The sequence below is a fragment of the Schistocerca cancellata genome, chromosome 4, assembly GCF_023864275.1.
Source record: "Schistocerca cancellata isolate TAMUIC-IGC-003103 chromosome 4, iqSchCanc2.1, whole genome shotgun sequence".
In the NCBI taxonomy this organism is placed as follows: domain Eukaryota; kingdom Metazoa; phylum Arthropoda; class Insecta; order Orthoptera; family Acrididae; genus Schistocerca; species Schistocerca cancellata.
In genome coordinates, this window is record NC_064629.1 from 754,697,206 (window position 1) to 754,769,294 (window position 72,089).

At 36.8% G+C, this 72,089-nt stretch overlaps 1 protein-coding gene across 2 annotated transcripts; it reads left to right on the forward strand.

Moving 5' to 3' along the window:
• Positions 1 to 1,196: 1,196 nt before the first annotated feature.
• LOC126184484 (ras-like GTP-binding protein Rho1) lies at positions 1,197 to 59,985 on the forward strand. Of its 2 annotated transcripts, XM_049926875.1 has the most exons (6): positions 1,197 to 1,473; positions 33,883 to 34,025; positions 55,199 to 55,359; positions 57,550 to 57,750; positions 58,446 to 58,628; positions 58,950 to 59,985. In XM_049926875.1, the coding sequence occupies exons 2-6, from the start codon at positions 33,962 to 33,964 to the stop codon at positions 58,986 to 58,988; spliced, it is 648 nt and encodes a 215-aa protein (XP_049782832.1). In that variant the 5' UTR covers positions 1,197 to 1,473; positions 33,883 to 33,961; the 3' UTR covers positions 58,989 to 59,985. The 2 variants fall into 2 exon arrangements, with proteins under 2 accessions (XP_049782832.1, XP_049782833.1); XM_049926876.1 differs by lacking the exon at positions 33,883 to 34,025 and having other exon boundaries at positions 1,198 to 1,473.
• The last annotated feature ends 12,104 nt before the right edge of the window (positions 59,986 to 72,089 follow it).

Below are 72,089 nucleotides of genomic sequence, written 5' to 3' on the forward strand. Positions count from 1 at the left end.
GAAGATGGTGCAAATAATTATTTAAATTTGGCCTTAAATTGCTCACATTTTATGTACTCTATGTTTATCAAACTGTTATGCTGGTGAAAGAAGACAAAAAATTCACTCTTGTCAATAGTCAAGTGTATGAACACAGCACCATACAAAAAAATGATTATTTCAGAATAAGAAGATATTTTACCTGTACTGTAAACAGTCCATATGTGAAAGGAGCAGTTTCTTATAATAAATTACCAAGATATCGGAAAGATCTTGAGGATTCAAAATTTAAAACCAAGCTCAGGAACTGGCTTGTATTAAAATTCCCCTATTGCCTCGATGGCCTCTAATTATAAGTATTGTTATTAGTTTTTATTTGATACCTTACATGTTTTGACTGTGAGCACTGTACAACTTTTTTTGTATCTTATTTATGTTATCTTATAGTAAGATTTAACTTATGCTATAGTTACCATCACTAATTGTAATGCCTGAAGTTTATGTTTACTACAATAAAGAATAAATGAAACAAAATGAAATGTTGTCCATTACCTGCAGTGGCCCTACAGTTGATATTTCTGTACAGTTTGTCAACCACAATTTTTATGGTTTTCATGTTGTCAAAACTCTAGGACACTAATCGCGGACAGATACTGTATCACTGTTTATGAAACATTCAACTTATTTCTTAAAGGAAACACATACACAAAAAAATCGCTTTCAGCTTGACTGATAGTGATTATCATTAATGGTAAAATCGTGATTTCTTGTTACAGCTTGATTCCAGATAAATAAAACTGCCAATTTTGTCAGATGTATAAAGAAGTATTTTGTCCTCAGTTTTCAAGAACTTGTGGAATATTCGCTGATGAAAAAAGGCTTTTTATTTTGATTCCTCATATTATTTTTAGAAAACATGAATTCTTACAAACTAACGGCATCTGTATACCGATTTGAAAACAATGCATTTTCAAATTAATTTACTATCAATAATATTAAGAATTTTACGAAGATTTACGGCAACAGAATGGTTATCACGGACACGTACAACTATAAACGCTTATTGTTTTCTTCGGTGAGACTGAAAATTAAATGGCCACGATATTGATGAAGTGTACCATTTTTTCAATTGAAGGCTACCAACAGACTTTATTGATTTTTGGTTTCCCAAACGTGTACTCCACAATGTAACATATCTTGACGTAATCCAAAGATATTCGCATCGGAGTTATTAATTGCCTGAGTTGTCAAAGAAGTAAGTGAAGCTCTGCTCGGGACAGTTACGGAGATATTTGCATTCATGATATTCATTTAATTGTTTTGTTTGTCACTGTTAGGCGGGGGATGGTAGTTTAGGATTTCTCGTTGGACAGTTAATAGTTTTGTCGTAGACTGAAAGCGTGTTGCGATATTCACCACCTTAGGTTCAGTGAGGTGTGGTCTCCAAGTTCAGCCATCTTTTTAACAAATATTCTTCCAAGTGAATTTACGAAGGTAACGTTGGCGATGTATAATTGTGATTTGTTACTTATTGGTAGATTTAATCGTTTTATCTCTTTTTGTACCGTTCGGTAAGTGATAAAACTTACGTTAAGCTCTTATCTGCCCATTAACGCATGCCAAGTTTGTAGTGTCATTTAGTTCTTAATAAATTACATCTCAAAGTAGAGCCAAATATTTGTGAAAGAAAGGATGGTAATGAATGGTGCTGCGCCTATATACGTTAGACACTGACGACAGTGGTGTTTGTGTGCGTTCTACATCACAGTTACGAAGGTGTAATCAGCGATTCGTTTTGGTGTAGCCTGTTGCGTTAACTACCTTTTGCTTTATGTTAACAGCCTTTCGAATGTTAAATATAAGTTATAGCTTCTTTTGATACTGAATATTCATAAATATCTTAAGTAAACTATTCGTAACCGGACCTTTTCGGGGGAAAATGTCTTGTTTCCTGTGAAAGTTTTGTAAGCTTGTTACTGACAAAAGTATATTCATTCATTTGATTGGTTGTCGTAGTGTGTTACAGCAATACAGACTGAATGATCGCAGATACTATTTATACTTGCGTTCCACTTGTAAGCGGATGATCACAAGAAGCGTCAACCAGGGAATACTGTTATTGAAAACAAATGTTGTGCGTAAATACGTAGTCAGACTTTCGCATTAATACACCTCGCTTTTAATGTTGCATCAAATAAATGTTCATATTAGGTATGATAGGTCCTAAACATTTGACGTGAGCTTCTTTTCGTAGAATGAATTGGCAGTTTTAAGCTATTTTTACACGAACTTCAAACATGGGCTGTATCTCCTAACATTAATGCACTGGTTTCTTAAGAAATAAACGAAACTCTATATTCCTGTTACTCAACTCCCACACTCCCTATCCACAAACGTTCGGTTTTATTTGGATTATCTTGTAAATCGTTAAGGAAAAAAATTGCGAGAAGGAAGTCTTATTTGTAAAAGTACTTCTCAGTATAATTTGTCAGTGATTAATGTAATAGATATTTCACTTAATTTGCTACATGAAATAAAAGATTAGGGTTTTTTTGCATCCACTATATAAAACTTCAGAATTTAGTTTAAAGGCTATTCTTTCGTTACATTCAACCATAACTGAAGTAGAATTGAGTATAGGAAATGTTTTGGAACTGGTAGTTTGAAGTGGGGAAACTAATTTTTCTGTTCAGGGCTGCGTGTAAGTAATTTCCATGTTTGTCTTAGTTTACAATTAGTTTGTAACCATTCTGGTCAGCATGACACCTGTAACCCCCCCCCCCCCCCCCATAATAGGTTTAGTGGAATAATATGTAGGAACCTTTTCAGTTTTAAAATTCTATGTTCTTGGACAAGAATGAGGTGAACTAGATGGTAGTTTAGAGTGTTGGGTAGATTTCAGACAGGTGCCATGTTAAGGGAACTTGTCAGTCATTCCAGATAATTAAGTCTTCCGTGCAGAGTGCTTTAGTGTTTGTTCTTTATACTGATTCAAAACAGCCATTCTTCATACATCATTTTGACTTAATATCTGAATATTCACTGTTGGGTGTAGTAGATAAAATAAATGTTGTAAATTAATTGAGACTTTACTTTCAATTGCTTTTTGTTGCCCAATGATGTATTTATGATACAGTAAAACTACTAAATGGTTATTGGAAAACGTGTATCAGCCATGTACTGTGTTAAATGAATGATTGTTCTGGTCACAGGTCTATTTTTATTTTTATCTTGGGAAAGGGATGTGGTAATATGGTGTGAGGTGAATATAATCTTGTGCAGCAGCTAGAATTTTTTCGTGTTTTATAATTAATGAATAAGTTCAAAATTCAACTATGATTAGGAAAACACCGGCAGTAGTGCATAAAGTTATTTCAGGGTACAGTTGTGAAATTTATAAATTATTACAAGTATGCAACCAGTTTCCTGAAGGGTGGCAGAGTGAACAGTCTTAAGATAGTCTTCAGGTAGGAATAGTACTTCCTGTGGAGAAACTGAAAGTAAACATTAGTGACTTGCCTTAAAAGCAATTTAGCTCAGGGGATTTGGGGGTACTTGTGACAAGAAAAATAAGTAATACAAGAGCATATATATTTTTTTTTGTTATTCCATGGGACTCACTTTTATGTTTTAAGACTTCTCATGTATTGCCTTTTGTCAGACTCTAAAATAAGATACCTACAATTTGTAAGTTTGTTAATGGGGATTTACAGTTACATGAACTAAATTCATGATGTTTACGTAGTAATGGACTGGAGAGGACGGGGGGGGCGGGGGGGGGGGGGAGCTCTTCTAAATTTTTCAGAGGTGTTCTAAAGTTTTCTTTTCATCAATAATGCATTTAATGAGAGAAATATGCTGTTTCAAGTCACTAATACAGCTGAATTTTAGTGCAGATAAATATGGAATTACCAGTGTTTATTAATAGTGACTAGTATTCCATTCTTTGGGCTGCAATCTGCAATGTTTCATGTGACTTGCTGAGATAGGCCTGGTGAAAGAAATTGTGCCACATGTTTGTATATATATTTGTCTGAGGCATGTAACACTAGTTCAGTATGAACTGATTGGACTAAAAAGGGAACATTCTTTGTAGTATGATTGTGTGTTAATAATAATAAAAATAAATTGCATGTTCTGAGTAATAAACTGCTTGTGGCACAAATATTAGACTCATGTACAAATGAGGTAAACTGTTGTTTGAATTGTACTTTACTATGTCTTGCCGTGGCACTGTAGATCATTGTCACATTCCAGATTCTCCTTTTTTGCATGTTAATTTGTTAATGGTGTGATGAGCCTTGATAGTTTCTCAAATTTCCAGTTTTAAATATTTCGGGCTGCATCTTTTTGTTTCTACTAACTTTGAAACTAATAATTATGTTATTGATGAGATGCAGTTGATGCAGCACTCACAAGGGACTAAGGTAATTAAAGGTTCAATAAGGATGATTTGTGATTAGCAGTCTTTAGTGTTTCGCATAGATGGAGGCAAGTATTGACTCCTCTTCCACAGTCGAATAATAAAATTGAATCAATATTGAGTAACAGTTTTCAGTGACCTGTAGTGTTGTGGTGTGTGCCTTCAAAAATGTGGAGTGTCCCAATAACAATTGGGTGCCTAATACACACATCAGATGATACATTAAATTTTCAGTACAGTCCCAAGTGATTTACATGTATGTGTGGATTACCTTTCTGTAATCCTTTTGTACTCCACCTACTTTACCATTCATACCTGCTTCCTCCCTCGTCCCTGTTCAAAGATCTTGCTCCCGTCAGAGTGCAAAGATGAAACAATGAAATCAGTATTTGGTCTGAAACTCTTGTATATAGCACTATATGTGAAAGGTCCAAAGTCACTGTCATTTAGGTAACATTCATGTTAAAGATGTCAGCAGTTTTGAAATTACCTCCTCCTCATGAACCAGAAGAGGAAAGGTGCAGTAAATAATGCAAAAAGGAATGACAGGCATTGGGAAATCCAGATTGACTGCTCAGTGGAGGCTCATTAGATGCGATTAGGTAACTGGCACTAAATTTGTGGAAACTTCATCCTACATTCTTGAAATTGCTTCTTTTCTCAATTGTTCCATTGTAACTGTCTGAGTTCTATTGCAACAGAAGTTTGTACATTTCTTCCTTAGCTTTTTCGTTTCTCAGTTTGACAGTTTCTTTTCAACCCTCTCACTTGTCACCATGTTTATCTGTTGTTGTCACATGACTAAATAAAGGTGCTCTTCGAATCTCACCATTTTTGTGGTTTGAACATATTTTTGTGTGATTGTTTTTACTTTAACATTGCTTTTTCTCTTCTGTTTTTGTATGAAAGAATGGATCAAGGATAGTTAGCTATTTGTTCTTTGTTCTGCTGCCCCATAGTGTTCTCATAATTGAAATTCCATTTTGTGTTATTGTTGTTTAATTATGAATATTCATTGAATTTGTTGTAATTGGAAGTTCTCTCTCTCTCTCTCTCTCTCTCTCTCTCTCTCTCTCTCTCTCTCTCTCTCTCTCTCGCATAGTGTGTCGGAACACACACATCCATGTGGTTATTCTGTTCTTCAATAAGCTATCAAGTTGGGTGGGACAGTTCTTAAATGTATTGCACTGTCATTTTTGTGTGGGGGCACAATTTCTATTGGCTATGGTTTCCATTTATAACTAAAGGTGAATGCCTGTCTCAGTAAGTGGTTTACAATTGACTCTTATCTGTGCCTTTTCCAGTTGTGCCGGTAATAGGTTTCTTGTGACCTTGATGTTGTCTGGACATAGTGTCTTGCTTTCTTTCCTCTTCCCAGAATTTGACAGTGCAGTAGTATGTTGATGTAAGGCATGATAAATATGAGAGGCCAGTAGATTTTGCAGGTGTATGATATGTCATCTTGTGTAATGGCACAGTTTTAAAACCTGGCTTTCGAAACTGTTGAGTATCAGAATCTGTGAATAAACAGGCAGGGGCTTATTAATACTGGGACTTCGTGTTCTTTCACTGTATTACATAGTTGTAAGTAAAAACCTTTCTGCCATTTGAATAGTATCACATCAGGGAGCCAGCTGTCTAGAGTTAACAGATGTAAATGAAATCACCAAAGTATCAAGTGCATGTGTTACTTATTGTCTTGCAAAATATGAAAATTATGGAATAGATTGGTTTATACTATAACTTGCACCTCATTCACTGCAGCTCTTGAGTTGTTGCACATTCTTTCCTCTGTTTGTGTTGTCCTGTTAATATAAGTACTCCTGAAAATAGCGTTTCTTCAGTGACTATATAGGGAACAGTAACCCTCATTTTATAAAGAATTATGTCTTTCAGTGCCTGTTAAAATTGTCAGTACTTGGCAATTTATAACTATCAAGATTCACTTTTTGGTGGAAAAATGAAACATGCTGTGACCTTCTGAAACTAAAAAAAGTTTACGTGATAATATTTAAAGTGATTTTTAAACACTTCCTTCAAGGTGATAATGTTTAATCAGGAATCTGTGATGTGGAAGATGAAAGGGTGAAAAGTGCAGTATTGTCATGTAATCAAACACAGTGTTTAAAACAATAAGACCTCATTCTGAAGCAGTACAGTTAAAAGAACCTGGCTGATTTCCATTCCCATTCTATCATATTAGAACTGTAGCTCTATCATTATTGGCCACACCATTTATGGGACACAAAATGCTTATTTTCCAGCATTCAGAATGTAGGATATTTTCATAAGGTATGATTTGGTGATTATACCATTTTCAGAATAATATGCCTGTTAATTTGGATGTTGTTTCCAAATTAGCCATTGGTGTAACTGGATGTTCAGGCTTTTTGGGAGGAAACTGCTCATGCATGTGAAACAAATACATTTTTACACACACACACACACACACACACACACACACACACAGAGACCATGTTTGCCCCCATAGAATTTGCAGTCTCTGCATCCAGTGCATGAAAGTAAACTAGTTGGCAAATTAAATTAATATGAATCAGTCACATTGACAGCAGCACTCTGCAGTGGAAATTTGACCTATTATTTAAGACCATTCGAGTTGGCTGAAAAGTAAATGTGACTGACAAAGATCTCAAGGAAGAAGGCGATCAAAATTAATCAATCATTTAAAAAATTCAGCTAACAAAAATAAATGGAATGTTTTCTAATCCCATACACTGGCAAGATAAATGTAAGCAAAAGTGTTGAAATGTACAAGGTGCTACATTCTAAAGCAGTTTCTTCCCAAAGCTACTTTCTAGAACAGTTTCGTCCAAAAAATTGCAGTGAAAGTCTAAAATATCAGTTTAGAATGGTAAGTCTTCAGTTGGAACAAATTTTAATCCTAAGAACAGCAACATGCTGTTTTTGAGATGTCACCCTTATTTCCCCAAACAGTTTACGGTAGGAAAAATTTTATATATAAAACGAAATTTAGGGTAATAGCTCACAGAATTTTAGAAGAAGCTGGTACAGCAGTAGTGTGTGTGCATGTGCACACCCTATATTATTATTATTATTATTATTATTATTATTATTATTATTATTATTATTATTATATAGGCAAGGGAAGATACAGTTACAGAAGTAAATGATTGTAAACACAGAATAAGGAATTCTTGTATTTTGCATAAATTCTAGAGGTGTTTTGACATCATATGGCTTACAAATAAGTTAACTTTATTATGGCTGATATACCAACGCAAATAAAAATGAAATTGGCAAAAACTGACCTTGCGTTAATGTAATAAACACATTTACAACCAAGTAAAGTAGTCTCAAAATATATGGTGGATGTGACATATTAATTTAATATAGAAAAGGACAAATTAGTAAGTGGTATGCGTACACATGTTTTAGTAAGCAAAGAAAATTTTCTCCTCAGAATATAAAAGAAATAGAGTATGGTAAAGTTTCAGCTGTTTGTAGCATAAAAATCTGAGTCATCCTGTGAGATAACTGACTTTGATAAATAGATGACTCAGTGAATTACTACCAGTATAAAAGATACATGAATAAATGTTTATAAACCAGACTTTAGGCTGTCATTGCGGACATGTTGCTTCAGGTCATCACTCATGAACAGAGGAAAGAGTAAATAAATTCAATTACATGTGGAAATGTGGCAATCTGTTAATCCTTCAGTCCAAAAAGATGTAATTGGTGTCAGAAAAGTCTTTATAAATAAAGCAGCAAAAAGTGTAGCGAAAGTAAAAAAATGCCTTGTTTACTGCTAAAGGAAATTGGTTGAGGAAATATTTATATAATTATTTAAATGTTTTTAATATACTGTATTTTTCAACTGGTCTAAAAAGTAGGAAATAATTTCTCTTAGTCCTGTATAGATTCCTAACCCCCTCACAGATAATCCTGAATATTTGTGGTTGTAAATTTTTAATAGCCATGGAAAAACTGGAAAGATTTAAAAACAAAAGCATTGGTTGCAAGCAGTACATAATTTATGCATGACTAGTACAAATCCTTACTATTATCTATTGCATGCAGTCTGCATTTTTCATTTTAAATCGTACAACTATTTTCATAACTATTAAAAATTCATAATTACAAATTGTCAGGACTATTTGTATGGGACTAGAAGAAATTATTTTATAGTTTTTGGTCAAAATTAAACACCTATCTTCAGTTAAGTAATTAATCTCTACTTTTTAGTCGTGCGTGCGTGTCAGAGAGAATTTTTAAGAGGTCAGACATTTTGATGTGATTACAAATGAGACACATGGTAAATTTCAGGTTTATGTCTGTTTATCTTATCTGAATCAGTGTATTGTTTCCTCCTACGTACCTCTTGCAAAATTACCATGAAGATAAGAGAGATTAGAGCTCGCACAGAGGCTTACCAGCAATCGTCATTATTGTGAACCATTCAAGACTGAACAGGAAAAAAGTGAAATGGCAGTACCACACAAAGTTCAATTTGCCACACACTTGACAAGACAGCTTACGTTGCATTGTCATCCAGTTCTGAGCTATGTTGAAATTTTCTAGTCTCTAGCTCATCTGGACATTAGTTTAAAATCAATTGCAAAATTTGTACTCGACATACAGACAAGAAATCAAAGTAATGAAAAGTATTAAAAATTGGTGACTGGCAGGAGTGAGTGCAAGTCAGTTTGCTGCTGTTCTGCTAGCATTAATTACTGTTTATGCATATTTCCTAAGAAAATGTGAATGTAGAAATGCAGAAAACATTACACATTAGGTTGTTTTGTGTGACAAAAGTTTTATGTAAAATAGGTAGGAGGAATGAGCAAGCTAACTGGACAGAAATCACTTTTGTTAAAAAATAAACTCCAACTATAGAGAAGCAGTTCTGATTGCCCAAAAAAGGAAAGGATCGTTGTTAAAAATTAAATGTACATGTAACATCCTGCATTAGTCTTAAGTGTACATTTTACAGGATACCTACAATCGTACCATATATTAATGTTTCTTCCTGGTCCGTTAATAGTTTTTTTTGGGGGTGGGGTGGGGGATATATATTAGTTTAACTGTTGGTGTCTTGAGAGAGATGAGGGAAGAATTATGACTTATGGAACTGCTTAGTTCCAGGTTTTGCTTTAATAATTTATTCATGATGGGGCACCACAGCTGATTGGTAAAAATCCAGTACATTGAGATAGAAATATTATGTAGCTGTGATGTATAAAAGGTGTACCCTTTCCATTCTATCTGATTGATAAGCCATTGAAAGTATAAATAAATTTCTGAAATATGTTAGGGAATGTTAAGTATGAGATCAGATTTTCTCTGGCTTCCCCATCTGTCAGATCTGTGACCTGTTGTGCTGTTCATATTTGTATGCAGGGTGTAAATTTTAAGTTGACAAACCAGAATAACTCGAAAAATAAGCTTCACATGAAAAAATGTGTAGATTTCAAAGTTGATTATTTTCGAGGGAGACTTCTGCTGGTGCAAAAATTAGCCTGCCACCCCAGCCCCCTGATGGTGGGGTGGGAGGCAACTTTAAAATTTCAAATGGACAGCCCTATTTTTTATTGCAGAATCAGATTCTACATAAAAAAAACTACGTACATTTTGTCTTAAACATTTGTTTGGATTGTTCGTAGTTTGTGCTGTAATTCAAGAAAATGCATATTCTCATTTTTGCTTGGAAAATGGTTACAGATAAATAAAAAATACTTATTTACTTCGTAAATTTTGATTTTCTAAAACTAAAATTCTCCCTCTCTCCCCATAGGGTGGGATTTGAGAGACATGAATTAGTTTTACAAATGTTTGGGAAAAATTAATATTTGGGGCAACATTTATAAAACTTTAATTCCTGTCTTAAACCCCACCCTTTGGGGAGAGAGGGGAGTTTTAGTTTTAGCAAATCAAAATTTACGAAGTAAATAAGTATTTTTTATTCATCCGTAACCATTTTCCATGCAAAAATGAGAACGTGGATTTTATTGAATTACAGTGCAAACTACCAAGGATCAGAACAAATGTTTAAGACAAAATGTATTTAGTCTTTTTATGTAGAATATGATTCTGCAAAAGAAAAAAAAAATGGGGATCCCATTTGAAATCTTAAAGTTGCCCCTCGCCCCACCCCCAGGGGGCTGGGGTGGCGGGCTAATTTTAGCACCAGCAGATGTCGCCCTCGAAAATAATCAACTTGGGATTCTATGTATTTTTTGTGTGAACCTTATTGAGTTACTCTGGTTTGTCAACTTAAAATTTACACCCTGGATATTGCGGCCTCTTTAATTGTAAAACAATCATACAATGTGTCAATCATTTGAAGGAACAAGTATTAACTGGGGAATGTAGGAATTTACTACAAACCCCGACATATTGGTGTCACAGGGGCTGTGAAAAACCATTAGATTCATTATAGTGCAGTCTTTTATGGGCTGTAGGACATCAAACAGGCTGACTTGGAGCAGGAGCGGCACCACTGGGCATTTTAATTACCACTGTCTACAATTTCACAAATAAATTCATAAAACTTTGTCAGCATGATCAGGAAGGATTCAGAATTCACACTCATAGCAGTGGAAGTTCAAAAACATAACAAAATACATTTTTTGTGTGTGTAAAATCTCATGATTTTTTTTACTTGCTATTGGCTGCATTTGTTGCTGTAGGTACACTTTTTTTCATAAGTAAGAGATTCTTTGATGAATTTTGCACTGCATACAAACCGTACTTACAGGTGTATGAAACTCGAGAATTTATTTAATTTTTGAGAAAATAATTGAGCTGTTAAATTTTAAACTTCATGTTTAGAAAAATTTCAAATTTTATATATAATTCTCAATTTTTACCACAGTTTTTAATAGATTTGGAAAATTCTAGTTTTGCATTAAGGAGTTTGTGTTTAATAAGCATACCAAGTTTGAAAGTAATACGATATTTATTTTGGGTGTTACATGTACTTAAGTACAGAAATTTGTGTTTTTGGGGAAAATGGCATTCTAAGTTTCTGCGTGTATTGGACATTCTTTTAGAACTGTCCAGCACCATAAGCAGGTTCTTTTTCATTTTCTAAATCTGTCTTATTCCTTTCCACATTCCTATGATGCACTCTTCTTGATTTTATCATCTCCAAAAATTATTTATCTGCTTTCACTACACGCACTTTATCATGTACAAAGCTTTGATGCAGTTCACTCCGGGCTTAATTCCATTTTCTCTAAAACATATTTTCTGCTTTGTACACTATTATTAAAACATAAAACTGAATCATAAACACCAATAGCAAGTGCATTACTTCCCACAATAAATGTATGGTTTGGTTAAAATTTTCGTTTGGGTTTTGGATACTGCCATGAAGACATTTCTTCAGTAAGTTTTCATTTGCAAAGTCCCTGAATTTGATGGCTTCCTTTACAGCAGTTGTTAGAGAATTCCTGTGACAATATTCTTCACTGCCAGCAATTGACTTTTGGTAGCCACTCCACGATTCACTTTCTTTTGGGCACAAGTTGCGGACAGGGTTATTATCTGTGGAAATTTTGTGGAAGTGTAATTGCTTGCTTCCTATTTTTTAAGTCCCTCTGTGTTATTTCTCATCTACAAGCCATAATGTCTGTAGGTTGTCAGTTTCTCCATTCGTCAGTTGCCCTCTCCTTTTTATTCCCTTTCCATCAGGTAATTTTTTTCCTGACAAATTTTTTCTCAGCCTTCTAATTCTAGTGCCAAGTCTTTTCTGTACATGTCCCACACATTCTAACTTCTGCACAATAATTTCAGCTTCTAATGGAGCTCATTCTTGAACCTCAAGCAAAGCTTTATATCACCATCACCAAGGTACTCCACATATAGCAGGCCATGGGAGGCAACAGATCTGGTAAACAGGCTGACAGTTCCGTGCACTTCCATACCTCCTCTTGAGCCTTCATAGTTCATATTACATTCATGATATGGAATGCCTTTCACACAACTATGACAAAATTTGCTCAACACTTCAGCATCAAGTGCCTTGCCAGTGTCAATAGATGTTGTTGTAACATTACCATTCTATGAAGTGTGCCCTATTTTTTGCGAGGTACCATCAAAAGTGGCCACTTTGTCTGTATCACCATCATGTTTGATCAGATTCTTCTGCAGCACTTTTCATTGATGATTCTGCAACTTCATTTCCATCTCCAAGCAGTAAACCATAGTATCTCTCAAATTTTGCTGGAGGAGGTGGAAGGTTCATCACTGCACAAAGTGTTCTTGCTGCATTTTGTCCCCTACCAATACAGTGCATGCCATATGCTACCCTCAAATTCACATCATAACATTTGTATACAATTTTAGATGTCGTGCAAGATGCACCAACATTGCATTTGCAGCATGTTAGAGAGAAGTTCATAGCAAGACCTTTCCTGGCACTCTCATATTCCACCATGGACACACTACAAATCAAAGCAATGCTTGCACATAACATTGTCCAATATTAACTGTGACTGTATGTTAACATCAACAATAATGTTCCACAAATATTCAGATTCACGGCCTCCGTTTTCATTATTGCAAAAAAAAGTTTTCTTCTTGAAGCACTTGACAGCTGTTCGTTTACCGGCTCTGAGATGTTAGTCTTGAGCCCCTGGTGTAACATTTGGTGTAGCACCCTTTACTGTGTATCTGTTGCCCTGGCGGTGTTTATGGTTGAAGCAATGAATTCTAGGCATCTTATAATATGCGACAAACGAACACACAACAGAGCCAAATGAAACTCATTTCGAAATTCTCACCACCAAACTGTAAGCTTTTCAAAACAAAGAAAATCAAATTCACGTTGATAGAAGCAAAGAAAGTATCTATATCAGTAGTCCTTTGTTTCACGTATCTCTGCCGCAAATATAAACATTCAAATTCTACTGAGGGAAATACACTTATATATGACAGAACAACACTGTGCAAAGGGGTGTTGCATTGCATCTCGGTACACTTAAGACCAAATAACATGGCTTATAATCTCTCAAATATGTATTTTCTATATCAAACTACTCGGGAACATGTTCACTACCAAATGGCATATTTTTGAAAAATCTAATTTTTCAAATTTGACATCCTGCCCTCCCCCCTTTCAAATGGAATGGGAAGAAATGCTTGCATTATAATGGGGTGTACACTCTGCCGTGCACCTCAGTCATTTGTAGAGGATGGATGTAAAGCTGGGTAAAGTTGTGGCAGTGAGGTATGGAGCTACCTATTGTCATCTTCCAAAATCCTGACACTAAACTATGGGTGGAGAGATGCAGATGGGGATAAGAGCACATCAAAATAACTTAAACTTTACTTACTTCCAGCATGCTGGAGGGTAATTGGCAGCAACTTTCTGTGATTCAATAAAATTACAAAACTCTTGAGTATTAAAAATGGTATCTGATAAGTAAAAAGTTTATAGGGTGTGTCTAAACATTTATATCGAACATGAAGTAGAGGGAAGGGCAGGTTACAAGGATTAAAAAACGTGTTGCTACTAAGACACTTCAGTCATTGAATTGTACCACACCACATGTAGCAGGAAACAAACCTGCTTTTCTATGTAGTATACAGATGGCACTTTGACATGACTTGTGTTTGAGGAATGACAATCAACAAGCAGACTCTTACAATGAGAGCATTTTGAAAAGTAATGTATGCGAATTTTGTGTGTGGAAATTCTCGCAGCTTTTTAAATAAAACAAACGTTATTAACTGTCTACATCTTTATTCTCCATGTCTAGATATTTGCAGCCCTCTGTCACTAGATGGCTCTGAATTGTACCGTGAATATCAGGAATCCGGTAAAACATCAAATCTCTGACATTTCTGCAGTCAGAAAAAGATCCTGCATAATGGGACCAATGAAGATTGAAGAGAATTGTTCAACATGGCAGAAGTGCAAACCTTCCACAAATTGCTGCAGATTTAAATGCTGTGCCATGTGAACCATTCAATGAAACGTCATTGATACAGGCTTTTGGAGCCGAAGGACTGCTAGTGTACCCTTGATGAATGCGTGACACAAAGCTTTATGCATCACATGGGCCCATCAACACTGACATTGGACTGTTGATGACTGGAAACATGTTGCCTTGTTGGACGAGTCTCGTTTCAAATTGTATTGAGCGGATGGATGTGAACTGGTATGGTTGACAACCTCATGAATTCATGGACCCTCCATGTCAGCAGGGGACTGTTTGAGCTGGCAGACGCTCTGTAATGGTGTGGGGCATGAGCAGCTGCAGTGATATGGGAGCCTTCATACATCTAGGTAAAACTCTGACAGGTGACACATACAAAAGCATCCTCTCTGATCCCTTGCGTCCATTTATGTACATTGTGCATTCCGTTGGACTTGGGCAATTCCAGTAGGGCAATGCAGCAGCCCACACATCCACAATTGCTACTCCAGGAACTCTCTTCTGAGTTTAAACACCTCTGCTGGCCACAAAACTCCCCAGACATGAACATTATTGAACATATCTGGGATGCCTTGCAATGTGCTGTTCAGAAGAGATCTCCACCCCCTCATACTCTACAGATTTATGGACTGCCCTGCAGGATTCATGGTGTCAGTTCCCTCTGGCACTATTTCAGACATTAGTGGAGTCTATGCCACATTGTGTTGCGGCACTTCTGCATGCTTGCAGAGGCCCTTGGGGAGGAATCTTAAAGTTTGAAACATCAGATATGGAACTATGCAGTTAAAATTTCAAAATTAAACAAATTAAAAGAGAGAACAGGAGGTTACTTCCAAATAAAATCACCTAATCATCTTGAGGTCATCCTCACCCCAATGTTGGTTCCATGTCAAAAAGGTAAAAGAGGCCTAAGGAATCTGGAAAAATGGACATCATGAAATGACACCAAGTTACCAAAATAATGTAATGTAAAATGCAATAAAAGTAGAGCAGGAGGGATGGGGGAGATAACATATTGCATGAAATTACTTACAAAAATTCTGTAACAATAGTTCCCCGTGCTACACGACCAGGAACACAAACAGGAAAACTAGTGATAGTCAATACTAGCTGTTAGTACTGAAGCCACACAGGACCAAGTGCAGGTGCAGTACAAAAGAGATATGAGATTGGTGACTTGTTTAAAGAGGAAAAGCAGGAAGTAACAGCAGAAAGATGGAACCATGTCAACATTGAGAGAAGAGGACCTGTACATTTTTAAAAGAAGGAACAATATTACATTATGTGGCCACCTTAATCTTTCTGGATAATGTGACAGTTAACTAAAATATTTTTGTGATACAGGTCTGTTCATTCATTAATTGTATTAATAGGATGGGAATGAAGACATCTTAGGATTTCAATTTCTTTTTGAGCATTGAGTATATGGCCTTTATCAGCAGTGTGTAAGACAGCTATCACTAACCTGCTGCAGCTGATGCCGGTTGTCAGACCCGTTATCAGAGCTGACCCAGAGTTGGCCAGGTCTCTATGGTCTTTAAATCTTGTATAAAAATTCCTGCAAGTCTGGCCAATGTATCTGCTCCTACACATCTGGCTTTTATTGCACTGATCACAACACAGTCCGGTTTAGGAGAGAGTCCAAAGAAATTTGAGCAGTAGATTAAGGAACCATGAAGTCTTCTAAAAGGATCCGAACCCAGGAAATCTTTCATAGCTCACTACTTTTTGGGAATCCATCTGATGTCATTTTCCAGTTGTTCCAATTAGCCAATCTAAAATTTCATCTAGTTAGGGGAAGGGAACGGTTTATGGGAATGGTTATGCCTAGTGTGATAACAGGTGGGTGAAGTTGATATTTGGGAAAGTTGTTGTGTACTTCTCTAACAGCTTAGGTAGGTTGTGAGCCTATGGTTAAAAAATTCAAGTCAGGATTATATCTTTTCCGCCATCTCGCAGATTAAACAGTGGGTTTCTGTTTAATGTAATCTCCAAGGATTGTTGAAAATGGGGAATAAACAGTTGGGCCATTGTGCATTTATAAGTATCAACAATTATTGTTTCTTAGATCTTTACAGCAAGTAAAAATGATTGTGTGAGGAAGATGAGTATATTACTGAGACATTATCAATGCCCATTGTAGTAAAAGTTGCAATTCCATCTTTTGAATGATTTAATGATTCAATTAGGTTATACCCTGGTGTATTGCCTTGTGATTGGGTTTACTAGTGTCAGCTATTTGTGTTCCCTGGATTGTCATAACATAAAGCTTAAGTTTGCATGCCAGCTTGCTAACTTATGCACTTCCCGTATGGCTCATGCCATCGGTGTTAATTCGATCTATTCTGATTTTGAATCCAATTGTCAAATAGGCCTGTGAAGAACTGTTGGAGTTTTATTTGCTTTGTTCTTATCACAGTTTGTTCACCAGGAGAGCAAAAGAAAGTGTGGGAGCAATGAAATACTGGAGTCTTTGCAACATACTACACATTTTTCTTCAGTTCCTGCAGTGTGGTACAGTGATTTTGTGCATTCCTCCTTGTTTCTGCTGTTAGATGTGTGGAGAATATCATCTCAATCTCCTGAGTGAGACATCACAGTAGTGTCTTAAGTAAACCATGCAGGACAGAACTGCGCAGAATGGAGCTGTGTTCGTAGGTGCACAGCAGAGTGTGTGTGTGTGTGTGTGTGTGTGTGTGTGTGTGTGTGTGTGTGTGTGTGTGTGTGTGTGGAGGGGGGGGGGGGGAGATGCTATCCAGAGCATACACAAACGTACGTTTCCTTCAATGTACCGACAGAGTGGAACCTGTTCATTGTTGTGCGGAGCTGCACCATTTGGTGTCCACACTAGCCGTTCCACACTTCGCCAATCTTCTTTCCTTGGTTTTGTGCTGTGCCCTCCGATGCATTTCCTCTGGTGTTTCAGCAGGTCTTCGCAATTTTGTTTTTGCATTGTGTAGCTGTAGTCTGCTCAAACAAATAGTGCTTATAACATTTTTTCACATGACTCCCGGTGTCAATGGAAAGTGTCAGTTTGATTTCCATTACAAAAACAAAACAAAAAATTAAAGCAGATCACACTGAAGTGCCTTTGCTGTCCCTTATCCATATAAATGATTTAAGACTCTCTCTGAGCAGATGTCTTAAGTTGTTTGCAGGTAATGTTGTCGCTTACAGACTAGTAAAGTCATCAGAAGATCAAAACAAATTGCAAAAAGATCTAGAAAAGATATCTCTATGGGGGCAAAAATTGTCAATTGACCCTAAATAATGAAAAGTGGGAGGTCATCCACATGAATGCTGAAAGGGATCCCTTAAACTTTGGCTACACAACAAATCAGTCAAATCTGAAGGCCGTAAATTCAACTAAATACATAGGAATTACAATAAAAACAACTTAAATTGGAAAGAAAACATAGATAATGTTGTGAGGAAGGCAAACCAAACTGCGTTGTACTGGCAAGACACTTAGAAAATGTAACAGATATACTAGAGAGACTGCCTACACTATGCGTGTCTGCCCTCTTTTAGAGTACTGCTGTGTGGTGTGGGATCCTTATTGGGCAGGATTGACAGAGTACACCGAGAAAGTTCAAAGAAGGGAAGCACATTTTGTATTATTGCGAAATGGGGAGTGTGTGTCATTAAAGTGATGCAGGATTTGGAGTGGACATCATTAAAACAAAGCAATTTTTCATTGCGGTGGAATCGTTTCATAAAATTTCAGTAACAGACGTTCTCTTCCAAATGTGAAAATATTTTGTTGACACTGACCTACATAGGGAGAAAAGATAATCATAATAAAATAAGGGAAATCGGAGGTTACATGAAAATATATAGGTGTTTGTTTTTTTCCGTGCACTGTAAGAGACTGGAATAGTTGAGAATTATTGTGAAAATGATCTGATGAACCCTCTGCCAGGCACTTAAGTGTAATTTGTGGAGTATCCATGTGGATGTAGAAATGAAAGCTTGGACCAACACTGGGATTTGAACCTGCAGCTCCTGCTCACTAGACAGATGTGCTAACAACTAGCCACCCTGGCACAGTGGCTTACTCAGCTGCACTGACTGACCTTGCACGACTCCCTCCTCAGTCCAAATTCCTATTCTCACCTCAGCCCACTCGGTATTCCCCCTAAACTCAAAACAGTTTTGCAGAGGCTCTCCAAGTGTATTGACCTCTGCATTCGAGTTTGGGGCTAATACTAAGTGGGTTCAGGCGACAGTGGGAATTTGGTTTGAGGAGGGGGCATGCTAGGGTAGTCTGCGCAGATGTGCAAAGCCACTGTGCTGTGGTGGCTTAGTGGTTAACGCAAATGTCTAGTATGCAGGAGATCTGGGTTCAAATCCCAGCCTTGTTAAGTTTTCATTCGTCACATCGGTCTGCATCATAGACCTTTGAGGCTTTTAACAGTCTCAGGAACCATTTCATGGAGTTTGGTGTGCCCATTCGATAGAGCAGGCCAACATTGGTCGTTGTTAGGTTGCTGTTTATTCATAGTGTTTTGATGCCCCTGATAATACATATCGATAAAATGATTATCAGATTAGACTAATTTGGGAGTGATCTATCAAGTGAGCATGTGAAATTCAGATTTAAAAATAATTTTGTTCGTAAAGGGAAACAAACTTATGCATTCTGTTGATCCTGTGTGTCACTTCAAAGATGTGATGAGCCCTAATTGTTTATACTTACATGGAATGGTGTCATATCCATACAAGTATATAGTTCTGGCAATACTGACCATGACCTCCTCCTCTTGTGTGGATGCACACACATTCCCTGAACTCTTATGGGACTTGGTAATAATGTCTTCCACGAGTAATGAGTGTGTTGGGGTGGGACACTAAGTGTAGTGTGTGGACATACAAGGTGAGAATGTGGGTCTCGTAGGAGGTCTACACGAGATAGTCCCTGCAGTCGCACTATCCTCTGTGCCCTTGGTGGCTGCCATGTAAGCAGGAGGTCCCGGATTCGAGTCCCAGTCAGGGCACACATTTTTACCTGTCCCCATTGATATATATCAATGCCCATGAGCAGCTGAAGGCATTAAAATTAAATCTAATTCCAAATTGTTTAGGTTTCCTTCCAGTACATAACATAAAAAAAGAAATGGTAAATATCTGCCAAAACACTAGAGAAAATGTGCCGATGACCCTTAGGAGAAAGTGCATTATATACACTTTCTCTTCTATGGTAGGTCATAGTTTTGTGCCTGTCTAAGCTATGATGGTCAGTCTGCTATGCTGTTGGAAGTAATTGTATCTACACTACTAGGCCTATACTGGTCATTTATCAGACCTACTACCCAATTATCTGTACTTGATTTTGTGTTGTACTTGTCTTACCAGAAACCTTGTTGTTCCTGTAACTGCACATCACTAATTCCCATCATACCTAACTTCAACCTATTGATTTCTCTGTTAAAGTTCTGTGACATACCTACTTAATTAAGGGACCTGGAAAGCCAGATTTATTTTTTGAGATCATCCTCCTGAATAGTCTCTGCTTAAAGATACAGATGGGGAACAGTTTTACCTCTGGAATATCTAGCACAAAGGAATGCCATTAACATTAAACCATACACTACTGCTGCACGTCATCAAGAAATGTGATGCTGTAGTTTCCTGTTACTATCAGTCTTTCGCAGTACAAACCTGTAGAGGCCTTGTTGGTTAATATTACAGGGTAGACCAGTCTCCCTCCAACTACTGAAAAGGCTGATGCCACATTTTGGCAATTTGTCCTCTCCACAGATAACCCTCTGCTGAACAGCTGTCTGCATAACTGAAGCGAATGAGCCACCCTGTTGCGGTAAGGTCCACGATTCGGAAGAGTAGTTTGTTGTGTGGCAAGGTCCGTGATTCACGGAAGGAGTTTGTTTTATAGAAGTGTGTGTGTGTGTGTGTGTGTGTGTGTGTGTGTGTGTGTGTGTGTGTGTGTGTGTGTGTGTGTGTGTGTGTGTGTGTTTTTTTTACAGTCAGGTGTTTAACTTCAGTGAACTCGCAGAATTGTCATGTAAGGTTTGTTGTGAGTGAAAATTCAAAGCAGTTGAAGGCTTGTAAGGAGTGTGCTTTTTAATTTTCAACAGTTGAGAAATGGGTGACTAGATCCAACATTGCTACATTGCAGTTAAAGGGACACATGATATAAACCTAAAAACTGCTACTGCAGGATGAGTGCTGACTGTCTCGAGCAGATTTGCATTTTCTGTCTGACATGTCGTGCAATTTTTGTGAGATATACTGAAGCGGCAGTGTTCTTCTTTGTCATGCTAGTGTAAAAGGGATAGAGAATCAACTAAGTGGCAACATCTGTGCAATTCACACATTAATATACTTACTTATATGAGCCGATTCCCATCGTTTCCTTTGTCTTCACATGCATTTCATAAATTCGCTAAAAAAACTTGGGTACAAAAACATCTACATAAAATGTAAATGTATTTTTCGTGCCTATTTTTCTCAAAACACGTGCGGATTTTGAGATATAGTATGTAGAATTAAATCAGCAGTTGTAAACCTAACCTCTACGTTTCAGGAACATGTTAAAACATGTGGTGGTGTGCCATCGGACATAAGCTTAACTGTTCTTTTCAGAAACCTTGGCTACAGTATTCTCATTCAGAACTAATGATTCCCAAATTGTGTTACACGAGCCATTCGATACCAAGTGCTCGAGAAAAAAATTGATTGCTCAACCAGCTCATAAAAAAATATTTGCTGGGTGACTTCTCAAGATTGGTGGACTCTGACTTGGTTATCATTTAGTAACAGCAGCTGTTTTTGTTTCAGGCCACAAGTGGTTTCTTGCGTTTACAAGCCTCTGCTGTTTTTAAGTTATATATTTCAACTTTGGGATTCAGTGGGAAGTTACGAAAAAAAATGTACAAATAAGTCATAATTTCCTTAATATGTACAATATCTGGACTGATGGAATAAAGCGTATCAATGCCTTCATTTAAACACACAAAACCACATGAAATTAAAGGTATGAATGTTTCTTTGTGGAAACAATCCTCTGCAGAAAGTTTCAGCAGGCTAGCAGACAGCATCTGCAAGCCTGTGCAGGTTCACAGGCAAGCCTGTACAAGTATATGTACTGTCTTCCACCTTCCACTATCTGTTCACTCACACTCGGTTAGCAATGAGCTCTTGAAGTGTGATGTTTAACAATGGATCCTATGTTCTATTGGTGTTCTTATTAATGAAGTTTGCCATAAGTGTGTGTCAAATGTTTCCTAGAGACAGCCACTTTAAGTGAAGATTACAGTGAAGAAAAAGTGTTGTTTTTTTTACTTAAGTTGGCTCAGAGGTTAACTCAACCTACAAGTACCATGGAATTAAATACTTAGAGAAATTCCATCACCTTTTTGGCCAGTCTTGCTTGGACCCTTTTAAGAAACCTTAGCAGCCTATAACAAAGGTCTGAGAGAAATAATGTTTGATTATTATTCAAAAAATAGAAGCCCTTTTATCACTGTAATGCCAGGAAAGTAATTGTTTCCAACATGTTAGCCTAAGATATTGGTCATTAACAAAGAAAGGGATAGTGATAGTTCAGATAAAGAATTTTGTGATTCATCAGAAACCATAAAAAAGTGGATGTGGCTTGTGAAATCGTAGGTGTGTTGGCTGCTAGTAAAATTAGAAAACTTGAGTGAAGGAAAAGACCTTTTGCATTGAACGCAAAATTCAGAAAGTGGCAATTACTGTCAAAAAGGATTTGGAAGTTTCATGTAAAAAGAAAAGTTGCACTAGACCATATGGAAGTTCTAAACATTCTGTGACCAAATATGATTTCATAGGAAAACTAAAAATTAAATGCTGTATTTCAAACAAAGAGGATAAAGTTAATATTGTCAGTTTACTACTAAATTCTTGTAATCTAGCAAAAGTGATGAATTTTACATGTCAGAATGTTTGGTTAACAAGTCAGCCAATAAAAGAACAGGGAATTTCGTCTGCATTACAAAAGAAAAATGAATCATGACTTCGCAGATGAAAACACGATTGAAAAGATTATTAGAGTTTTTGAAGAACCTGCTGTTTGATGCTTGGAAAAAAGATTGGTTTCTGTGAAAGTAAATGGTACTAAGGTTCAGAGATAGAAAATATTAGTATTGTGTAATTTAAATGAATTATTCACTAAATTTAAAAAACAAAATCCTAACATTAAAATTGGAAGTTCGAAATTTTGTAACTTGAAACCGAAATGGTGTATTGTTAGAGAGGCATCTGGCACACACAATGTTTGCATTTGTTTGTATCACCAGAATATAAAGTTGATGATAGATGGGGCCAATCTTAAGATTTGACTATCTTTTGGAAGTTCTGGTTTACAATAAGGACAGTTATAATTGTGTGATCATGGGAAAATGTTAAGACCATCCAGGCAAACAAGCTTTACTTGACATGTTTGAAGAATTGGAAGATAAGATAATGACTTGATGCCTGACAATATAGAATACAAACAGTGAGTACCACAAGACAGAATGGAAATGGTGACAATTACAAAACCATGAGAAGAGTTTTTTGAAATATTGGTAACTAACTTGAAAACCTGAAAATGCATCTTTTATTGCTCAAGCTCAGGTTAAATTTCTGAAAGACAAAAAGGAAACCACGGCAGTTGAGAACTGCTAAGTTCTTACTGACTTTTCTGACAACTATTCCTTTGTTGTTAAAGCTGAAAAGCAAGGGCACCACTGGGTAAACAGACAGGCTAAAGTTCACCCATTTGTATACTATTATAAAATAGTCACAGTTTTTGTGTCATGTGACTACCTGGAACACAGCACTACAGCAGTGCACACTTTTCAACTGCAATTAACTACATAAAACAGCACCACCCTTCTGTAAAGAAACTGATCTACATTCTCAGATGGTGTTGCAAGCCAATATAAAAACAAAAAATATTAATATCTATCACAAAGACCATGGACTTCATGCAGAGTGGCCCTTTTTTGCATGCTGCCATGGGAAGAATGCATGTGGTGGCATCAAGGGGACAACAGGATGAGCTGTCACAGAAGCTAGTCTGCAGTAGACATATGAGAACCAGATCTTGACACCTCAAAAATCTTTATATTCTGTAAAGAACAGGTAAGAGGGATTACATGTGTTTTGTAAAATATGTGGATATACAAGAACTCTGCGCCAATGTCTTGTAGGAAACATCACTTGTCAGAAGAGTAAAAACACCCAATCTTTTCATTGTTTTAAACCTCAGACAAACTTTCTCAAGTGTAAGTTCACACTAACCTCCCCTGACAGTGAACTTCACCAAGGTGGAAAACTTGCATCACTGACACTTCCAAATAAGGCCATAGTGGCTTGTGTTTATGGCAAATAGTGGTGAACTGCTGAAGTTGATAATATTGATCGTCAAAACAAAGATGTGTATGTTACATTTTACCACGCACCAGGACCAAGAACTTCATTTAAAAAACCTCATTGTAGGAGATATCCCATAACTTTAGTCACCTAAGTGTAGAATTTAATGCTATATTAATGACATCATCGATAATTGGGAAGAAGCCTTGGGTCTCGAAGTTGTGTGTACATCAAATGCCTCACTGTTGAACCATTGCCAACACAGACAGTAAGACAATGCATTGTTAACAGAAGGAAATGATTAATGGCAGCATATTATTACTCCTTCAAGTTAGTGCTGTAGTGCAAGACTAATTTTACTTACTTCTCTTGGCAGTGACATCCTCACTGTGGACAGTGCCATATTGGTATATGCAGTCAGCAGCATTCGTTGTTTTCTGCAGTTGGGAAAAACTTGGGCAATATCTCTGAATATGGAGAGTTTCAGATGGAAGATATTTCCATGGCAGGCATAAGTTACAAAAATAGAACTGGAATATATGCAGTTCACAAATTACCCCTTCTCCGGACGACCTCTCATAATAGGTGACTTCAAGGATTTCTGTAAATTCTCAATGTATTGTGTGTGGACAGGTGGATCATTATATGAAACAAATTCTATTCAGTGGTTGATAAGATCATAAATACCTTCTTTTCAATAATTGTGATAAGATTTCCACCCATGACTCTCGTACTCGGGGAAATAAAATGCTTTATCAAGGGCTCTACAGTGACCTTACTCTGAGAGTACACATGTAGGTTAAAGCACTTTTTCAGTTCTCTCTCTGTGCCACCAAAGACCCAGATGTGTTAGATTTTATTTTTCAGGAGATGTCCTTTGCCATAATGAGGAGTGACGAGGTGTGCTTTGTCAGTTTCTGTGATTTTTGTCGTGGCAATTGATGCGGACACTTGCATTTGAGACAGTCACATAACACGCTTCAAACAGAATGAGTGAGAGCCACACACAGTGTTGATAGACACTTTACTTTCAGAAGCAGTGCCTTCTGATGTATAGCTCCTCATCCAGCAGGAAACGGTAACAACACTGTTTCTCATTGCTCAGTTTTGACATGTCAGACCAAGTATTCCTCTTAATTGATGTCCTTTTCTTACATTTTGTATAATACAGTTTGAAATGGAACGCAGTGTCACAGGTTTTCTTGTAAAGTTTAACACGTCTATCCATGACATGGACACAATTTCTTAGTTCTGCATTTGGCAACAAGCTATACCTCCAACAAAATTCTAAGAATTTTCCCACTAGGTTAGGTTAACTACATATTAGAAGGAATTAATTTCTGCCATGAAGGAGTACCTTTGCGAGATATGAAGACAGATTGTCATTACTCTTCATACTACTGTATGATACTCCCTTGGCAAAACAGAAAACACCATCCAAATTTGCTACTTCGGCAGTGAGGCACTGGATATATCGCTCATATTGTATACACAGCTTTGATATCCAAGACTCTTCCAAATTACTGCATTGTCTTAATAAAAAAAAGATGCCAATTTCATTTAGAGAACAGCATATGAGAACGAATTTACTTCATGTGGAAGACACTTAGTTTCCATTGAGTAAGTGATTAGGAAAATAATGAAAATTTAAATTACTGTGAAAGAACTAAGAGATTGAATTTTGGTATGTCAATTAGTTCACACTGATTTACCTTTTGCTATGCATTTGAACACATTCCTTCTAAAACCTGTATGGCGGAGAGCTGTTGATGGACAAAGAAAGTCGGTTATGTCAACTGAACCAAATGTAAGGAGCAGATTTAAATGTAGGAGTCTAAACCTGATTGATAGTAATCATAATTTAATTTTATCAAAAAGCTACCCTAGTTAAAAGCACACTTTGAAAAATGTATGATAGAGCACAGAATAGAAAATGATGTAGAAGAAGCAAGTGCTGCCTCGAAAGAAAGTACTGCTAGACTGCAGCTGATTAGAAAATGTAAATACAACAGCAAAGTAAATGTTTGGTTAATGTAAGTGGGAAACAAAATAATTGATAACAGGTGATAAGATTCAAATATAAAAGGAAGAAAAAATGTAAAATATAAAAACAATACTCATTTCAGGAATAACATAAACAAAGATGCAAGGAAGAGTGGGGGAGGAACTTTCACAAAACAATCTTGATAACTAAAAACAAAAATTAATGAAAAGGTACTTTCAGATAACTTGTTCAGAAAGCTTAGGAGTAGGTGTAGTGACTTTAAAAATGAAGATGGAATTATGTTCCAACATAAAGGTATTGGAATAATGACAAACTATGGATCACGATAAAGTGTGTTACATCATTGTGGAGGAATTTACAACACACTAATACTATCAAACAACAAATATCATCAAGGATTGATGAAGTACTGGAAGATTTTGGATCCCACTATAAATAAGATAAACAGTGAATTTTGTAAGTCAGTATCTGTTATCAACAAAAAACCTTAGTGGGCTTTTGTAAATGAACAGCAGTTATAGTAGGCCTTCTAAAGAAGATTGTTAAACACATACAGGGCTTGACATAAATATGGAAATACCAAAAATATGAAACAACAATAATCATGCCTAATATGGTGTAGGAAATTCGTTGGTATTTGAAACAGTATCCTACCATCTCAGAATGGATAAATATAGGTGTTGTACAGATTTCGAGGGAATCTAATACCATTCTTCCTGCAAAATAGTGGCAAGTTCAGGTGGTGGTGGATAGTGATCAGGCGCATTTCTCTCCAAAGTAGACTACAAATGCTCAGTAATATGAGGTCTGATGACCGTGGTGGCCAGGGGAGATGTAACAGTTCATCCACATGTACACAAAACCAGTCATTGATGACACGAGCTGTGTGTATAGGGGACCACAGTACACGGCATCACTGCTGTGGAAGAAACATTGACCCATGTAATGATCAGCCAAAATGGTCACATAAACCTTGGCAGCAATATAAACTTGCAGAGTATTCATGGAGCTCATGGAATACTAAGCTGTGGCTGCCCAAATCAGCGAACCCACATTGCGTTTCACTCTTGGAACATAAACTTGGCTGGAAGTTGGAAACAGTGTGAAGACTCATCTGAGCAAATGACTGTTTTCCATTGCCACATAGTCCAGGTTTTATGGGTGCAGCAGTACATTTTCCTGTTAAGAGCATATGCATTAGTGGTGAGTGGTTCCCTTACTTTTCCTACAATCCTCTTTAATACCTGTTTGTCACAATCACTCAGCCCACAGTTTTGTCCTTGTTGTATGCAGTATAAATCTGTGATACGATGCCTCTTCAAACGTCAAACACTTTGGCTATGTTTGCTACAGAAGCACCCACCATAGGAGCCTCAACAATTTGTCCTCATTCAAATTCACTTAGCTCCAAATTAATGCATCAACAACTGCACAAAACGGTGTTCTAACTATGATATTGAGGAAAGTGCACAAGTGCCATTCATGTTCAAATAAAGCAGTGCAACCTGCAGGCTTGGTTAGCATCTGGATTTATGGTCAAGCATTCATTTCTTGTGATTTTTCCCATGTTTTTATCAAACCACTGTAAATATTGTACTTTATGTTGAGCATACTATCTTGGGGATCTAAAATGAAAAGATGCAAGGGAAAAAATCTTGAAGGTGTATGCTGTAAAGTCATAGTTTGATATGGAAGAAGCAGAGGGAAAAGAGGAGCAGTTATTGTACTAAGTTTTGAAAAATGGTAAATAATCCTGTCACCACCACCACCACCATCATATAGAGCTGTTAAGTTAAAATGAGCTGCTGGACATAGCTGTATGGAAACAAGAAGAGTTACAGCATTTGAGAGAAACGGTGCTGAAAAAATTTTCCTCTATATACACTTTGAATATATATAGAGAAAATAGCATGGTAATAACAGCCCAAACGAGAGTTAAGCTTTTTATCACCTGTCTTGTAGAATGTGAACATCCTGACATGTTCTCTAGAATAAGGTTCTTAATCAAGAATAGCAAAAATTTGCTGCCCTAGGATGTAAAACACCTGATGGTAGGAGTGAGAGAGAGATCGTAAACAAAACAACCAAGCAAAAATAGTGCTCAATAAGCAGAGAAAATGGTTCATCTCGAATATTAGGATTAACAAGATGAATATAATGAAGGCATATGTTTAGAGTTCGCTATGTGCCATTGGAGCACTGGAATAAAAGTGCTCAAAATTGTAGTACTGTAGGTGGATGCTAAAAACATATGGATAACCTAATGTTGTGGGTTTGAGTGTACCAGATTGAAGATCTACAGAGAGTAGGTACCATGCAGAAAACAATAGTGGAAGCAACAGATTAGGAAAATAGCAGGATAGTGTCATGTGTAGTATATACAGTGCCTGATGGGTTATTACCAGCTAAAGGATGACTGCAATCCAGTTAAAAGTTTGACTGCAGGTTTGGTTATATGGTTACAGTGATCATTCCTTTGGCTAAAGAGTGTGTGTGTGTGTGTGTGTGTGTGTGTGTGTGTGTGTGTGTGGTTTTTTAAATTGCATTTGAGTTAATTCTGGAACCAGTTGATTGGGTTGGATTATAAATTGTCTAGTGTGTGTGTGTGTGTGTGTGTGTGTGTGTGTGTGTGTGTGTGTGGTTTTTTAAATTGCATTTGAGTTAATTCTGGAACCAGTTGATTGGGTTGGATTATAAATTGTCTGGTAGCTGATATTGAGGCAATATGCATATTAAATCTCGCATTTATTTTCCTACAGATGCTGACTGCTACATAAAAACTACACTTGAGAGTGTTGTATATACTTACAAAACTGTGTTCTGGATGTATCTAGATTATGTCAAACTGTTAAGTTTCGTGATTAGCATCTTGGAGTGTCCCTATTACTGCATAATGCATGTCTTATAACAATCAATTGATATGTTTTCATGTATTTGTTTGTGGAGAAAATGAGTGTACAGTGTAAAACAGTCACGATCAATCCATAAATAAGGGCTGTAACAGTTACCAAATGCCTGAATTTAAGATACTGTGGACTAAATGGAATGAATTTTTGATATTGCAGAATGATCAGTTTGTTATGTGGCACAAAAAATATATTTGTGTAGAAACTGTTAAGGGTAATGAATATTGTATTTATGATAAGGACAGTCTTAGGGATTTCTGCTGTTCTGAAACTGTAATTTTTCCCCTCACACTAACCGATTTGAGTAGTGTTGTGAAAATTAAAACAAAAGCCCATAATGATACTAATTAACAAACATTTCACATTTACTTTATGATGTCAGATAGAAAAACTGTAGCTTCATTTGTCTACCTGTCTTCTACAGTTAATTTTTCAGTTATGAGGCTGACCAGAAAACTGTTTTGTTGCTTTGTTTTATTCTTTGTCATCACCCAAAATGTATAGCAAGATTTCACATTTGGAACCATTACAGATGATGATAAAGAGTAACACAAAACATTCTATTTAGGCACTTCCCCCCCCCCCCCCCCCCCCTTTCTCACTAATATATGAGATTTGCCACTTTGATTACTTTTGTATGTATATTTGTTCACATAAAACATGATCAAAAGCTTTTTCTGTAGGTGCGTATATCACATACATTGGCATGTTATTCAGTTGTATATGATATCCTGTGAAGTAATGGTCTACATAAAGGACAATTTTACTTCCACAGTATTCAAAAAGGCATTTTCAGTTTTGCCCTCATTTATAAGTCATAGAGGCAGTGGTGGTCTTCTCTGTGTGCATTATTTTCATGTGTCTTGAACCCTTGCTGGATGTTTTGTTAAGCTTGGTCATAATATACTCACACAATCAGGGAAGGTCATATTATTTTAAAGGTGCACTGCCTCATTGTGCTGCGACTTCATTGATTTCATCCTCTTTGGTGCTAGGTCCAATATGCAGTAGATGATACTCCTCCAGCATTGCAATGTCTAAGATGTAAAAATAGATCTTACACCAATTGCATACTTCTGATAAGTGAGGACAGACAGGCATTTATATGATCTCCACTTTGTCTGCAGCTTATATTGTAGTGACATTGGACTGTTTCTTGGGCAGCACACTTTGTGTTTATTGGTTCCCCCATCATCCAAAAGACAGTTTTCATCACATTCAGATGTATCGCATGCATTGACATAGGCTTTACTATCACTAAAATCAGTATCTTTGAAGAAAATGCCTGATTCTCATGGTGTCTGCTACAGAAAAATTGCACAATTAACAGTACTGGGATGGTACATCCATATGTTGCATGACTGTGGTACAACCATGAAAATTATGGGTAAATGGGTTACTTTTATATATCAGACATTTAAGGAAATCGGGATTCAGAGCTATCCTAATTTAGTTTTCGTATCGTTTGATTAATAACTGCAAACTTAAGAAATAGTCATTGTGACTTTATTCTATTGTAAGTCTCCAACTGAATGAGCTAGTGTTTTCTCTAAGAGATTGGCAAATCTGTTCCATTCTCATTTTCCTCTCTTCAGAAAGCTGTTTGTTTGCAGTGGAATTTCCTGCTGTTGGAAAACTAGTGGACAGTGTGCGAAGTGGAAAGAATTGAAGGACCCTTTGTAAGAAATAGTCATAATGAATTAATCACAAGAAGGCATTTGTTGAAAAAAACCTTATGCTGCAGTAGCGAACTGTTATAACAAAAAAAAAAAAAAGAGAGCAGCTTAATTATTAAACTTACAGATTTTGAAGCTGTCTGCCAAATCGAGACACAGAGGATCTGGCGTCGTAATTAGTGATATTGCTTCATTCTGCTGGCAAGTTTGAGCACAGAGTACCTGCTTTTTCTGAGTCAGTTTTTGTTCTAAATTAGTTAATATTCAGATATTTCTGCATGTTTGTTACTCAAAGGCAGGAACTTAAAATTTTGGTAGATTTTAAATTTACTTTTCATAGTAATAGAGTACTAAAGGGGGGGGGGGGTTATCTCTCAGCAGGTGGCAAGTTGACCTCAGTATTTTCTAGTGTGAGTTGCACTCACTGCTTGGATCTTTCCTGAGTTTTACTGGGCATAGTTGGGTGTGTAGCTTGTTGCCAGATACAGAACAAAAAAATTGTCAGTGTCATGGATAGACATGTTAAACTTTACAAGAAAACCTGTGACATTGTGTTCCCCTTAGAGCGTATTCCAAGGAATTAATTTCTGCCACGAAATAGTAATTTTAGTAGATATGAAGACAGTGTCATTACTCTTTATACTACTATGTGATATTCCCTTTGCAAAGCAGAAAACAGCATCCAAATATTTTACTTCGGCAGTGAGGCACTTGATATGTCGCTCATATTGTATACACAGCTTTGATATCCAGGACTTTTCCAAATTGCTGTATTGTCATAATAGAAAAGATACCAATTTCATTTAGAACAGCATATGAGAACTAATTTACTTCATGTGGAAGACACTTAGGTTCCATTGAGTAACTGATAGAAAAATGATGAAAATTTAAATTACTGTGAAAGAACTGAGAGACTGAATTTTGGTATGTCAGTTAGTTCACACAGATTACCTTTTGCTATGCATTTGAACACATTCCTTCTAAAATGTGTATGGAGGAGAGCTGTGGATGGACAAAGTATCAGGTTATGTCAACTGAACCAAATGTAAGGAGCAAATTTAAATGTAGGAGTCTAAACCTGATGGATTGTAATCATAATTTAATTTTATCAAAAAACTACCTAAGTTAAAAACACACTTTGAAAAAATGTATGATAGAGCACAGAATAGAAAACGATGTGGAAGAAGCAAGTGCTGCCCTGAAAGAAAGTACTGCTAGACTGCAGCTGATTAGATAATAGACATATCAGCAAAGTTAATATTTACTCATTATTTCTTGGTGGTTCTCAAAGATGGCTTCCTTCTGATATTTAAAAGCTTGGGGGTGGGAAGGGGACTACTGCATGCACAGAATCTCTTTATTTACTTTGTTTTTTGGCTCTTAATTAACTTCTTACTCTTCTCAGTAGTATTTCCTGTTGTGTTCATGGTCAAACATCTCTGAGATAATCGTGTCATTTTAAAAAGTCAGAGCCATTTGAGTTCTGATTATTTGGCTATTTCAACAAGCCTCTCCACCTGAATTATATCTCAGATTTTTATTTTCATATTTGTTTCTTCTGTCTTCATACCACATTTATCAAGAATCTTGTGTAACCTAATTGTAGTTGATTTTCTCTTACCTATTTTTCTGTCATGTGTAATAGAAACGTATAATTTCGTACTGCATTCGTATTTATGTGGTACTTTCTTGTCACACGATAGTAGAATTTGGTAGCTAATGTTCTCTTCTTTTAACCTCTTCATCTGACATTCCACGGTGTGTCCCATGCAAAGTACCTGAAACGACCCATGGTCTCCAGAATCTGTTTGTTAATACAGCTGAATTCAATTAGCTCCTTTCAGTTCACTAAAATTAGTTTAATTTGTTGGGTTTAGATTACTATTGATGCCACTTGTATCAGCACCATTCATTGTTCCCCCATTCTTTGTTGTATTAAATAAGTTTATCTTAAAGCTCCATTTCTCATACGTGGTGGCACTTGTCTTCCATAGACACTCAAGACTGTAAGGCTTATGGTGGTCTGTGGAAGTAAAATTAAAATCTCATAAGTATTATTTTTGTTTATCTTTGTACAAAGTGGCAAGCAACAACTACAGTGGGTAGTACTTTCTTCTCTGAAACTGTCATTCTTCTTGCAGCTCTTATTCTTGTAGAGCTTTCAGTTGAAGAACATTACCCTGATTTTATAATTTCCTATTCCTGTGCATGTTTCAGCCTTTCCCAATGTTTTCCACCTTCACATTTTTCATTTCCTTCTTTTCCTCTGGAATTGTTTTAATGAGCTCACACCATAATATTGTTTCAACTATGTTAGTAGCAATTCTTGTTGAGTATTAATCAACTTTAAAGTATTATTTCCTGGTCACCTCTGCAGTTAGTTGATTGCTGTTTTCATTCTGAAATCTGTACTGAAATAGTATCACAAAGGGGGCCTACTTTCTTTAGCCTGTACTGTTTCTCACTCACTGTTACGGAGAATATTGTAGTTCTTCTGCAAACAATGGCCACAATTTCTTTGCCTTTTCATTTGCTGTCTTCTTATAATTCCTGTTGTCTTCATACCATGTCCTTTTCCTTTCTGTTCCATGTCCATATCATTGTTTACTCCTTTCATTGCATCCGGTGTTATTAATGATGTTAGTGAATTTTCACCTTTACTGCTAATTCTCGCACATCCCATTTACATTCCCAACATGAGTTGGTTGGAACATATTTCCATCATTCCTTCATTTTTTACCTGTTTGTTCCTCTTTTTAGTCTCTCGTAGAAGAATTTGAATATGAATGTTGACTGTACATTACTGAAGTATTAATCGATGTACGATTTTTTGAAACACTTAAATGTTAAGAATTGTTTTTGTGACTATAATACAGAGATCATCAGTACGACAAACTGGTTTGAAAATGCTACCAATTATGCACAAATTTCTTTGAAAGATCTTTAAATGTATCAAATTACTTGGTTTTTGATCAATACTGACGTGGTTGATCCTCTGGTTTTTCTTTCGGAATATTGATGTTTTCCAAGCAAATGGTTCCAATAATTTATGAATACTATGGAAGAAGACAGAAGAAGTAGGTTTGTGCTTAACAATTTTAAGTAAAATGGCAAGGTAGTTTTTTACAGTTTCTAATGTTCAAGGTTTGCTCATCAGTCCAAGCAGTTTTCTCTCTCAAAGAGTGGAAGAATTTTATTTTTTTTTTACAAAAATTACATCAATCTATACAGATGCAAAGCTTGTGACAAAATTCTTTTGTTCTTCCACTGTATTTTCCTTGGTGGTACTAGTTTTGGATGAAATTTGGTTCATAGCTGTAACCATACAATCTTTAGAGACCACATCATTTTCATATACACACTACCAATAACTTCCTTTTCTCTTTTTAATGGCGTTTATGTAGATTTTGTGGAATACTTGCCACAAAGTAAATGTACATGAGGGCATACTAAGTAAAGTTTGTGATGATTATGTATTATTGACAATTCATAAGAGTTGGGTTTCTGAGGTTAGTACAGCACTTTTATATTTTTGTTAAAACACGTCATGCATAATATATTTGTTTTGGTTTGTTTGTGTGCGTGTGAGACTAACTTTATAGCTCTGATCGGAATACATACATTCCAGGAGCTACATAGATGTTTTCAGTTGACTGAAAGCTGGAATTGAGCCCAAAGTTACAAATCCATCTCAGTGGCATTTCCTTATGGACCGGTTTACCCGGCTTATTTTTGGAAATTGTCAATTTTCGACAACATCATCATCTTCAGGTAAGAACTTTCCGAGACCTCAGTGACTGTTTGCATTTTGTATGTTAATGGAAGTATTTAGCATGTTATCGTTTCCACGAGGAATGAAAGTAGACTGCACTTACCTGTGGACTTCCCACTTTAGTTATTTCCCTTACCCTCTCCTTAGTCTTGTCAACAGTTAATACTGTGGCCGTTAGCACTTTCTTGCAGTTAAATGCTTCATTGAGGTTGTTAAATTTGAATGTATCTGAAGTTCTGTGTAGCTCTGGTTTACACACATCCATGTTATCAGAGGTACTTGAAAAGATACATAACTCATTTCACAAAAAAGGCAAGTAAAAGATCAGCTGGATTGTAGCTTTGCACTCTTTAGATCTTTATTATAGCATCGGTACCTTACTGTCTTTGTCTTGCAATTCCTCAACTCTTTCATTACACTGCTTGTGATTGTAAAACCTCAGTTTTTTTAAGTGTGGTCCTGGAATAATAATGTAGTTTTCAAGCTCCCATATGTCTGGAAACAGTAACCCCAGCACAAAGCTTGCTGTTGTTTAGGACACGTCATAGGTACTAGTGTTACACCTGAAAGTGATAAATGTGCTGACTTATAGTTTGCATCACTGTGTAATTCCTTCTTGTGGGTAATATTCAATGTGACACTTAGAATGGCTTTTGTGGGCTTGCTTTCTGTTTCTCTCTACACATTAAGTTAGCTTAAAAGAAAACTAGCTAAAAAGTGAGCATGCAAGCATAATTAAACAGTGCTGTATGTGTTTGAAGCATGCTTAAAGTATAGAATGTTATGGGAAAGAACTAAGTTGTCATTTTCGTTCTATTGCACTAGCTCCTATAGCAGCCAAGAAATATGATATGTTGTGTGTTACTAATTTGTTGTCTCTAATGATTGACATTAATATAAAGTTCTGTTCAGCAGTTGATATGACAATGTGTGAAAAAAATTCTTGCTATAATTCAAAAATACATCTTTGTGGATGTAGGAATAATCCACTACTTACAGTAGACTTGTTAACTGATTAGTTTTAAAAGCTGACATGTCCATAGTAAAAACAATCATTTTCGAAACCCAAGTTATGCTACGCTTGGGAAAACAAATTGGATGAGAAATTGTTACACTGGAGCATCAGTGGAAAGCGTGGGATTCATTTACGAAAGTATGAATATTGCCTTTTTTATTTAAGCACTCAACTTTTCAGTATACTCACCCACTTAATTACTACACAAGTATTTCAGATGAAGAACACATCTCATAAAATTGGCCATTCTTAAGTTACATTAACATTTACGATAAAGGCAGACTTCCGCGCGTGTGTGTGTGTGTGTGTGTGTGTGTGTGTGTGTGTGTGTGTGTGTGTGTGTGTGTGTGTGTGTGTGTGTGTGTGTACACCCAAAATATGTGTGTGTGTGTGTGTGTGTGTGTGTGTGTGTGTGCACCCAAAATACCTAATGGGCTCATTTGGTTAATACAGCAAACTAAGGATCAGAAGGGTGTCTTGCGTGTGACTTTCGGGTTTCTCACACTGGATGTGCATCTTGTCACGAGGAAATTAGTAGGCCTACACAGGAATGTGAAAACTTTGCTGCATTATGGACTTCTAAAATGTAGAATCAGCTATAAGTTTTGTGGGTGAAGAGAGGGTGTTAGGAGGAAAGGAAAAGTATAGGTTGTATGTTTGGCATGTAACTCCATGGGCAGTTTAACTTTTGCTCTTTACATACACTACTGTCAGTGAAAATTGTAATACTGTGAGGGATACATTTGAGTGAACTAAAGTTTATACAAAAAACTATATATTTGAGAATACGCAAATGATAGACAACTGTGCATGATTTGACTTGGAGAGTTCAGTGTGGTTTGAAGCCTTTAAACATATGTTCATGGAGTTAGTGTGTCTGAATATGTTCATAGAGAATCTTTTACACAATTTGTAAATGCCCACAAAACAGCAGCAGTGGTTTATTTAGGACTGTGGCAAGTTGCTAACAGACCACATCCCAGATATTTTTAATGAGTGATGTAGCAGATGAACAAACAATTCAAACAAGAATTGGTGCCTGTCTCCTGTTAAAATATTGAATGTGGAGTTATCTAAGGAGCACTATATCAGGCCCAAACATCACTATGTCGATGTGGTTCCTGATTAGATCACCTTCAGTATGTAGTGGCCAATAATGCATGTTATATCCAATGAAAGTCCAGTCCGTGTTACCTTCAATTTTTCCACTTAGCTGTTCTACAATGCAGCTCCAGATTGTGGTCACCACAGTGGCATCAAACACATACAGGTTTGGACAGAGACATCTAAACACTGTGAGCTATGCATTTTGAACATAAATGCATATGCTAGCCAAGCCTGCAGATTGTACTGTTATATTTGACCATGAATGACACTTGTACAATATCCTCAGTACATTGCAAGTGTCAGTCATGGTCAGAACAGTGAGGCAGTTCTGATAGTGAAACCTGAACAGTGGAGCAATGGAAGAAAATCACTTGGTCTGATGAGTATTGTTGCACATTGTTTCCAACTTCGGGCCGAGTTTACTTCCCAAGTGATGATTTGGGTAGCCACATAATGGTATTCCATGGTCCCCGTGTTTACTATGAAAAGTTAAATTACGTGCAAGGGCTATATGACTATTTTAGCTTATAAGGTCCATCCCAGGGTATGTTTCTTCTCCAGTGGTGATTCTGTGTTCCAAGACATCAGGGTCCCTGTTAACACAGCTCACATTGTTAGTGGTTTTGTGAGCATGAGGATAAATTATAGCCTCTCTCCTGACCACCAGTCACCAGACCTCAATATTATTGAGCCTTTGTGGTCTACTTTGGAGAGAAGGGGGTGGGGCCACTATTTACCTCCCTCATTGTTACCTTAACTTCCACAATTTTGCAGAAAGAATGGTGTAAGATTGCTTTGAAAACCATTCAGCACCTGTATTTATCTGTTTCAAAACAATTTCAAGTTGGTTTGAATCTCTCTAGGTTTCCTAGATTGAATTAGACCAGAAAATGTTTTTCTTTTTGTGTTTCAACATTTTTATTCCTTCTCTGTAAATGATGATCAGTGCAGAATGGGCTGAAGTGGGGCTTTGTGGAAAACACTACTGTTTATCACTTAGTACAGTGATGGTGGTAACATGCCCATTGCATTCTGTGGTTTTCCAGGCCAATGGAAGATGATGCAGTGGGCATGTGAGTCTCTAGTTCCAGTGTTAACATAAAACTGTAGATGAAGCTGTAGGTTCTGTAATGTCCATACAGACAATGTTGTGATCATAATATACAGTGATTGGATAGTCTTGTCCAGTAATCTATCATTGCTTCCATCCTGTACAAGCCGAAATATTGCAATATGACAATTTTTCTTGATACTTGCCAATGTGCCCTATTCAAACTCACATTAATATTAATGCTCACTGGCTGTTGTCTTCCCACTTCCTCTTTGTTTGAAATCTCTCTTTTGTGACTGTAAAGGTCAGTGTTATGCCATTGCTCTGCAGTCTTAATCACTTGCAGACAAGCTGTTTGACTTGAAATACATTCAGGGCATTATTTCAGGGTGTTGCAATTTTCACAAATGTTAGTGCAGGGTCATTCCACGTCAAATTGTGCAGTTCATGTCTCCCATCATCTCAATTTTCATGAAACTTTGCATATTTGCTTATACTTATAACATAAAAACCGGTGCAAAATGTTTTGCTCTCAGGCTAATTTTTTTTATCAAATTTTAAATGTAATGATACTTTGATAACTGGGCTCTGCACGAATTTCAATGCAAAATGGTACTTACCTACATAAATGCCTATAACTCAGGTGTTTATGAAGCTTTTGATTTGGAACTTTTTTCATAAGTTAAGAGAAGCACATACTTAACTGATATGCAATTATTTAAGCAGTAAAGTTACAAAGAACAGTACAAAAAAATTTAATGTGTATGTCACTTTTCAATTTCCGGAAAAAGGGAGACACACACACACACACACACACACACACACACACACACACACACTGAAAAATGCTTATCACATGTCTCCAACCTGGTGGGAACTTATAATCATTTGTCTTAAGTAATACCCAAGACAGTACACATTGTAATATAATAAAATTATTAATGGGTTTTTACAAATGGATACACAAATAAACCTGAAAAATCACAGTACTTCATGCTGTGATGAAAACAAAATTATGAGTACCTTACACCAGCTTCTCCAGATTTTCACAAAACTTTTTCTACAGAAGAAGAAGAAGTAGAAGAAGAAAGTGTCTTATTTTCAACACACCAGTGTCACATTTCCCCATATGTCACAGAAGGGCTGGATCTTTATTAGGAAAAAAAAAAAATTAACTATTCTTGACTTATGGTAGTATAGAAAATCAACTTAAGCTGTTGTGGTCCAAACAATTTTTTAAATATGTAAAGCTTTGTGACAGCTGATACAAGATTTATTTTTATTGAAACTCTGATATTATTTAAAAGCAAAAAAAGTAGTTTTGATAGATATTGGATGTTCATTTAACATATCACATAATTGTTCAGAAGATCATTCAGATCAAACTATGTAAACTGACAACCTGTAGTATTGCTGCTTCATGAAACTACAGAGCCAAAATGTATAAATTTAATTGAAACAAGAGTTAACTTTATTTAGGGTCTCAAATTGCCATCATGTACATGTTCAGCAGTGATGATCCCTGAAACTATCAATGAAACTGCTTAAGAACATTTCTGTTTTTAAACAACTGTGACAAGTTATATTCTGTTAACTTCATAAATTTTTCATTAAAGTAATACATTCTGCCTAATGATGCTGATTTAGGTACACCAACAGCTCACAAAATGTTTTCCAAAGGCACAAAACAAGTCTTCATTCTCAGGCCAAAGGAGTGACACTATTTGTACAGGTGGGTGGAGAAAAGGTAGATAAACATCGCCTCCATCGCAGACTTTTTGACAAAGGCAAAGTACCATCTGTCATTATATACAGCTGCTACAAAAGAATTTTGTTAGGAATGAGTGCATGTCCATTGTGGGGCATTTTCATTGTATGAAAAAAATCGAGGAAGGCTTTTCAGAAGTAGTTACTCTTCTGATGTCTAAAGAATCACAAGAAAGTGATTTGAGGTGGTGAAAATTCCTGGTTGCAAGTATTGTACGGGCTGTCGAAAACCTCTCCTTGAGGTTGTTGCTTAGGAAATCTACATTGATTTTCTCTAAGAAGTGGAAAAAAAAGTCAATATTGGCTTTGCAGTAATCGTACACACCAGATGCAGTTATTTGTGCATCATCCACTAGATCTTCTCAGTATACATTTTATAGGTCCTCCCAAACCACGGTACACAGATTTACCATGGCTAATAGCGAAAAAGGAATGATCGGCATCAATAGAAAAATCATTTTTGTGCTCACACAAGTTTTTAAAGCTTTTCTGTTCTTGTATTGAGCAGCACATCAGTGAAATAGTGTGCTTTCTTCACTTGTGGGTAATGCTTTGCCAGCCACATAGCCATTTCTTCCTGGACAGCATTTACAAATCCTACATCATGTTTTATATCATCACTTATAAAGCAGTGGTTAACTATTACCAATTTACTTTCTTCCTTTACCACATGAACACCCATGGGATGGATTGTATAGCTAGCTTCTTCTTGTCCAGTGGTAACTCTGAATTTCATTCTGAAGTACAGAACTGTAGTTTTTAGTGAAGTCCATTAGCAGAATTGCTTTTTCCAGTGTTTGATTTTCTTTCAATTGTTTCAACAATTTTTGACTGACACTTAGCTATAATGAGTGTGGTTTAAGTGCCTGTAATTTTATTACCAACAGTTGCAGACTTCTTTACCAGTTCTGCCTGATCTGGCGGAACTCAATTTTTTCATCAGCCTGTTTGTAAGCTAATTTCTCTTTTAATAATTCTGATAGTTTGCTATCATTGGGACAATTATCACAGTGATTAAGCATGCAGTTGTAGTTTTCAGAGCCACATACATGAAATTTTGTAAGTTCTTTGTATATTTCTTCATTGTTCCACATCCAAAAGCAGTTTACATTTTGGTGGAACACACCCACACACACACACACACACACACACACACACACACACACACACACACACACTCTCTCTAAATGATTGCTGGCAGCCCTAGCTAAAACACACCAACTCAGTTTTAAAGACCAATGTTAATGTTTGGATTCTCCCGTTTAAAGCAAGAGTACATTTCTCATAAGTTGCAAAGAATGAGTTTTTTTTGCATATACACATTCTTCTGTGTTCTGTGTCTTTTTGTTCCTGGTAACATTTGAGTATATTCATCATTTTGGTCGAAATTGGTGACAATCTTTAAGATTTAATCAGCAATAACTTCCCCCTTTTTGGTTTAGGAATTGCTAAAATACCCATTTCTGTTTTCAGTTTCTTTGCTTGTCGAACCACATACTCACTAACATTGGATTCTGACTGTTTCTTACACTACTTTCTCTTTCATTAACAATATCATGGTATCAAAATCTTTGGCTTTCTTAACAATTTCATAATCAAATTTTTCTTCTCTACTCTCAGAATCTTCAATACTGCAATCTAATGCCTGGCCCACTTTTCTTTCCAAAACACGCTTCGCTGTGATTTCGAATGGAGTGAAGTTTTAATTGGGGGAGCGCCCCAAATCGTGTAAAGATTAATTTGCATCCTCAATACTTTGACTTTTTAGTACTGGTTTGTGAAGTATCACTTCTGGGTCATCTCCATCTCTTCCATTTGTATCACTGATGTCAGTTTTCTGTTCACAAATCTTACATGTGCACAGCTTTTGGCCTGGTTTTATATACTGTAGTAGATTCCTTTAGTACTTAATGTTTTAGACAAAGACAAGCAAACTGACCTCAAAGATTTTTAACTGTTTGTCTGTGTTTTTTGATAGGCTCACAAGCTCTTTCATGACTTTCTAAAACTTTTAAGTAATAGTATCTGTGATGTCCACATATCATAGCACTTTCTTGATCTTGTGGACAGCTAATCGCAGCAATATCAAATCTCGTTGGTCTTCACTCAGCTCATCTATTTTTTGTATAGGTTTTTTAAGGCATAGGTTGTCAAATAACATGGTGTTTCAGTAATTTTCCAACAGTGCATTAATTCACATTTTCCATTGCTATTAACTGAGCACCAATTGACTTAAAACATACTTTATACAGCTGGAATGATAGAGCCACGCCACAAACAGATATGGCCTATCTCACAGAAAGACAAAGCAACTGAGGCCAAATAAACTAATTGTTGCATTCTCAATAATGAATTTTAGCAATTGTTGCATTGTTTCCATGTCTATAAAGGTTTCAGACAAGCTACTGCAGTCTAAGAACACTTTATCACTGTGAACAAGTGATGGGCTGAACAGACAAATCATGTATATCATAGTCTTTAAAAAATTACTGAATTAGTCAAATGGAAGGAAATAAATTTTCACACATAAGGTTAACTTGCCTGCCTAAAATGAATTGTACTTAAATATGCCAAATTGATACCCTTGCATCTGAGGCAGTGAGACAGTAAGTGGATGAATTACTTAAAATGACCCTTTTCCATCCCAGCAAAAAGTATTTTGATTTCAGATGTGTCAATTAGCAGAAGACCCATTAAAATTTTTATTTTATTTGAAAGCTTACAATCTAGGCTATTATTTAAGACCAAAATGAGGTTCCCAGCAGGTTGGACAAATGTGAGATAAGCATTTTTCCACACCCTTGCAATTTTTATGAATTGAAAATTGATGTATATTAATATTTTTAAAAATTTTCTTTGCAACTTGATTGCTTCAGTAACTGGATATCTGTTAACTATGTGCTTTACCTAACTTCTGAAAAAAAAAATCTTCATGAACACCTGTGTTATGGGCATATATGTAGATAAGTACCATTTTGCATTGACATTCTTGCAGAGCAGAGATATCAGAATATCACTGCATTCAAAATTTGATATAAAATAAAGTTGTAGGCTGAGACTAAAAAGATTTTGCAGAACTTCCTATGTTATAAGTATTAGCAAATGTGCAAAGGTTTGTGAAAATCTGAGAGAGGGGGGTTACAATTCATTTAATTATTGTGTGTTTTGATGTGGAATGACCCAGCAGTAATCTTAAAACTGCATATTGCTCCAAGTAGCATTTTTGGTTTATGTAGCCTGGGAAATTCAGTGACATGGTGTTTAGTAAGTATATGTAAAAGATCTCATTTCTGTGGAAAGAATTGACTGATTCATGATTTGTTGAATTGTAACAATTTTTAATCTCCTTTAGATGCCGTGGTGCACTATCTTGAGCTGAAAATTTTACAATTTTATATCAATCTGAGGCCATTGAAAATAGTTGTAAGAGTACCTCATTTTTTGCACAGTTGTTATCTTAATGCTTTCTGAATTTGCATGAAAGTAATCCACTGCGGAGTAATACAGTTAATTCTCAAAGTTTTTCAACCATGGAATGCCTATTTCATTTTATACTGCTACTTTTTCAACCAAGCCATTACATTATTAAGCTAGTAGAATGGGAGTAAAATAAAGATTTCTTTCAATTAGTTGTTACCCTACAAGAAAAACACCTGGACGATCAAACCACATTACCACCAGTTGCGTATAACAAGTAAGATTATGCTTTTATGTCAAAATTCAGTAAAAGGATAAAATATGTAATCATATACCAAAATCTGCTCTACAATGGTATGTATAACAAATTTCATAATAATTGTACCTTCAAATCAATATAGTGAAAAGTTGAAAGTAGCTACAGAAGGATATTTGAAGGGATATGAACCGTAAGAGTAGTTCGCAACTTTTAAAAGAGAATATTGGTCAACAGGTTTTAACAGTGTATATTACTTAAACTGCTAACAGTAGTCATTCCGTGCCAAGTGATCTTGAGGTCTCTGCGTGACCATTGTGGATCCTGATAAAATTTTGTATGAATATTTGCACATTTTCCTAAAAAAAATTGGTAGAGTTTTAATTTTGCCAATATAATTGTTTGACCCCATAGTGCAACTTTCAATGGTGCACCCCAAGTTTTCAGCAACTTTGAGACCCAATATCTCTGGCAGTATTTTCTTGAAAGAACTAGGTCATCCTGTACAACTTTTTGCACCCTCTTAAGCAAAATAATGGATTTCTTGAGCATTTTTAATAGTATAATTTGAAGCAAAATTGGCCAGAAAAATAGACCCTTTAAAAACGAGATTTTAGCTTTTTGTATGTCTGGAAGTAATTGCGGGATAAACCTGAAATTTAGTGTTTAATAACTTACCAATACAATGTCATTCCCTACTGCTTCCCAGTAGTTTACAAATTGAGGGCAAAGTTGATGGTTTCTGTAAAAATGCCAGAAATGGCTATTTGTAGCCTACATTTACAATAAAAAGTTCTCTGCAAACTCTTTTTGAAGTGTTTTTATTAAAAAGACTATGTTCTAAACCACCTAAATAATTATTTGGTCTGGTACTCCAATTAAATCTGATATCTTTTATGTTCTAAAATTTTTTTCACTACTCTCTGGGGCAGGTAATATCAAAAGTCCTGATGCCTAGGAAGTGAGATAGTCAGAACAACTCACTCCAAAAAGGGATGTAAGTTGGCATGACTCAGTGTGACATATTTGAGCCTGTTTGCCATAATAAGTGCAGAATCAAACTGGTTATAAACTCCAATATTTAACTGTGCATTGCCAAGGCACTGGACCATCATGGTAGCATGCTATGAGGCATGGCCCTTGTGGTGATGAGAATGCTGTGTTGCAGGAGCAAGCTTCCATGGCCAATAGCGTCACATTTATACAAGTTTTCATCAGTATACTAATGGTCCACCTACACTGCAAACTAAGCGAAAGCAAAATATGCTTTACTTAAAACCAGAACTAAACTAGCATGTCATAGCTGTGTATGGTAAAGACACATTCAGAATTATCTATAACAGGATTCTTTCCAATAAAAATGTCAGGCAGACTGCTGTGGACTTCACCCAAATTTACACGATGTGACAATGGCGTGGGACTTGAAGGCAGTTTTATACAATGTGTGTTGCAGCTGTTACACAAAAATTTAACTATCGTGATGTGCAGTGGATTGGTAATAAATTTAAATTCTGAAGTTTATAAAGCAGTTTGATTCTGTAGCTACTAAAGCAGGAAAAGAGGACAAAATGTCAGGATGTGTCTTTAAGACCCTCCTTGAAGTTTTTATAGTTCTTATGACTCGCTTTCCAGTCATCACAATTTTCGATAATATCTTTCCCAGACAGTACTAAACAATTGTAGAACATAATAAAAAAATAATAGAGATTTGAGTAAAAGTGGAATAGGGCATACTTTCTATGCACCTCACCTTATCTGCTTGCATTGCAAAACCAAATCCAATGACTTCGGTGGTTTAGAACTTGGTCTTTCTAATGAAAATAGTTTAAGAAAGTATACAGAAGACTTTAAGTGGGTCACACCAACTTCTGGCATTTTTACAAAATCAATTACTTTGTCCTCAATTTGTAAACTATTTGGAAACAGTATGAGAATAAAATTGTGTATTCTAAAACCTTGTATTGGTAAGTTATGTGTAAAGTTTCACATTTATCCTGCAATTACTTCCAGAGATATAGAAAGCTGAATTTCACCTTCTGCTCCCCACCCCCATCCTGAGCACCTATTTTTTTGGCCTACTTTGCTTCAAATTATCCATATGAAAATTGCTCAAGAAATATTTCATTATTTCATTTAAGAGAGCTCAAAAAGTTGTAAAAGTTGGCCTAGTTCTGTTTCTTTTAAGGAAATATTGCCAGAGATATTGTCTCAAACTTGGCAAAAACTCTGGTGTACTTTACTGTAGGGTAAAACAAATCACTGCTATGTTGGTGAAAGTAAACTTTACTAATGCTTTCACAAAATTTCAGCAATGATGTGACTTACCAAATGAAAGTGCTGGCAGGTCAACATACACACAAAATTCAAGCTTTCGCAACAAACTGTTGCCTCATCAGGAAAGAGGGGAGGAGAGGGAAAGATGAAAGGATGTGGGTTTTAAGGGAGAGGGTAAGGAGTCATTCCAGTCCCGGGAGCGGAAAGACTTACCTTAGGGGGAAAAAGGGACTCTTTGTCTTTAAATATGTCTGCTTGTGTCTGTATATGTGTGGATGGATATGTGTGTGTGTGCGAGTGTATACCCGTCCTTTTTTCCCCCTAAGGTAAGTCTTTCCGCTCCCGGGACTGGAATGACTCCTTACCCTCTCCCTTAAAACCCACATCCTTTCGTCTTTCCGTCTCCTTCCCTCTTTCCTGATGAGGCAACAGTTTGTTGCGAAAGCTTGGATTTTGTGTGTATGTTTGTGTTCGTTTGTGTGTCTGTCGACCTGCCAGCACTTTCATTTGGTAAGTCACATCATCTTTGTTTTTAGGTATATTTTTCCTTCGTGGAATGTTTCCTTCTATTATATATATATATATATATGTGTGTGTGTGTGTGGTTATAATAGAAGGAAACATTCCACGAAGGAAAAATATACCTAAAAACAAAGATGATGTGACTTACCAAATGAAAGTGCTGGCAGGTCGACAGACACACAAACTAACACAAACATACACACAAAATTCTAGCTTTCGCAACCAACGGTTGCCTCGTCAGGAAAGAGGGAAAGACAAAAGGATTTGGGTTTTAAGGGAGAGGGTAAGGAGTCATTCCAATCCCGGGAGCGGAAAGACTTACCTTAGGGGGGAAAAAAGGACAGGTATACACTCGCGCGCGCGCGCACACACACACACACACACACATATCCATCCGCATATACACAGACACAAGCAGACATTTGTCAAATGTCTGCTTGTGTCTGTGTATATGCGGATGGATATGTGTGTGTGTGCGTGCGAGTGTATACCTGTCCTTTTTTCCCCCTAAGGTAAGTCTTTCCGCTCCCGGGATTGGAATGACTCCTTACCCTCTCCCTTAAAACCCAAATCCTTTTGTCTTTCCCTCTCCTTCCCTCTTTCCTGACGAGGCAACCGTTGGTTGCGAAAGCTAGAATTTTGTGTGTATGTTTGTGTTAGTTTGTGTGTCTGTCGACCTGCCAGCACTTTCATTTGGTAAGTCACATCATCTTTGTTTTTAGGTGTATATATATATATATGTGTATATATATATATATATATATATATAACACACACACACACTTGACACTGTTAGGAAGGATAGGAAAACTGAATATAGTGTACAAAAGTTGAAATTTTATAAAGGAACCTGTGATCTTCCAGGTTAGTCCCAGTCTGGTGTACAGTTTCAATTTGATAGCAAGTTTCAAAACAGTTCCACACTTCACTGCAGAGTGAAAGATTCCTTCTAGAGTACAAAATTTAATTGGAAGCTAAGAAAAGGACTGCTTTTGTGATTACTTGTTGTAAAAGTGTTGATGGAAATATTGTGCATTTTTTATATTTTAACATTTTTATTGATGCTGTTCACTTAAAGGAATTTATTAGACATTTTCTTCATGGATAGTCTTAATTCTTCTAGACAGTGTGGGCCTTAATGAACCATGAAATGTGTCGAGGGGATGGGGTTGGTGCTCTAGTTACCCCACTTTTAGGAGCCAAACATTTTTGGCTTGAGTTGTGACCGTGCTTCGTGTGACTAATTTTTGTGCTGTGGTTCAAATTTTACAGAATGCATGGGTGGACACTGAATGCACTCAGTGTATCAGTTACATACATCAGCACATACATAGTAATGATCAATTCATTGAGGTCTAGCTGTGATTTATTTTTGTTGTCTACATCATGAAGGGGCATAAAATATGGCATCCTGAAGCTACACTTCTGTGGAGGCTCAGAGTACCAGATAATATCTATTAGCTGAGTTTTCTCTCGTTACCATATAACCCTTCTTTGTGTGCCACTTACTTGTCAGCGTGGAACTGATGCTTTGTGAGAAGTTTTGTTCTTTCGAGCAATATTTGATGTTTTATGTATCTAATATAAATAATAGAAGTGTTCTACTGTGGCACTTGGTATTTTGCCTTGGAAATGTTCACATTTTTTTGTCACACCCTGTTTAAAATTATATATAAAATAGGCATAATGTAGTTAATGTACACACTTTGTGGAATTACGATTTTGTGTGCTGCATGTTAGTCTTTGGCTTTCTACTAGCATGCTTTGGTGGCATGGATGAAATTGGAATTTTTGTTTCAGTGGTCAAACTGGTGCTGGGTAAGACTGTTACTGCCACTACCACCAAAAATTAAATTGCCCATAAATTACAACATGATAATGATAAATAAGATCATACACTTTTTCATATAAGTGAGTTTTGAAATGGAGGCACTGAATAATTTTACATGTGTGAGAAAATTTAATGATAATCTTTTTGTTGATATTTTGTTAAATTTTGGGTGACAGTGTTACTACACCTTTGAATTTAGCATTAAATTTTACACAAAGGTGGTTGTGTGAGTTGGTTAAAGATATTGGCTTCAGATCCAGGCACCTTTCGATGTATAGAACTTTCTTGAAAAACTTGTAAGCATATTTAGTATTTTCAGAAATTATTAGATATTTCAGGACAGGAGAGATAATCTCAGACTTGGACTGTGTAAAACGAAGTCTGGATACAGTATAGTTATGTCCACTAACAGAACTGTGTAACTTTATGAATGCAAAAGAAAAAAAGGGCGTTCATAAATAATAAGTTGGTAGTGTGCAGCATATTTACCTGCTTGCAGCCAAACTCCTATGGATTAGTTGGCCATACAGTGGGCAAATGGTAATAGCAGATGCGACAGTTGCCACACTGCAGGAATGTAAGCTGTCTGCATCATTATCAGTGACATCAGCAGGACTACCAGAGATTGAAAAGACAATTGTGGTTATACTTCCAATTAAAAACCACATGGTATCCATTTTAGTTGTACATTTTTTAAATATGTTTTATGAATATGAACAGCTTCCCATTGTTTTTATTTTCTGCGAACACTCTAGATCGCTCGGACAATCGAAAACGTAGTAAAAATGAACATTAAAAATCATAAAAATGTTAATATGCCATGCTAAAAAGTACTCTGGAATGTTCATAAAGTCTCCAGTACTCTTAAATCCATTGAAGTACCCAACAGTACCCTAATCTGAAGTAAAGTACTCCTCCAGTCACTTCTTTATATAACACCTAAAACATTCCAAAATACTCGAGAATGTTAAAAAAAAGTGTGCAAAATAGATGGAAGATGTCCCTGTGACCACCACAATGCCATAGTGACCACTTCACTTGTTTATCTCCAGAAACACAGCAGCTACCACTGCACAACCATTGTAGTACACAACAAGGAAGCCCAGGGTAGTACCTGACACAACTGGTGATTGGTGGTAAAAGGATCAACCTTTAAGTAGACAAATTTTAAATCTCTACTAAGTCATCAAATTCTGAATGCAGCTGTGTTTAATTTAGTGAAAGAAAACTTTCCTTCCCTTTCACTACATTTTACATATGATTAACTTCCTCTATCACAATACTTTCTTATGACCTACATTTATCATCTTGTTGTTTGGTGAGTAGACACACAAACTATTTGGGTTTTCCATTCTTAGAGCAAGCTACATATAACTAATAGTGAGAAGAGCATGATTCTTTCTAATTAATACCAAAATATCTAAATGTTTGTCTTTGTGCCTTGTTCACACTGATTACTCAGAACCTTATGACCACCGGTGTACTATAGATATAAACCAGCTCTGGTGATAGCATCACCTGGCAATGAATGACTGCTAGTCAGACACAAACATGGTGCCTGTTTTATTAGTATGTGTTGTCTGTGTGTAGAATGGGGAAGGTGCACAATCCCTGTGCCACTAGCATTTCAGAAACTGCAAAACTTTTTGGATGTTCGGGAATGCTGTGGTGTCATCAACATGTGACGAAAATAAGGTGAAACAACATCCAGACGTGGTGGAGTTAAGCAGCCACTCTTCATGACAGATGTCATAGTCTGGGCAGACTGGTAAAACAAAATAGCTGATGAACTGTTGCAGAACTAACATAAGACTTCATTGCTGGACAGAGTAAGAGTGTGTCTGAACACACATTGCACCAAACACTCGTAACAATGGGCATCTGCAGCCAGTGATCCATGCATGTACCAATGTTAACACCACAACATAAAAAACTGAAATATGCCCGTGACTATTGGCACTGGACGTTGGTGCACTGGCAGTGTTGCATGGCTTAATGAATCCCGATACCTTCATCATGCTGATGGAAAGGTGCGAATCTGTCATCCTCCAGGGGAACAGCCCCATGCCACCTGTACTGCAGGACAGAGACAAGCTGATGGTGGCTCCAGTATGCTCTGGGGAACATGCATGTGAACATCCATGCACCTAGTGGAGCTCGTGCAAGGCACCCTGACTGCCAACGAGTACTGTACATTGGTTGCAGACCACGTGCACCCCTTTATGACTCATGTTTCCTGATGGCAGTGGCATTTCTCCACAAGATTATTCGCCATGTCACAATGCCAGGAGTGTGATGGGAGGACACAGTGGTGAGTTTCATTTGATGTGCTGGTCCTCCAACTCCCCAGATCTGAATCCGATCTAACACATCTGTGATGTAATTAAACATGGCATCAGAGCTCATTGTCCCCTTTTCAGAAATTTAGGGGAATTAGGTGACTTGTGCGTAGTAGTGTGCCAACTCTCTCCAGAGACCCATCAAGGCTGCACTGCATCCACACCAAGACATGACCTTGCTGTCACCCTTGCTGAAGGTGGACGTACCGGCTGTTACATAGGTTGTCATGTTCTGGCTGATCAGTGTATAGTGATACTAAATGCTAATCATATTGAAAACTGCAGTCCTTGGAATTGAAATTGACATGGAAGTTCAGTAGAGATCAACATAATCTTCATAATAAATGCTGTTTTTCCTTTACTTTTTCCTGATATGATTGGTGTTTAAATTATATTGATTGATAGCTGTTCATTACCATTTCTTGTTGAGTTTACAAATTAATATTGTGAACTACATCATTATCATTAGTAAGTTCAGTTTGATGAGTTGCTCAATCAACCGGGTGAGTGCCTTCACTAGTTTGGAAGAGTTTTCAATAAAATGTTTTGCTTCTTCATCATTGGAAAGTTGACCTCTCGTATTTCTTCTTAACTGTACTTTCCTCATTCGAGGCCAAAGATGATTTCTTTAAGCATGCATTACTTTCATCTGTTGGAGTTGATATTGGAATAACTGCAACATTTGCGAAAATGCCCATAATGTGTAAGTAATGTGCTTCCTATTAATTCCGTGTTGCCTTGGAGATCTGAAACATTCTCGAACCTTCAGGAAAATTGTATGATCATTGGCCTACTACTGTTCTTGATTTATGCTAATGAGCTTGATTTTAGAGTTGGGGCAGAATCAGTTATGCTTGCAGATTACATAAGCATTGATGTGAAGCCAAGCAGAAAAGCATCAACAGGGAAAATAGTAAATGATTCTTTGTGAAAGGTACTGACTGGTTTTGCCCAAATGGGCTAGTATTAGAATTTGGAAAGAAAGCAATCCATCCAGTTTTGTACTGTCAAAAATATCCCCCCCACAAATTATAGAAACAAGAAATAACAAATGTGTTAGAAATTATAAGTTCCTAGGTATGCAAATTGATGAAATCTTAAATCTGGAAAAAAAAACTGTAGTAGATTCGCTAAAACGTTTAGGCTCAGCTGATTTGCCATAAAAATACTTGCAAATTTTGGGGATAAAGAAGCCAGTAAGTTAAATATTTTAACTTATTTTCATTCATTGATGTGTTATGAGATAATATACTAGTCTGACTCCTCTGTTAGTGAAAAAATATTCATCACACGAAAGAAAGCAATTACAGTTATTTTGTGGGATTCACACACATCCTGCAGGGATCTTATTAACCCATGAACTGTAAAAAGGGGGGGGGGGTGTTACACTGCTACTGAACTCCACATTACTAATCCACATTTTATTCACAGTAAGTCATAATTTATAGATTCTGTGTTAGTTAATCGTCATTATTAGATCTTCAGTGGTACACGATGTGATCAAGAGTATCAGGACACCTGGCTGAAAATGACTTAAAAGTTTGTGGTGCCCTCCATCAGTAATACTGGAATTCAATATGGTGTTAGCCCACCCGTAGCCTTGATGACAACTTCCACTCTGTCATACGTTCAATCAGGTGCTGGAAGGTTTCCTGGGGAATGGCAGCCCATTCTTCACGGAGTGCTGCGCTGAGGAGAGGTATTGATGTCGGTCGGTGAGGCCTGGCACGAAGTTGGCATTCCAAAACATCTCAAAGGTGTTCTATAGGATTCAGGTCAGGACTCTGTGCAGGCCAGCCCATTACAGGGATGTTGTTGTCATCTAACCACTCCTCCACAGCCCGTGCATTATGAACAGGTGCTTGATATTATTGAAAGATGGAATCGCCACCCCCGAATTGCTCCTCAATAGGGGAAGCAAGAAGGTGCTTTTGCTGTGATAGAACCACGCAAAACAACAAAGGGTGCAAGGGCCCCCCCCCTCCTCCTCCTCCTCCTCCTCCTCCTCCTCCATGAAAACACGACCACACCATAACACCATAACTCAGAATTTTACTGTTGGCACTACACACCCTGGCAGATGACTATCACCAGGCATTCGCCATACCCACACCCTGTCATTGGATCGGCACATTGCGTAGCGTGATTCGTCACTCCACACAATGTTTTTCCACTTTTCAATTGTCCAATGTTTACGCTCCTTAGATCATGCGAGGTGTCGTTCGGCACTTACTGGCATGTGTGGCTTATGAGCAGTCGCTTGACCATGAAATCAAATTTTTGTCACCTCCCTCCTAACTGTCATTGTACTTGGAGTGGATCCTCATGCAGTTTGGAGTTTCTGTGTGATGGTCTGGATAGATGTCTATTACATATTGCAATCCTCTTCAACTGTCAGTGGTCTGTCAGTCAACAGACGAGGTCGGTCTGTACGCTTTTGTGCTGTATGTGTCCCTTCATTTCCACTTCACTATCACATTGGAAACAGTGGACCTAGGGATATTTAGGAGTGTGGAAATCCCACATACAGACATATGACATCAGCAGCTCGTGGTCTCGTGGCAAGCGTTGCTGCCTCTGGATCATGGGATCCCGGGTTTTATTCCTGGCCGGGTTGGGGATTTTCTCTGCCTGAAGGCTGGGTGTTTGCGGCGTCGTCGTCGTCGTCGCAGTTGAGTGCCCCACAAACCAATCATCAGACGTATGACACAAGTGACAACCAATCACCTGACCACATTCGAAGTCCGTGAGTTCTGTTTTCTCACGATGTCTAATGACTACTGAGGTCGCTGATATGGAGGACCTGGCAGCAGGTGGCAGTGCAATGCACCTAATATGAAAAACATATGTTTTTCAGGGTGTCCGGATTCTTTTGGTCACATAGTGTGTTTTATGTGCTAAATTAAGTACAAAATATCCTATTTTTTTTTATACCCTACTGCAGTCATAAATTTTGTGAGGGTTTAGTAATCTAGGGTTAAGAAGATGGGAATATTAACTACATTATCACTGTACAGTTATTCACTTACAAAAGTTTGTGAACAGCAATCCACCTGAGTTTGAGAGTAATAGATATAGCAATACTTAAAGGAAAAATAATCAGCATTACTTTTTTATGAATCAAACATTGGAACAGAAAGGTGAAATATGCAGTTATAAAATTCTGTGACTGACTACCTTGGGAAATAGTCTGACAGGTAGCAGAAGTATTTTCAAATGTAAATTAAAGATCTTTCTCCTTAATGGGTCCTTCTATGCCAAGAGACCAAGCAAGGTGGTGCAGAGGTTAGCACACTGGGCTTGGATTTGGGAAGACAACAGTTCAAATCCCTGTCCAGCCATCCAGATCTATGTTTTCCATGATTTTCCTAAATCACAAGATGAATGCCTGGATTGTTCATTTGAAAGGACACGGCTGATTTCCTTCCCTAATCAGAGCTTGTGCTCCATCTGTAATGACTTTGTTTTCAGTGCGACATTAAACACTAATCTTCCTTCCTTCCTTCTATGGCAAGCAGGAGTTTTAGCAATTCATACAGAAAAAAGTTTGAATGGCCAGCATGTGATCATATATTTTTGTCCTTGTTTTTTAATGTCTTCTGTTTGCTGGTTTTACAAATTCCACAGCATAACATGTATCATGAATGAACTACAGAACACCTAACTTTTATACAGTACTAAATTCACAACTCAGTTGGTCTTACATCTATTATTAATACTGGATTGATAGTGATAAGTGCATCTCTCACTATAGTTGGTCAGTCTTACTTTAATTTGCGTAATTATGAACATTTATTACTAGTTTGTGACAGAATTCTGAAACTTCATGATTACTTGCCTCACAGATACAAGCACTTTGATCAAAGTCAGCACAACTTTCCTTTGGGCAATTGTAGTTCAAAACAGTGCGTAACTTTATTCTTAAAAATGTTGCTTACAATGTCAGTCAGGCCAGTACCGTGTCTCTTGAAGTTCGAATGACTTTAAGTAGCTAGACACTATTTTTCAGCAAATAAATTATACACACAGAATTATCCAACAAAAAGTGCAGTTGCAATAACCTATTGCATTATAAAGTCATCAAAATAATGATGTGATGTGAAATGCTGGGAATGACTTGAGGAAGTGTTAGTGTAACAGATTTGTGGATTTCACAATAACTGTATTGGGAAAAATAGTGTTAGTGAAGACAGACAGGAGCTATACTGCTTGGTATCTACATAAAAACGTAAAATAACTTACCTTAGTCCAAAACAGTGTCCATTATTCAGGAACACTCCCATTAAATAAATTGCCAGCAGTCTTTAAAAACTGTTTCAGATAAAGCACAGTTTAAACAGAATTTGAAAATCTTGCAACTCAAATATGCTAGAAAGCTTAACCCATCAAATTTGTAAAGAGTGAGTGAAAATATTTAGTTTGAGATTTTATTTTAGTATCACTGCATGTGTAAGTAATGATAATCTGCATGCTGTTAAAGAGAAATTGTTGAATATTTGTGATACAGATAACCAAATCTAAGGTAATAGTATTGTGTATGTTCCTTGCATGTGCATGACAGTTTGTGGCCACTGCTTGCCAGTTCTGTCACCCTGTATTTCATGGCTATAGTTCTACCAGATGTGTCAACCCTGCACAAGTCTGTCTGTATGTTTCTCCAATTACTGTGCAGGCTAAAATGAAGGCAGAGTAATAACTTCAGTGATATGTTCTTAATTGATTCTAGCCTTAAGTCAAGATCTCTGTAGGCCTTCTTTTTCCCCTATTAACCATGCACAGGAAAAATATTGTCGGTAACATACTCTTTTGTCTCATAAATGTGCTTAGTTAGGATCAGTGTGATAAATAGCATTAATATTTTTTATGAAGGAAAAGATGAAATAGAGCAAAAGAATGTGTGCAATGGTAGTGGAAATGAGTGCAGTGTCTTAAATTTTTGAAGTTAAAATTTAATGCATATTACACATTTGTGGTGCAATATATTTGTTAATCACATTAGTGTTTTACAAATGAAAGCACATTGTCTGTTAATTCGTTATATTAGCTCTTGCCGATAAAAAGTGTGACTCTAATGGAGTTAAAAACATAGGAATATACAAAACAATTATGCTAGTAAATAATTCAGTTTTTTTTTCCTAAAGAAGTGGGAACACTTTAAGAAATTAAGTATTATGATATGTACTTCAGTTTAGTGTTTCTTTCCTGGAATTTATAAACTGCATAATCCATACAGTCAAATGCCATATATAAACTTCTCTATAATATCAGATATCAAACAAATATGAACCATTCATCTTTTTGAAGTGCAAGTTTTGTGATATGTGGAAGTGTTCATGTGAAAAAATTTAGTTGGGATTTCATGAGTATTTAATCATTGCCAGGGCCAAAAAGTTGCTGTTTAAGATTCTATCCTCTCTAAGTAAAAAAGTGATGTTTTAAGTTCCAAATCAAAAATATTGTGACAAGAATGCAAGTACTTATGCATGAGTTTTCAGTTAGTTAGGAGGTGGTAGTTTCCTGCATTATTTGTACAGGCTATGATTAAATATTTACAAAAATCTTAACAGTAAGAGAATTATTTTAATATTTTCAGAATTTATGGCTGCCATCAGGAAAAAGTTGGTTATAGTTGGAGATGGTGCCTGTGGTAAAACTTGCCTTTTAATAGTGTTCAGTAAGGATCAGTTCCCAGAAGTGTATGTGCCAACAGTTTTTGAGAATTATGTTGCAGATATTGAAGTGGATGGAAAGCAGGTGAGTAAATAAATATCACAGGGCTTTTGTTAAAGATTTCAGTGAACTGCAATCTGTTAGTTCTAGCCCGCATCTTGTGGTCGTGCGGTAGCGTTCTCGCTTCCCACGCCCGGGTTCCCGGGTTCGATTCCCGGCGGGGTCAGGGATTTTCTCTGCCTCGTGATGGCTGGGTGTTGTGTGCTGTCCTTAGGTTAGTTAGGTTTAAGTAGTTCTAAGTTCTAGGGGACTGATAACTATAGATGTTAAGTCCCATAGTGCTCAGAGCCATTTGAACCATTTTGTTAGTTCTAGGCAATGCATATTAATAAAAGCTTGGTGTTGTCACATCTTTCCTTTCTTTTAAAAAACTAGTACTCTATGCCTTTTAAACTGTATTGTTTGTTGCACCAGCAGCACAATTTAGTGTAATATGAAAGTGTTCCTTAGCTCTCATTTGGAGGGATTGGAATTTTTTTCTCCAACTAAGTTACGGAAATATTAAAACTCAGATTATTGATAGCATTCTTCTTCATTCTGGGCCAGCAAAGTTCCATGAGCTTTGACTTGTTCCACTTGTTTGGCAGATGAGTTAAAGTATAATCTGCAGAATAAACATCAAACGTAACCATGTTAATTCTTCTGTAAAATATGTATTCTGTATTGTGTTTTTCTGATATGCTCCACATTGAGGATTTTATTCCCCTGGGTGTATAGAAAGGACAACGTATCTAATATTGAAATATATGTATCGGACTGATTATTAGTGTGCAATCTTTTATGGTTTCATTGCAACAGGAATAAGCATTATGCATGTAAACAGGGGAGTTAAATAAGTAATGCAGCACTTTTTTCTCAGACAGTCTTTGTTGAAAAAATGCGGAATATGTAGTGGGATATAGTGGATATTCCCACTTCAGCCTCCACAGTTTCATAAAATTCTGATAGATGGTGGCACTATGCACAGCCTTCAAAATGGCCTCTGCAACGAAGGTGTGTTCCAAGCAGAGAACTGTTATTGAGGTTTTTTCCCGGAAATTCAGACGATCAGATACGAGGGCTATCCACAAAGTACATTACGTTTTGGAATTAAAAATAAAGTATTGGAAAATTTTATTATATACAGATGAGTCACATTTAAATACTACTTTTCTACATAGTTGCCATTTAAATTAAGGCACTTATAGCGATGGACAAGCTTGGAAATTCCTACATCATAAAATTCGGCCACCTGCGCATTCAACCACATGGCGACTGTCTTTTGGGACAGAAAAGCTGTGATTTTTGGGGTTTTCCTGAAAAGAGGCACTACAATAAACTCTCAAAGGTATTGCCAAACTCTGCACAACCTCAGAAGAGCAATACAAAACAAGCTCAGGGGAAAGTTGGGCTCAAAGTTCTTGCTGATTCATGAAAAGTAGTATTTAAGTGTGGCTTTCATCTGTATATAATAAAAAAAAATTTCCAATACTTTATTTTTTTATTCCAAAACGTAATGTACTTTGTGGATAGCCCTTGTATTTGTAGGTGTTTGCAGAATGTCTACAGAGGTGTGGCAGTGAACAAAAGCATGGTGAGTCATTGAGTGAGGCATCTGTGATCACAATGAAGTCACACACACCTGTCAAGTTTCCCCTTTTCCAACCAGTTGCACACAGCTGTGACTCCTGCAGTGCTACCCTCAGGAAATTAAAGAAATGACTTCAGTGTGTTCATTAACACAAAAATGCAAATAATTACTTCTCCATTATAGCACAAGGCCACACACAAGTCTGTGCACCTGAGAGGAGCTCACAAAACTTAATTGTACTGTTATGTCATACATGCTACTGCCCAGATCTTGCACCTTCAGACTTCCTTTTCTTTGGTCTGATGAAGGGTGCACTCTGTGGGAAGCAGTATGTGGATGAGGTGGTGGTTATTGTTGCAGCAAGACTGTGGCTTTGTCATCGACCAGTAGAGCTGTACCATGTGGGCAAACAGGCTCTCACACTAAGGTGATGTAAGGCCCTCACATGAACAGAGATTATATTGCAAAATAGGGTTTTGTAGCCAGAAGGGTGGGGAATAATATGGTGTATTGTAATCCTGAATAAAGCCAACCTGTTCTCAGGAAAAGAAAGTGTTGCATTATTTGTGGAACACCCCTTGTAGTTGATCATGAAAAGAGAACTTTTATATATTCCTTTATTATGAACATCTCCTGAATTTCAGGTGGAGCTTGCACTTTGGGACACAGCAGGCCAAGAAGACTATGATCGCCTGAGACCACTTTCGTATCCAGATACTGATGTGATTCTGATGTGCTTCTCAATAGATTCACCAGATTCATTAGAAAATATTCCAGAAAAATGGACTCCAGAAGTAAAGCATTTTTGCCCAAATGTTCCAATAATTCTGGTTGGGAACAAAAAGGTCAGTTTGATTTGTTCTGTGTCAGTTCAATTTTTTAAATTTTCAACGTCATATAGGAGCAATTCAGATGTATTTCTTCTGCTTTTTATGATTTTGTTAAAAATTTCTCCCACATTTGAAGTTACTTAGGAAGGTGCAGAGTATGGTATGCATTGTAGGCAGAAGAGAGAGTATTTTAAGTCCATTAAATTAACTAACTGATACAACCCTAGTTGTATTTGAAATTCATATAGTTCCCATAGGGGGAACACATCTTTATATATGAATATTAATTATTACTGTCCTGAGTTTTTCTCATTAATGACTAACTTCCTATCCCCCTTATTTAGGTAATATAAATTCTGATGAAGACTCCCTTAGTTTAGGAGTCAAAACAATGCTCAATTAGACTATAAAATCCATTGCAACCAGGAGATATATATATAAAGAGGAATAGACTCTTGTTACATGTAACTACGTAACGGGATAGGTAACATCTCAACATTAAAAAAACTGTAGGTGTAAAGGAAACTGAACGTGATATGTAAGATCCTGCTGTTGTTTCTAGTATAGTGTCTTTTTACAGCCTGTAGTAGTAACAAGTAATGGGCATTGTTGTTGTTGTTAAGGATTTTATTTTGTGTAAAATAATTTGTACAATTATAAATTTGTGTTTAGTTTACCTTCTTTACTATTTTTGAATTTTTTATTCAAAGGATTTGAGAAATGATCCCAATACAATAAAAGAGTTAGGCAAAATGAAGCAAGAACCTGTGAAACCAGAGGAGGGGAGGGCAATGGCAGAAAAAATCAGTGCCTTTGCATATCTTGAGTGTTCTGCAAAAAGCAAGGAAGGAGTTCGTGAAGTCTTTGAAACTGCTACGCGTGCTGCTTTGCAAGTAAGTTTAAGAGTAAATTGATGCTTAAATAGTTAAGATTGCCTTTTGTGCTTGTCAGTTAACTGTCAGCAAGAGGGAACATTCTTGCAGAGCTTTCTTCATGAGCATGTTATTCACTGCTGATTGAAAGGTGAAATAGCTGACAATTCATATTATGAAATTGCTGATGTTGTAATAGATCAACTTGCATAGTTGGCTGTAATTTGTATGTGTATACTTTGTTAAAAATGAAAAAGTTCATGTGTACATGTGTACTAGGTTTAGATTTTAGCATTTAACGTAATTCTTCACTGTTGCTGAGCTTGATCTCTCTCCTTCTAGGTGAAGAAAAAGAAGAGGGGACGATGTAGATTGCTTTAAACATCATATGTTACTTATGTACCAGTTAATTTGTCTGATAATCAGTAAGTACCTTGTATAGCATGGCAAAAATAACTAGAAAATTTATTGTAAAGAACATTTCAGCTATCAGTTCCAGGTGTCTTGGTTTGCCATACAAGACAATTCATTATTGCTTTACAGTTGGAGAAATACCATATACTAAAAATGATTTAGTTTTAAAACTTACGTATTTGTGTGATGACTTTACATTTTTGAGTATTTAGTTTTTGTATAGGGTGCCGAAGTTGCATAAAAATTTAAAATCTCTTATTTTTTAAGTGATGTGTGGTCCATTTGAGTTTTGTGAACAGAATAGTAATGGCAGCTGTAACATACTGGCTGATAGGCTGAAAAAGTTTACAGCGTACAAAATTGTCCCTGTGCAACATTAATGAACTTGCATTCAGGTGCCTGATAATACCCTGCGAGCAAAGAAAGCGAGCAGTTTTATGTTGAATTCTCATTAGCACTGATTTAAAATAGTATGGATTATTCCTCCATTATTCATTTAGATATTTTTAAAGTAATTTTGAACCCAATATTTTCATACGACATATCATTTCATTTTTAGATATTTATATCTGTACTGACATAAAGAACTGCTAGCAGAAAAAAATGCTGGATGTTCCAAATGTTTGATATTTAATTCATTGAAGTGTAAGACATGTCTTTAAGTTTCTTTAATCAATAGTTGCAAAAAAAGTTCCAAAATTTTCTTTTATTGGGATATCTATGTAACAGGTTTCAAAATTTTGTTTTAATGGTATATCTGTGTAACATAGTTAAATAATTCTTTGTATTTTGATTATACATAAATGGAGATATATATTATATATATATGCATATAAATATGTAAATGGTATATTCAGTCTAACAGCATTTTTGTGATCTAACTAAAATGTTGATAAAAGTAAGCATCTGTGTACTGTATGTGATTCTGTTCTGAGATTAGATGAAATAAAATTCATTCTGTTCCGATTGTTTTTTTATTTCAAAATTGTTGTTATAATTGGATTTGTAGTTTCTGTCCTGCAGAAATGCAAATCTGCATCTGCATATCTACAAAAATTGTTGTTACTGATTAATGGTAACAAATTGTAAGGAGCAAATGCCTACTAGCTGATCTTACAAGGTTAATGAGTCAACAAGAAAGTCTTTTAAATTTGTTTTTTAAATATTCTGTCTATGCTGTCTGTGATGGCCCCATCAACAAACTTGCAACATGGTTTGGTTTAATTTGGTTAGGTAGCTGCACGAGTTTCTAGTATATTCAGAATGCCATTTTATCTAACAGTAATCGTGGAAAACCATTCGTGAACGTGTATGTTGTGTGGTTTGGGCCTTGGTTGGATTAACATAGTGTTGAGGCTCATTTTAAAACAATCAGTCCCATCTATGGCATTATTGTGAATTAAAGTATCTCTGAATTTAAATTTGTCATTAGTTTTGCTGTAAGCAGTTATCAGTTGTCATTGAAAGTGCATACAACACTCCTTTACTGCACTGCATGCATTAGAGAGCATAGAGATGTTAAAAAGTATTGTGTGTAAATATTTCAGTTGGATCAAAATTTTACTTATCTTTGATTTACCGTCTCCAGGTTGGGTTCAAATTAAGTCAAAACAATTAATGCATATTTTATATGCTTATTGACTGTGACATAATAATGGTGGAAAAAAATCGTGGAAACTGCATCAAGATTAAATTACATAGTTACTGAAGTTTCTTTGATCAATAGTTGTAATAGATGCTAAATGAAATGGGCTTTGTGCACAAAGCCTATTTAGACATATGGAAGCTAATTTCTACAAAATTACAAATGAAACAGCTAGGACATGTTAAATAGTTATGTTAAAGACATGAAAAGTGATACGCAGTAGGCAGAAATTTTGATCAACAGTTAGTTCAATGTCCTAAAATTGGTGGTAATAATGATGATTCTATTCTATGTAGTGGAAGTTTTTGGTGTGCATCAGAATTCACAAATCTTGCAAAGATTTTTCTGCAAACTTATATTTTCTAATAGTTATGTCATTAACATGTTATTTTGGTAACACTATACATTTTTGGAAGCACAAACATTAGAGGTACAATACTATGACACTAGACTGTTAAAACAAATAGGTTTTTAGATTCAAACATTCTGATAATTGACAGTTTTTAATAAAGATAAGTTTCGAAGTACACAGTTTTCCGAAAATAAGATTTGTAGAAGTATGAGAATGAGATCATTCATTTGAAATATGTCAATCTAAAAACTTGAGTTTTGAAGTGCACATTGTTTAATGGATCAGAATTTTTGAATAATTTCTTAAATAAAATGTTTCCATGTGACATAATTAAAGTATTGATATTGGCAGGCTGTTAACTATATGAGTATAAAGTTTAGAAAAATAAAGCTAGAGGAAGAACGTGGGTCCATTGATAGTGACCGGGCCAAATATCTTGCGAAATTAGCATCAAACTAAAAAATAAGAACAAAAATCTGTTCTAGCATGACGGGGATGACACTATGGATGGCCCACTAGATGACGTCTGATTGATAGAATCTGCACTTTTTTTAAATAGGTTCACCCATTTTTGTTACATATTCATATAGTATGTACATAAATGTGAATGTTTGATTGGGAACATTTGTTTCACTTTGTGATAGAAGGTGCTGTAATATTCCGACACTTATAATACGCCTCACCCATTTCAATGAATAGTTTGTAACAATAGGGTTTTTTAAGTTAAAACACACAAAGTAGTTAAGTTTGGACTTGATTTTTGTTGTCCCAGTATGATAGTCACTTTTGTGTCCTTACCATAAATGACGGGAAAGCCTGCTGTTACTGTGTGAGCAACCATAATAACCTCATTAATGTAATAAATGCTCAAAATGATGTCCTTCAATTTCAATGCATTTGGAAATACGCGTAATGAAATTCCTCTCGACATAGATTAGATCTCCTTGAGTAACTGTTTAACATGCATTGACAATGAACGTTTTCAGGCATTGTCTGTGGATCTCGGTAACAAATATCTTTCAATTTTGTCCAAAGAAAAAAGTTGAGATGTAAGGTCCGGTGAACGTGCAGGCTAGGGTATGGTGCTTCTACGACCAATCGACTTGTCATTAAATATTCTATTTAATACCACTTCAACTGCACACGTGCTATGTGCCGGATATACATCATATTGAAAGTACATCACCATTCTGTCATGAAGTGAAACATCTGGTAGCAGAATCTGTAATACATTAATTAACAAATTGGCATACATTGCTCCATTTACACTGCCATCGATAAAATAAGGGCCAATTAGATGTCCTCCTATTATTTCGCACCTTACATTAAACTGCCAGGGTTGCTAATGCAGCCATCTTGGATTTTCTGTTGCCCAGTAGTGCACGTTATGCCAGTTTACGTTACCTCTGTTTGTGAATGACACTTAGTCAGTAACTAGAACTCTTGAAAGAAACCTGTTGTCTCGTAATTTATTTTGTGCCAAGTGGCAAAAATTTACACGACATTCAAAATCATCGCCATGCAATTCCTGGTGCATAGAAATATATGAAGGGTGAAATGTATGATGATATAGAATTCTAAAAACTGACGTATCTGAAATTCCAGATTCCTACTCTGTCTGCTCCTAATGTGTGGACTAGCCTCAGCTGCAGCTGAAACGCTTATTTGGGCATCTTCATTTGTCACAGTACTTGGTTGCATCTTCTTCTTTGGCTGAAAACTTCAAGTTACTTTAAATACATTAACTGTCCGATGAAAGGTCTGGACAAATGGATGCTGTCTGTAAGGACAACGATCAACATGCATAACACAAGCCTGTTGGGCATTTTGATCACAATAGCCATAAATAAACACCATATGTACCTTTCCTGCGACTGTTAAACTTTCCATTTTAACAATATTATGTCTTCCTCGTAATTATTATGACTGGACAAGTGTGTTATCATACCTATTTTAAGTAATGAATTGCACTCAGTGATACTAGGTGTGTTGCTAAATTTGTGAGAATATTACACCACCAGCCATCACAAAGGGAAACAAATGTTCCAAATCAAACATTCCTATTTAGTTATGTATTATATGAATATATAATAAAAAATTGGGGTACTTGTTGGGAAAAAAGGCAGTTTCTATCAATTTGACCTATCTAGTGGACCAGCCGTAGTGCCCTCTGCTTTCCCCTGTTATGCTCTAACAGATTTGGTCTTCTTAGTTTTTTGTTTGATGCTAATTTAAACAAAAAATAAGAACAACAAATCTGTTAGTGTGATGGGGAAAACAGATGGTGCTATGATGGATATCCCACTAGATGGCACTGCCATAGGTAAAATTGATAGAAGCTGCATTTTTAAAAATAGGTATCCCCATTTTTTTATTACATATTCGTACAGCACGTAAATAAATAGGAATGTTTGATTTGAAATATTTGTTTCGCTTTGTGCTGCATGGTGCTGTAGTAGTCTTACAAAAGTAGCAATGCACCCAATAGCACTGTGTGCAATGTAAAGATGGAATTGAGTGGCAAGCAAGCACACTTGTAGACATTTGGAGAGTATTAGCTTTTAGACAAAGTACTTCATTAAATCTCTCTCTCTCTCTCTCTCTCTCTCTCTCTCTCTCTCTCTCTCTCTCTCTCTCTCTCAGGACACTAGCCTTGTCACAAAGTATTGTCTCTCAGTACACAGAACTCATTGCGCACGCGTTCTGACTTGCACACCACACCACACCACTCCAGGACTGGCTAAACATTCCACACTTGATTCCCCACCCCCTCATTTGGAATTGTAATATTCTCACCAGATTTAGATTTTTGCCGGAAAAGGTCATGTAACTTGTGGTAACCTTGTGAACAGTTTTATTATTTGTTGGTTTTCTGCCCTTCATTCACTGACCTTGGACCCAAACACACAAGTTTCTGAATTCCAATTTTTCTGACTGTTGCTGTAAATATGTGCATAATGCTTTTCAGCTAAGATTAGAAACATATGTTGGCCAATCGCCCTAAGTTCATTTGCAAACAGCCTCAATGACATGCTCATTAGTAATTGTTGTGTGTTGTGCAACTCTCTGTGGGATGTACTCTGGCATTAAGAGAACATAACTGTGCTCCACACCTCCTCCTTCACTTGATGAAATCGCCTTGAATTTGTCTCCTGAGGGGCACCAAACTGAGTGACTGATTAACACTTGTATGGTAGAGAGCTCTTGAGGCATAGGTCATTTATGAATTTCGAAACACATGAGTGTTATCGTTTGACACAGATTTTATGAAAACAATAAAATTTCATATAAAGTTCCAGTTTATATGCAAGTTAATGATCTAACTACATGTAGAGGACTCTGCCACTACATGTAGTTGGGGTTAGTACCTAGAGAGTAAAAAAAAAATAGGTATGCATTTATTAATGGAATGTAACTTTCCGGCACTGTTAAAATTTCATTTCACTGGACTGTGACTCGGACACCTGAGGGGTGTGCTCCACTGGTTGGACATCAAAATGTCACAATCGGAATAAAATAAAATCTTTAAGGGAAGGGTCCACTTTGCCATCATTGTTTTTAAAGACTTAATGACACTGTTCATCTTGTGTGCTCCCCTCTGTTTCAGTATGAATTGTCAGAAGAGTGGACCACATCCAAAAACTTGTCTCAAATTGATTGATAATGGCTAATTAAAAATATTAAAAATATCATTTAAATTGAAAATTTTATTAATAGTATTTTCAGTACATACGAAGAGTGGAAGTGGAAAATGTTCTAAATGGCAAATCTGGCATTTGTCAAGTGAATCAAAGAACAATATATCTCTCTTTGTGCATAACTTACTTATATTCAAAATATAGTAACTAGCGGAACTGCGGTCGACAAACTCTCATATTTGAAATTTTTTGGCAAAAGAATTACAAAATTAAATTAAAAAACTTCGTATTGGATGCTGTTATTTAACACAATTCCATTCTTGGAATTACATGTTGCAAGTTCGCTGTGGAATTCCCTGTGGTGTTGAATAGTTGGTGATACAAACAGGTAATTCTGGTTTGAAATTGATAAACATGGTTGGTCTTTCAGATGGAGTACAGCATTTCATACATCGGCCATGGCCTTTCCTCTTTTGAAGACTGACATTTTTCCATTCTTTTTTTTTTTAAGAGTAAGAACCTGTAATAGGTACTGAGATGAATGATCGTGACACTCTTCTTGTCATACTGCATTGGGTCATACACACCTTCATTGTCAAATGTCTCGGCAGCATCTTTAATCTCAAAGAAATCAGTTGTATGCACTGGAGTGGGTTCATAGCTTTACATGACACAATATTCATGTGTAGTTCTTGTAGAACAAAGGCCTTACTTACATATCTTCATTTTTTCTGTAATTGCAAATGGGTGATTCAACATCAACTCATCTAGGCCTCCCTGCTCGAGCGCCACTGGTTTTGTTGAAATTTTATGTGAACATTCGCACATGTTCCCGATGAACATTGCTAAAGTGCGATGTTCGTTGAAGTAATACAGGCAGAGATACAGTCACTTGTTTGACTCTGTGCTAAAGCGTAGAGCGAGCAAGAATTTTTGGTAAATTTGAGCTGATACATATCTGGCCCTATTTTGTTGACAGAAAAGAAATGCTGATATCTTGTACAACTTTATGCATTTTCTTAGAAATAATAATGAAAAGAGCCATATTTAGCCAGAAACTTTCAGGCAAAATCGCCCAAAAAAATTGGCGTTGACAAAAATTTCAGAGTTTGTTTCTCGTATATTGGGGCTAAGAGTATGACGAATGTGAAACTGGTTCTGAAGTATAAAATTTTTTATATGTATATATCCAATATTGAATAAATTAAGTGCAAAGTTGAATATTTTGTAAAGAGGTAAAAAAATGCGGCTATGTGGGATAACAATGCTAGATAATTTGAATCAAAGTTGGGCACAAAAATTGCGATACTAGTAAAATGTTACCTTCAGATTCTCACATCTTGTATGTTATGTTCACAGTTTCAAGTATACAGCATACTTAGTTTGTTTTTGACAGATAGAAAGATTAGACGTGTTTTAGTGTGCTTGGCAATTTTAGGTTGTTATAAAATTGGAGCAAAGAAGTTGCATCAAATTTTGTGTGAAAAATGAAATCAAGTGCTCTAAAACACTTGAAATGTCGACAGTGGCATACGGTGGTCAGCTCTAAGTAAAAGAAAATGTTAACAAGTGGTACAAGCTCTTCCAAGATGGCTGAAAAGATGCCAATGACAAACCTCGCTTTGGACGCCCCAGCACATCAACAGTTGATAAAGTTGAAGCTGTGAAGAAAATTGTTTTGGAAAATTGTTGAATTACTGTAAAAGAAGTTGCTGAGGGTGCTGGCATATCGGTCAGCTCGTGTCGTGTAATTTTTTGGATGTTTTGGGCATGAGACATGTCAGTGAAGTTTGTTCCAAAACTTCTCAATTTCGATCAGAAAAACAGTCGCATGAGCATCGCTCAGGAGCTGTTGAATGACATCAATGATCATCTTGATTTGCTCAAAAAAGGTCATAACTGGTGATGAAACATGGGTTTACGGTTATGACGTCGAAACCAAAGCTCAGTCTTCCCAATGGAAGCATCCCGCAGAGCCAAGACCGAAAAAAGCACACAAAGTTCTGTCAAATGTCAAAGTTTTGCCGTATTGAGTAGAACGTTGTGACGTACAGATTGCACATTTGTAGATGACAGAGTTAGAGGAGCAATGCATCTGCATTAAATTTTGTGTGAAACTCCAGAAAACCTTTACAGAGACAGACCGAATGGTGCAGGAAGCTTGCGGTGATGAGTGCTTGAACCGTATTCGGTGTTACACATGGTTCATACAGTTTAAAGATGGCCCGACAGAAGTTAGAATACCCTCATTCAGGACACCCTTCAACGTCTACCAACAATATTCGTGTCTGGACTGTCAGTGAAGTTGTGCATGCCAATCAAAGTCTGGCTGACTCGGAGAGATTGTAGAAGAATGTAATAAATATTTGAGTTGGATCATGTCATAAAATCCTGACACAGGATCTGGGAATGCATCTTGTTGTTGCCAAGTTCATCCCATGGCTCATGAGTCAAGACCACAAAGACCTGTGCCTAGCAATCTATGAAGAGCTTTTGGATTACACAAATGAGACATGTGGCCCCTGTGGGTTTTTTGTTTTCCAAAGTTGAAAACCCCATTGAAAGGACAAAGATTTGTGGCGATAGATGAGGTAAAGAAAATTTGCAGATGGCACTTCAAGCAATCAGCAAGAGGTGTATCAGGACTGTTTGTAGAAGTGGAAACAACATTCAGAGCGGAGGATCAGTTGTGGAGGAGAGATTTTGAAGGAGAAAGGTAAGCATAAAAAAAATTTTGTGGTCAAAGTTCCAGAATTTTTTGAACAGACCTTGTATATGTATTATGAACAGCTGAGGTGCTGTAAAACCCCTTGTGGCATTTGTCAAGCTACTCTCCCGTCTGATCAGTCCTGCCTTGTTCAGAATGACCCATGCAGATTAATATGGTCTACATTCTATTCTTTGTTTGCCAAATGAGACGAGGGACAAGCTCTAGGTCCCTCATCCATGTACCATCTGTCTTGAGTATGCCTTCCTCCTTGGCGGGTTAGTGGGATTTGCTGCTGTCATGATTTGTAGAGAACCATTAACATATATAAATGATAGTTCATTTTGCACGACCACTCCACTAACATGCATTACTTCACTCCAAGTCAACCTTGACATATCTTTAATTTGATTGGCTGTGTAAAAGAAGAAAAAATATAAAAGGTAAAGGTACCAGGAAATGTAGAGTGTATCAATATTACGAGGTGCATTAAAGTTCTAAAGCCTCCGATTTTTTTTCTAATTAATTACTCACCCGAAATCGGTGAAACTGACGTTACTTCTCGACATAATCGTCCTGCAGGCGTACACATTTTTCACAACGCTGACGCCATGATTCCATGGCAGCGGCAAAGGCTTGTTTAGGAGTCTGTTTTAACCACTGGAAAATTGCTGAGGCAATAGCAGCACGGCTGGTGAATGTGCGGCCACGGAGAGTCTTTCATTGTTGGAAAAAGCCAAAAGTCACTAGGAGCCAGGTCAGGTGAGTAGGGAGCATGAGGAATCACTTCAAAGTTGTTATCGCGAAGAAACTGTTGCGTAACGTTAGCTCGATGTGCGGGCGCGTTGTCTTGGTGAAACAGCACATGCGCAGCCCTTCCTGGACGTTTTTGTTGCAGTGCAGGAAGGGATTTGTTCTTCAAAACATTTTCGTAGGATGCACCTGTTACCGTAGTGCCCTTTGGAACGCAATGGGTAAGGATTACGCCCTCGCTGACCCAGAACATGGACACCATCATTTTTTCAGCACTGGCGGTTACCCGAAATTTTTTTGGTGGCGGTGAATCTGTGTGCTTCCATTGAGCTGACTGGCGCTTTGTTTCTGGATTGAAAAATGGCATCCACGTCTCATCCATTGTCACAACCGACAAAAAGAAAGTCCCATTCATGCTGTCGTTGCGCGTCAACATTGCTTGGCAACATGCCACACGGGCAGCCATGTGGTCGTCCGTCAGCATTCGTGGTACCCACCTGGATGACACTTACCGCATTTTCAGGTCGTCATGCAGGATTGTGTGCACAGAACCTACAGAAATGCCAACTCTGGAGGCGATCTGTTCAACAGTCATTCGGCGATCCCCCAAAACAATTCAATCCACTTTCTCGATCATGTCGTCAGACCGGCTTGTGCAAGCCCGAGGTTGTTTCGGTTTGTTGTCACATGATGTTCTGCCTTCATTAAACTGTCGCACCCACGAACGCACTTTCGACACATCCATAACTCCATCACCACATGTCTCCTTCAACTGTTGATGAATTTCAATTGGTTTCACACCACGCAAATTCAGAAAACGAATGATTGCACGCTGTTCAAGTAAGGAAAACGTCACCATTTTAAGTATTTAAAACAGTTCTCATTCTCGCTGCTGGTGGTAAAATTCCATCTGCCGTACGGTGCTTCCATCTCTGGGATGTATTGACAATGAACGCAGCCTCATTTTAAAACAATGCGCATGTTTCTCTCTCTTTCCAGTCCAGAGAAAAAAATCGGAGGCCTTAGAACTCGAATTCACCTCGTAACTAATTACTGCGAGACACTCACTTGGAACAGTATAAATATGGCAAGAAAAGTGCTAGTGCCATATGTGACCTTCCTTCCATGGAAGGTCAATTAGAGTATTGTATGCATAACCCTTCTCTGATTAAGTCAGAAAAATTGAAATAGGTAAAAGCTGAAACAAAACTTGCATTTTTAGTGACTATGTTTATATTCAGCACCCTAAAATATTATTTATGGTCTTCATTGAACCACTCTCAATTACACAGAGGTTTGTACAAAGAGTGGTTGTTGTTCAGGGTGATCAATCCATACCGCAGCTTCCTGGCAGGGATTTCTTTCCCCAGTCGGCAGCCAGCCAGCCAGTGATGGTGTTGACAGGGAGTAATATTTCTCCTCCCCTGCAAGGCCTTTGTTTGTGTAGAAATCTTGGGCAGGTAGCTTGTTCGTTAGGTGACGAAATGCAGTGCGTTGAGGGAAAGGGCTTCAAGCAAAATGTGGAAACACAAAATTCTATTCGTCAAAGAGTATTTATGTATGATTCATAGGTGCACACAAACAGCGTGTGCAGTAAGGAGACCATTGCAAGGGAGATTTCATGTTCAATTTTGTGTTTGCAGTAAAATCTATTGATGGATCAATAAATTTTGTGAACTTAGATGACCACGTACAGTACTCTCAGAAATAACTGTGATAACATTGTAGAAGCTCTGGGAAGGTCTCCAAGGAATTCAGTTTGACATCTTTCTCAGAAAATGAAAATTCCCTATGGCTCTTTTAACAGCTATGAAATGACAGAAGCTCCGGCCCTATAAAATAACAGCAGTGCAAGAACTTAAATATGATGCTCCTGAAAAAAGGTTGCAGTTTTATGAATGGCTTTGAATAGGGTGCATGATGGACAAACTGACCCTCATCTAACTTCCTTTTCAGATGAATCATGGGTATGTTAATACTCAAAATAATTTTTACTGGAGTTCTGAAAAATGTAATGTGACACAAGAGGCACCTATGCATGATCAAAAATAGGAACGTAGGGCGTTATTAGCAGTGAGAGAATAATAGGCTTTATGTGTGTGTGTGTGTGTGTGTGTGTGTGTGTGTGTGTGTGTGTGTGTGTGTGTGTGTGTGTGGGCGCACGTGCGAGAAACAGTTAACAATGAGAGATATGTGGTAACCATTTTGCACCATTATTGTGACCAATTAACTGAGAGAGAACATGCTTTCATGACCTTCTAGCAGGATTCTGCGATCAGCACTAGAACCAACTTCTCAGTACAGGAAGTTCATGACTTGTATCAAGATAACAAAATATGACCTGTTAGCCCTATTTAAGCCCTTGTGAATGTTATCTGTGGGGAGTATTAAAAGAGAAAGTGTACAAATCAAATCCACACACTTTAGATGAACTTAAGCTAACATTCATCAAGAAACTGCTGCCATTTCTCAGGGGTAACTGCAGATCCGAATGAGCAATTTCCTAAGCAGGTGTCAGAAGTGCTTGAATAATGAATGAAGGATGTGCCAGCATCTCCTTGGGAAATGTATGTGAAAAATTTGCTTTTTAAAGTGTTTATGGTACATATGTTTTATAATAAACCATACTATATTTAGTGCGAACCTCATGCCACCCGCACCACGGTCACATTAGCTGGCCTCACCGGGTGCGCACACTGTGAAAATAATGCATTAAGTGTTGATCACTCTGTACAGTTCAGTTCAATAATATTTCAGTAATACATTGGTTATAACCAGTGTCATTGTACTTTATTATTATGTAAAGGAATGTTTGTTCTTCTGTATGTCCAATATTCTTAATTCTTTCAGTTATTCTTTTTCTTTATTCATTTGAGATCACCTTTCCTGTTGTCCTTTTATTGATCAAATAAAGGCACAAATTAAAAAAAAAGAGAGATCATATGCATGCATTTATACATATAACAAAATAAGTATTTGGAAACTGTTTTAATGCATGACAAGCAGTAACATAGAGACTTGCTAAGCCATTATATTTTGCCATCCTCACTTAGCACTTATGTGAATTGACCCACTTTAAAATATTGGTGCAAAATTGTCTGCTTCACCTTGCTTTCAGTCACTTTTAGCTGTATTTTGTAACGGGTAGTGGCTGAGTTCACAGCCTGAGACACTTTGGTGCTGTGTTCTTTGTCAAGATCAGTTTCAAGAACGATGTTCATTCCCAGCTCAGAATGAGAGCGCGTATCCGAGTTCTTGGTAATTACCTTTTGGCACACGGTGGTCTTTGGCTCTGTCTCTTCTTCATGTGCTCATTCTGTTTGTAACTGGCTCAGTTCCTTGTTTGGAACAGGTTCTCTGTCAGTGTCTTGGAGGTCAATCAAATCATCTTCTTCCAAAACCAAAATGGCTTCCTAAGTTTTAGTTCTGAAAGAGAACCGACTTTAGGTTTATTAGCTTTATACATTAGAACCAGATTTTTTTTCCAAACTCGGTTCAGTCTAGTTGATTTTAACAGTCTCCAAGATTCCCTAATCACCTGCAGCAGTAGCACCAAGAAGCAAAGTCAATAATTCTTTTTTGACACCTTATATTCAGATGCAGATTTTGCACGTTCTGAAATATGAGTTCTTTAATGCCTTCGCTTACAATAGAGTGCTGTTTCATCTACATTGAAACCTTATTCAGGTCAGTATCCATTTCAAAATGTTGGGATATTCTTTAGCTGTGTTTTCAGCTCCACTAGTTCTTTCTCCTTTAATTATAAAGTTGTGCAAATTGTAGTGATTTTTGAATGTTTTTAAACCAACTCCAGCTTCCTTGAAATGTTCCGTACTTCACAGATTCATCACTATTCTCACTCTTTAAATTTCCAAAATACTTCTAGCCTCTTGTTGGATAGTACCAAATGTTCTTGGAGCGGGAAATCCAAAGAACCGAATATGGACTCAGAATCACTGTGTAATCTGCTGTC

Excerpts from the sequence above, each read along its gene's own strand:
- LOC126184484 (XM_049926875.1), top strand. The coding sequence starts at position 33,962 with ATGGACCGGTTTACCCGGCTTATTTTTGGAAATTGTCAATTTTCGACA. Across the intron at positions 34,026-55,198 it reads GACAACATCATCATCTTCAG|AATTTATGGCTGCCATCAGG; the intron begins GTAAGAACTTTC and ends TAATATTTTCAG. Across the intron at positions 58,629-58,949 it reads CTACGCGTGCTGCTTTGCAA|GTGAAGAAAAAGAAGAGGGG; the intron begins GTAAGTTTAAGA and ends CTCTCCTTCTAG.